Consider the following 72,089-nt stretch of genomic DNA (forward strand, 5'->3'; position numbering starts at 1 on the left):
GTGGTAGGGGTAATCATTGTCCCGTATCAATATTCTGAGTTTTATCCCTGGAACCTGTGACTGTTACATTTCCCTACAGAAGGCACTTTGCACGTGTGATGAAGTTATAGGTTATTTGATGGAAAGACTACTCTGGACTTTTGGGCGATCGCTCCATGTAATCTCAAGTTTTCTTATGAGATATATATAGATAGATAGATAGATAGATAGATAGATAGATAGATAGATAAATAGATTGATATAGATAGATATAGATATAGATATAGATATATACATATATATATATATATAGAGAGAGAGAGAGAGAGAGAGAGAGAGAGAGATACAGAAGGATAGAGAAAGATAGAGATAGAGAGAGATAGTGAGAGATTAAACAACAAAATAAAAAGCAGATATGACCATGGGAGAAAGGGAGGGAAGGCATGTGAAGTAGGAACATGAGCTAAGAATGAGAAAAGGCTCCAGAAGCTTGAAAACAGCAAAAAATAGATTCTACCAGAGAGTCTCGGAAGGCAGCAGTGTCCTGCGGACACACACAAGATTCCAGCTCAGTGACACCCATTTCCAGCTTCTGCCCTCCAGGACTGTTAGAGATTGTGTAGACAGACTTTTGGCAAATGAGGACAAAGGAAATATTAAAGTTTCCTCACTAATTTTGGCAGACACACCGAGCAAATTGCATGTGTCATACATGACCATTAACTTGCTAGAAGCTGGAAGGATCCTAACCACCAAAACTGTTGCAATTCCACATGCAATTTCACCTGACAAGTAAGGGAAGAGATCTGGGAGATTTTTCAAAGATCTTCTGTTATAGAACCTTGATGGTACATGAGGTGTAAAACTCCTTAGAAAAGGCAATGGGATGGAGCCCCAATGCTGGTAGACAAAGAAATGCCAGTCTGGACATGCTACCCCCCAACCCAATGCCTTCCATACCCTGTCATCACCCAGGGTCCTCAAGGGAGGCACACATAACACTACAACTATTTCTGTCCTCATCTGTTGGTTTTCTTACTATTCTTCTCAAATTCCATTTGCCTGTCCCATTGAGAGTACACACTCAGGGTTCAGGGAAATGGGAAACAAAATCTATCTTCTGTGTTTTCTTGGGCTCTGTCACCTTGGGTTGGCCTCTGAGCATAAGCAGAAACCTAGAGACCGGTGTGTCAAAAGTCCTTTAGGAACCAGGGCTGCCAGGGGTGGCAGGAATGTGTGAGGTCCTGGACAGAGTAGTGATGGGAAATTGTAACCATTGGGGAAGCAGGGAGGAGAGAAGTGTACAGGGTGCTAGTGTTATGGTAAGACAGTCAATTGGAACAGAGGACAGCCAAAAGCAGGGTGAGTAGAGCCTAGCTGGCCACTTCAGTGGGGTGGGGCATGCAGGGCTGCACAGAGATCCACTGGTCCTCGTCCAGAGGTCAGGGATGTCTGGGTGCTGTGTCCCACAGCAGAAGGTGAGCTCAGCTTTGTGCCATCTGCAGGGTTCCTGACTGCAGCTCCTGAAGCACCCCTCTGCCCACTGACCTTAATATCCTAGATCCGTGGTCAGCAAACTGTGGCTTGAGAGCCACATACAGCTCTTTGTCCCCTTGAGTGTGGCTCTTCCACAAAATACCATGTGCAGGCGCGCATACAGTAATGATTGAAACTTCGTGGCCCGTGAGCAGGAGTTGGTATTCTGCCTGGGCGAGTCTATTTTGAAGAAGTACTGTTAATAAATTACTCTGTTGACAAATGAGTTTGCTGACCACTGCCTTAGATAGTCAGGGAACACTAGGGATTCTGACCCATTGGCCAAGATGGCTAAAAAGAGTTTCTTGCACCAAATGCACCAAAAGGTAGAAAGATCAATGGATGGGGCCCAAGCAGAAAGGTAAAAAGCTGGCAAGTTAATTAGTTAGAAGGGCGGAAAAAAGCCCTTCCCTCAATATCGCTATTGGAACACCAGATTTGAGCAGGGATAACGATGCTCTTTGAAAGGTCAGACTGTCATTCTCCCAGGCGAGGAACCTAAATAAGCCTCTTTCCTTTTGCACCAGCACCTGTCCCACGAGTTTGGCTTTTGTTGCCGCAGGGACCGGAATCTATGTTTTGGTCGCATTAGTCTTGGTTTAGTATGAAGACAATGTAGGAGGACTAGGTATGGCTCAGATCGTCAGGCACAGGCTGAGGAGTCCAGCCTGCAGAAGGGTGGCAAAGATGGGTGGGCTGGTGATGGGATGAACACACAGGTGATAGTCCAGGGATCAGGGTCCAGAGTGAGGGCCAGGGTTGTCAGGGTCCAGCTTTGGTCAGGGCAACATTGGCGCTACACGATTCCCAAGGTGAGTCTGGGTCTGGCAGTTTCATCTTTCCCTCCAAGCACCATAAGAACACAAAATGTCAACTTGCCAGAGCCCCAAGTCCTGTAATTCAGAGACTGCATTTGGGAAGAAGTGCCCACAAAGGAGGCACTGAGTGGATGATGAGGAGCAGCCTGGCGGTGATTTTTGGGGTGCCTGATGAAAGATGATAGAGAGGCAGGGTGTCTTTTCAGCTTGCTGAGTCCTAGTCATCGAAGAAACAGGTGAATGAGGCTTGGAGGCCCAGGACCCTAGACCTTTAGTATTTCAGAAAAGGCAAAAGTTTCTTAAATAAAGGAAAGCTTCAATGATCACACAGAACAACTGACATGGAAAGTTCCCAACACGGCTCATCTCACATGCCTCCCGCCTCCTCATGCCTGTCCTCTTTGGCCCTTTATTTTACCCTTGACACTCTTTAGCTCTCTTATCTGTCCGGCCCCCCTGCCAAACCTTTCCCCTCCCACCTGGGCCAGCAGATACTGAGAAACATTGGAGCTTTGAGTCCTCTCCACCATCACAGGCTCTGGAGGGGCTCAGAGACACCAAGACCAACTGCTTTTGACTGTTAAAAAGCAGTTGGAAAGAAGAAATGAACCCCACAAACCACATACATTACACTGATCACACCCAGATAGAACTTCCCCTGTTGAGGCAGCATGTTGCCACAAGCTTCAAGGTTTTTAACCCCAAAGTGTTCCCTTAAAAATCTTTATACAATTGTATTTTAAAACACATAACATTAATTTTACCATCATGAACCAAAAGCCAGTGTACAGTTCAGTAGTGGTATATATATATATATATTCATTGTTGAAAACAGATCTCTGGCACTTTATCTTCAGTGAAACTGAAAGTCTATATCCATTGAATTACAACACCCATTCTCTCCTCCCCCATAACCAGAAATGACGAATCCTCTTGGTTCTTGTAAATTTGAATACTTGAGACACCTTACATAAAGTGAAATCGTGCCATTTCTGTATTCTTTTGACTGGCTTGTTTCAGAGAGCATAATATCCAGAATTACCTTTTGTTCTAAGACTGGGTAATATTCCATTAAATATGCATATACTACATTTTCTTTTCCATTAATCTGTCCGTGGACAATTGGATTGCTTCCATCTCTTGGCTTTCGTGCATAATGTTGCATGAAAATGGATATCTTTTCAGAATTCTGCTTTCAATTCTTTTGGGATTGCTGGACCACATGGTAAGTCTATTTCTTATTTCTAGAGGAACCTACAAACTGTTTTCTGTAGAGGCTGAACTAGTTTGTATTTTTACAAACAATGGGCAGACTTTAATTTCTCCAAATTGTGCTAACACAGGTTACTTTCTGTGTTTCTGATAGTGACCATCCTAATGGGGGTGCTGTGATATACCACTGTTGTTTGGATTGGATTTCTCTAGTGATTAGTGATAACAATATTGGGCATTTTTTCACAAGCTTGTTGGCCATTTGTAAGTCTTCTTTGGGAATATTTTTTTTTAAAAAAAATTAGATCATTGGGCTCTATTTGTTGTTGAATTATAAGGTTTCTTTATGTAACCTAGATGTTAAGCATTAACAGATAGATGTTATTTGCAAATACTTTTTCTCATTCTTTTGTTTCACTTTTCATTAGGTTGATTGTTCCTTTTGATGAGGAATATATTTTAATCTTGATCTAGGTCCGTTTTCTATTTGCCTAGAGCTTTTGGTATCCTATCCAAGAAACCATAGCCAAATTTCTTGGTAAGCTTTGCACGAGGCTATCCACATGTGAGTGTTACAGTTTTGGGTCATACATTTGGATCTTTAGTCTATTTTGTGTTAATTTTTTATAAGGTTCGTTTACATGTGAATATCCCATTTTCCCAACACCTTTTGTTGAACTCTGTCTTTTCCCCACTGACCCGTTTTGGCACCCTTGTTGAGGATTGCCTGACTATATATACAGGAGGGTTTATTTCTGGGCTCTCCATTTGGTTCCTTTGGTCTATATATCTGGCTTTATTCCAGTGCCACTGTATTTTTAGCTTAGCTTTATAATGTATTTTGAAATCAGCAAGTCTCTATCTTTGCTCTTTTTGAAGATTGTTTTTCCTCTTCAGGTTCCCTTCAGGTCTCCTATACATTGAGAATTAGATTTTCTATTTCTTTAATAAAATTCCATTGGGATTATAATACATTACATTGAAAATGTAGGTTGCTTTGGATATCACGGACAGCTTTACGGAATTATATCTTCCAATCCATAGTTTTGTTGCTAATGAGGATGGATTTTCAAAGGAGCTGTTGCTCTGGTCCCTTCCCTGCTATCTCTTTACACTCAACCCTCTGAGGGGGTTCATGCAACTCTCCCACCTTACTCGTTGACCCCCTGAGGTGAGGACAGGGAAAGGGGTCCCAAGGCTTCATTCAGGTCCACAGGCTGTGTGAGAAGATTAAGCAAGCTGACTCCCTCCCTGCATTTTTGACTTTTTTCTCTCTATCTGTTAATGCTTTGGGTGACGCTATTCTGTAATCCATCCTCATTTCTTCAGCCAGTACAAGCTCAAATGGAACAATATTCTCTGTTAAAAATAAGATTCTTATTCATCAGGACCCTTCTAGATGACAAAAGAAGACTTTCCTTTGGGCAATGGGCAAAACTGTAGCTCACAGATGGTGTTTTATTGAATTGTACACTTGAAATCAGCATGGTTTCGCAAAACAATTTCACCACAATAAATTTAATAACAAATACATAAAAATAGACAACTTCTGATTTAAGAAAGCTGGTGACTGGTTCATTGGATACATCATTAATTTGTCAGAAATACTTGAAATCCATTCACAAGAAATGTAGTCAAATTGTCCATTCGACATTCTAAAGCTTTGTCTTTCATAAATGAAGTAACTGAATCTTTGGAACATATCATGAACATATCTGTGCCCTTCAGTCCCAGGAATGATTTCAGACCTGGAAGGCTGGCTTCTTACAGAGTCACAGATCTGACATGAACAAACCCCACACCCTTGGGGAGTGCTCCAGGCCAAGGAGGCTGTGCACCAGTGCAGAGCCCCATTTCCATTCCAATGGAACCAGATTGTCTGGAAGGATGTCTGACAGCACAAATGTCCCAGGGGGCGGGAAGCCATGGTACCCTCCTCTAGAGCTGGTACTGTGAGGAGCTCCAACTGAGGTGACAACACTTACCCCATTCAAGAACACAGGAATGAAACGGGTAGTTTTTGAACAGTTTTTATAATATGAAGTAAAGACATTTTAAAGTTCTATGAATACTGTGGTAGGGGTAATCATTGTCCCGTATCAATATTCTGAGTTTTATCCCTGGAACCTGTGACTGTTACATTTCCCTACAGAAGGCACTTTGCACGTGTGATGAAGTTATAGGTTATTTGATGGAAAGACTACTCTGGACTTTTGGGCGATCGCTCCATGTAATCTCAAGTTTTCTTATGAGATATAGATAGATAGATAGATAGATAGATAGATAGATAGATAGATAGATAAATAGATTGATATAGATAGATATAGATATAGATATAGATATATACATATATATATATATATATATATAGAGAGAGAGAGAGAGAGAGAGAGAGAGAGAGATACAGAAGGATAGAGAAAGATAGAGATAGAGAGAGATAGTGAGAGATTAAACAACAAAATAAAAAGCAGATATGACCATGGGAGAAAGGGAGGGAAGGCATGTGAAGTAGGAACATGAGCTAAGAATGAGAAAAGGCTCCAGAAGCTTGAAAACAGCAAAAAATAGATTCTACCAGAGAGTCTCGGAAGGCAGCAGTGTCCTGCGGACACACACAAGATTCCAGCTCAGTGACACCCATTTCCAGCTTCTGCCCTCCAGGACTGTTAGAGATTGTGTAGACAGACTTTTGGCAAATGAGGACAAAGGAAATATTAAAGTTTCCTCACTAATTTTGGCAGACACACCGAGCAAATTGCATGTGTCATACATGACCATTAACTTGCTAGAAGCTGGAAGGATCCTAACCACCAAAACTGTTGCAATTCCACATGCAATTTCACCTGACAAGTAAGGGAAGAGATCTGGGAGATTTTTCAAAGATCTTCTGTTATAGAACCTTGATGGTACATGAGGTGTAAAACTCCTTAGAAAAGGCAATGGGATGGAGCCCCAATGCTGGTAGACAAAGAAATGCCAGTCTGGACATGCTACCCCCCAACCCAATGCCTTCCATACCCTGTCATCACCCAGGGTCCTCAAGGGAGGCACACATAACACTACAACTATTTCTGTCCTCATCTGTTGGTTTTCTTACTATTCTTCTCAAATTCCATTTGCCTGTCCCATTGAGAGTACACACTCAGGGTTCAGGGAAATGGGAAACAAAATCTATCTTCTGTGTTTTCTTGGGCTCTGTCACCTTGGGTTGGCCTCTGAGCATAAGCAGAAACCTAGAGACCGGTGTGTCAAAAGTCCTTTAGGAACCAGGGCTGCCAGGGGTGGCAGGAATGTGTGAGGTACTGGACAGAGTAGTGATGGGAAATTGTAACCATTGGGGAAGCAGGGAGGAGAGAAGTGTACAGGGTGCTAGTGTTATGGTAAGACAGTCAATTGGAACAGAGGACAGCCAAAAGCAGGGTGAGTAGAGCCTAGCTGGCCACTTCAGTGGGGTGGGGCATGCAGGGCTGCACAGAGATCCACTGGTCCTCGTCCAGAGGTCAGGGATGTCTGGGTGCTGTGTCCCACAGCAGAAGGTGAGCTCAGCTTTGTGCCATCTGCAGGGTTCCTGACTGCAGCTCCTGAAGCACCCCTCTGCCCACTGACCTTAATATCCTAGATCCGTGGTCAGCAAACTGTGGCTTGAGAGCCACATGCAGCTCTTTGTCCCCTTGAGTGTGGCTCTTCCACAAAATACCATGTGCAGGCGCGCATACAGTAATGATTGAAACTTCGTGGCCCGTGAGCAGGAGTTGGTATTCTGCCTGGGCAAGTCTATTTTGAAGAAGTACTGTTAATAAATTACTCTGTTGACAAATGAGTTTGCTGACCACTGCCTTAGATAGTCAGGGAACACTAGGGATTCTGACCCATTGGCCAAGATGGCTAAAAAGAGTTTCTTGCACCAAATGCACCAAAAGGTAGAAAGATCAATGGATGGGGCCCAAGCAGAAAGGTAAAAAGCTGGCAAGTTAATTAGTTAGAAGGGCGGAAAAAAGCCCTTCCCTCAATATCGCTATTGGAACACCAGATTTGAGCAGGGATAACGATGCTCTTTGAAAGGTCAGACTGTCATTCTCCCAGGCGAGGAACCTAAATAAGCCTCTTTCCTTTTGCACCAGCACCTGTCCCACGAGTTTGGCTTTTGTTGCAGCAGGGACCGGAATCTATGTTTTGGTCGCATTAGTCTTGGTTTAGGATGAAGACAATGTAGGAGGACTAGGTATGGCTCAGATCGTCAGGCACAGGCTGAGGAGTCCAGCCTGCAGAAGGGTGGCAAAGATGGGTGGGCTGGTGATGGGATGAACACACAGGTGATAGTCCAGGAATCAGGGTCCAGAGTGAGGGCCAGGGTTGTCAGGGTCCAGCTTTGGTCAGGGCAACATTGGCGCTACACGATTCCCAAGGTGAGTCTGGGTCTGGCAGTTTCATCTTTCCCTCCAAACACCATAGGAACACAAAATGTCAACGCACCATTTACCCAAGACCTGTAATTCTGAGACTGCAATTGGGAAGAGGTGCTCACAAACAGGCACTGAGTAGAGGCTGATGAGCAGCCTGGCGGTGGTTTTTGGGGTGCCTGATGAAAGAGGATAGAGAGGCAGGGTGTCTTTGCAGCTTGCTGAGCCCAAGTGATTGAGGAAAGGGGTGAGTGAGTCTTGGGGGCCCCGGACATTAGATGTCTGTGGTAAAGGTGAGGTTAAGGCCTCTGCAGGAATAAAAGCTATCTGCAAACTTTTTTCTTCTTACCTAAAGGATCTCTGCAGTGAAATGTGCTCTTGTCATCTAAGCAGGCCCATTGCTGCATTGTTTTCCCAAAAGAGCTGAGGGAGTACTACAGCAACTGATTCCAAAGTGTGTATTCAAAGGAACCTGCACGGATCAGTCCAGTAGTGAAGCCTTTTCCCCACCAGGAGCATGAAGCTCATGGCTCTTCCAGCCACCTGAGGAGGTGCTGACAATACCGGAAGAAGGGGAGGACCTGGGCCGCTTGGGTCCCAGTGATCAAAACCATGACATCAGGAAGCCTTTGGCAAGTTTCTCTGTGCCCCATTCTTCCTGTCATTTTAGCCTATAGCCCTAGACTTTCATTTCTACTTTGGTCTCTTTTCAAGTCGCTTGCTCAGATAGGAGATTGCCCCTCAATCCACCCACAGTGTGGACTCAGCCTCCATAGAGTTTCTCCTATGAGGCAGGTGGTCAGCAAAGCCACTCAGGACCCTCAGCTGCACAATGTTAGCCTTTAGACTTGCTTTTCCCACCGCAAACCCAAGTCAGCCTCAAGCTCCTTAGCGGGCAGCCCCCATTAGCCAGAACTACTTCTCTCCCAGGTCTCTCTGCTCAGCCCCCTGATCCCGTGTGCGTGTGAGACAGACCTGGACAAAGACACAGGCTTTACACTGGATTCTGTTTACAAATATTTTTTTCAATTTCAAAACTCTCTCTTTACTCAGACAATTAGATTCAGTGAAATTATGAAAGCAAATTGACGCTATAATGCTCCAATGAAATATTTTTAATCAGAGAAGTCTTTATTTTGGAATTATAAATGAATCAATTAGTTTAGTTGTGATTCATCCAGAAAAGGAAGATATTGTTTACTCGGAAGTGAAGATTGCCTGTCCGGCATGGCTCAGTGGTTGAGCATCCACATATCAACGAGGCCATCACGGTATATATAAACGAGTCCGACACGGTATATATGAACGAAGCCGACAGGTACATATGAATGAGTCTGACACAGTGTATGTAAACGAGGCCGTCATGGTATATATGACTGATCCAGACACGGTGTATATGAACGAGGCCGTCATGGTATATGAACGAAGAACTCACGGTTTGAATCCCAGTCAGAGAATATATCCAGTTTCAGGTCGATCTGCAATGTGGAGTGTGCAGGAGGCAGCCAATCCATGATTCTCTCTCATCATTGATGTTTCTATTTCTCTCTCCCTCTTCCTTCCTCTATGAAATCAATAAAAATATATTTTTTAAAAAAGAAGTGGAAAAAATCGGGAAAAAAGTATTATTTTTTTCTTAAACCTCGGCAATGCACGGTGGTTTATGAAGATTCTTCTCCTTAAAGAAATAACGGATATTTTTCATACGTTTCACAAACTGGGTTTCAGTAACAGCAGCCATCTTCCTCATTACAAACGTAAGAATGGTCTCAATTGCCAACTTCAGCGCTGGTTTTAAGAGCTTCATTAACATGTTGTTTCCATACGTTATTAATTTCTCTGGTAAAAATAGCATCATCTTATCCATTATAAATGCACTAGGTATGTCCACCAGGTATTTGATGAGCAGGCTTTGAAGAAGTGAAATGATCATACCTTTGGAAAACATGATGAGTAGGTACTTCAGTCTCAGCTGTGACTTCAAACCGGGTGCCGCTTGTTCTGTGCTGGGACTTAAATAATGGAGGTGACTGAAAACAGGGAGGCCAATGCCAGGACTATAAAAGCGATTGGGTTCTCAGTTCCTCAGGACAGGAGGCCCACTGCTCACCCAGGGGAGACACAGCAGGACTGCTGGATTTGGGGAAGGTTTCTCATGACTAAATGCAAGGGGCGGGGCTAAGCTTGAGCAGTGATTGAGTCACTGCCCAGGAAGTGGCCAGGAAGGGCTCCTGAAGCAAAGGGTTTAACATAAAATATAAAGTAACACAATTTTTTAAAATTAAAATACAGCAAATGAAAATGGGTACTAGAAATTCTTGATGAAGATGGGTCAAATGACAAAAAACACATAAGGTTAAACATAAGAAAAAAAGAGAAATACATAAATATTAATTCCATCCAATGAAATACCCGAAATAAATTAATGTCCTTTAATAACTTCTAAAAAGTCCTTTAAGGCTTTAAGACAATTCTTTTTGTATGTTTACTTTTTAAGGCCTAATTATTGACTTTTAATTACAGTTTCTAAATACCCGAAGGGCATTTCCCTTTATTTCCTCCCAGAGTGATCTTTGAGCTGCATTTAGGGAGATTTTTTTTTCAAAACTTTTTTCTTTCTTTTAAATGGAGCAACAAACTTTGCTGCTGCTTGGATGCGGGCCAATGCTGCCATGCATACATTCCAAGTAAAAGTAACTTTCTTTTTATTTATGGTGCCTCATTAATGGTGAGATTTAATGCTTGAACAACAATTTTTGGTTTACTTTGTAAATAGAAGCGGAAGAGATTTTAAAATTTCTCCTTTTTCTCTTCTCATTATATATATAACCTTCATAAATTTTTTACTTTCAATGTATTCTTCAATTCTTCTTTTTATGCTCTTCAAAAATGCATTTTTACTCTAATAGTTTTTCTTTCTGTCATTAATTTGTATATGCCTTTAATTATTAAAACTATACAATATTTAAACCTTAATTTTCCAATGATAATTAGATTGACATTTATCAACATACCTTTTGTATTTATTTTAAACGACAGCAATTAAATTTAAACTGGTTTTTATATTAAAAAATTTGGTTCAGACCATGGAATTAATCCTCTTTTTTAATGAAGAATTATTTTTCTCAAAAATTAATTTCCAAACTTTATAATTTCTCCCAACTTAATTTAAATTCTTAGAAGCTTTAAATTTTAATGAAGCAAGTTAAATACTTAGCATTTCTCAAATTAGTAATATTTTTACATTTTTAAGAGTAATATTTCAAATAAAATACAAGGCATATTTAATTAATAGATTCAATTCTATCTAGATTTTTCATATGAGGCCAATTTAGATGAATATTTTAGTATTTTTGTCATTTTAAAATACCTAGATGTTTAGTAATGTTTATTATTTAATTGAGCACTGTTCTAAAGTCTGAAGTTACTATGTTTCTGGCAAGAAGGCAGGGGGAGGGGATATTTAAAACAGCCAACTTTTTTTTTCTTAGAGAAAATAGGTAAGGTTTCTGTTGCCACATCAGGTTTCTCTGCTTTTACAGGGGGAAGAGCCACTGGCCCTTTCTCATTATTATATTATTACTGAAAAGCCTTACCACAAATTCTTTATTTTAGTTATTTTCATTATTTATGTTCTAACAACTTAAGGATTTCAAAGCCAATTACTGTCCAAGGCATTTTCTTTTGGTAAATTTTGTAACAGAGGTAACTTATTGACTTTCAGTGGCTTCAATGCTAAAGTATTATTTTATTTTTATTTTATTTTATAAAAACAGGAGTGTCCCCTCAAGATTTGGGAGGCAATCTTGGAATGCAGTACATTATTATTCAAGAACTATCATTATTATGGAAACATTAATCCTATTGTTCAAGTACAGACTGTATATTTTCTGTGTCATTTTTTGCAATCTTTTTTTTAAAAAAAAACTAAAAACATTTTTGGGTTAATTCTGTAGCATCCGTGAAAAGATTGGGGCTCAAGAAGTCACACAAATTCGGGCAGAGCGCGTGCGTTTTCTGAAGCTTGCTTTTCTATTCATGGTTAAAGAAATCCCAGATGCATTCCCAAATTCTGGGAAATGTTTCATTTGTCTAAATTTCAAATGACGGACTGCGAAATAAAAACATGGCAAAAATGAGACCTTAAATAACACTCTTGAGAGTGGGCGCCTATTTTACAGGATCGCCAAAAGACCTAATAATTTTGTAATTACTTCCCTTTGTCTAGGGAATTTTCCCAGAGCCTGTATTATTGGCCACGTGTACCACTCATGTTCCCTCTCTCTCCCGTTTCCCCGCATTCTGTTTGTTCTGGGGAAACTCGGCAATGGCTTGGCCATCTATCATTTCTTTATTATTAAATTAAAGTCATGCTTAATAAACTAACAGTAAACAACAAGGACAGATAAAAGATAAGTACCCAATAATTTTCTTTAAAATATCTAGGACATCAAAGAGGTTGGATCTGCCTTGGGATCTGCATTGATCGAATGGGGAGGCGGATTGCTCGCGCCTTTCCCTAGAGCGCCACCTTGTGTCCTTCTTGGTTGCCTACTTTCTTTTTAAAAATGTCCTGTTTTTCCACAAAGTCTAATTTGCTTATAAGCTTTCTGCACACAACTTAGCTGATTTTGCACTTTATTATACTGTCCCAGTCCTGCCATCATTTCATAAGTTATTTGAGCATTCAGCCCGCGGTTTGCGTGGGCTTGCTCCTGACATTTCTCAAAAAATTCTCCCTTCCATAGTAAATAATCTCCTCCATCCAGAGTTGCACGAGCCAAAGAATACCAATCATAAGGAGCTAAAAATGCTTCAGAATTATTTTATCCTTTGCACAGGTGATTCTATTAACGGCGAATTAAATATTTCAGGATTAGGACATGGAGGTGGAGGAGGCCATGAAAGCCATTCCTCCAATTTTTCTTTTTGCTTCTCTTAAGGAGCAGAGGGTGCAGGGGGAAGAGATTTATCCTCCTTAGTCTCTCTAAAAGGCTCTAGTAAATGAAATACCGTGTTCCACAAAGAGAAACAATTTAGAGGCATATTTTTCTCCTGCTGCTGAGCTTTTTCCAAGTTCTAGCCAAATCTTTCCCAACATTCAAGATCTAATGTACCTTCTTCAGGAAATCAAAGGTTATGTTCTATAATAACATGCAAAAACTGTAAGAGATTACCTTCTAAGACTTTAATTCCTTTAAGTATGCAAGCAAAAAAGTCTATAATAATTTTTTTTTTACTTTCTAATCAAATTCTGCCCCAATAGCCTGGCTAAATAGAAACACGTTCCCACCCTACTTACAGATCACAATTTCTGCAGCTGATCGTGGGCTTTGTGTGTGGTGAAATATTTCCCACCTTTACAGTGAATTCTTCCCCACTTTGCAGGTGAAACATCATTTTTTCGCTCTAGGCCAGTGGTTCTCAACCTTCCTAATGCCATGACTCTTTAATACAGTTCCTCATGTTGTGATGACCCCCAATTTCATTGTTACAAATTGAACATAATTAAAGCATAGTGATTAATCACAGAACAATATATACACTAATAAAAGAGAAACATGGTAATTGGCGTACAACCGCTACCCTTCCCATTGGCTAATCACGGGCAATATGCAAATTAGCTGTCAGCAAAGATGGCGGTTAACCGCCAACCAAGATGGAGGCTAATTTGCATATTGCTGGCAGGATGGGGCAGCGCCATCGTGCCTGTCCCTCAGCCATCCAGGCCTGCTATCTGTGACCTGGATGGCGGGTGACCCAACTCAGGCCTGGCGGGGCGTGACCGCAGCTGTCCCCTACTGGCCAAGACCCCAACCGGCTCTCCCACCAGCAGACCGGGGCTGGCCTGACGGCTTCCTCCCACAGTCACGCCCCCCCAGACCCGCTGCTGCCAGCAGACCAAGGCTGGGGAGGCAGAGGCCCCCAACCCGCTCCCCCTGCAGACTAGAGCTGAGGAGGCAGCTGCTGCAATCGCCCACACTCACGCCCCAACCCGCCTGATCACCCCCGACCCACTCCCGCTGGCAGACCAGGACTGGCGGGTAACCCTGGACCCGCATTCCCGCGGGCAGACCCGGGCTGGCGGGGCGGCTGCGGCTTCCGCCCAGCAGTCACACCCCCAACCCGCGAGAGCGGGGAGAGGGTTGGGGGAGGGGGCAATCGCCCTCACTCATGCCCCCAACCCGCTGGCAGACCAGGACTGGCGAGTTGCCCTGGACCCGAATTCCCCTGTGTGCACCTGCCCGTGGGATCGCAGCCGCGATCACGGAGCAAGATAGGGCAGCCTGCAGCCAGCCCCTGTGTGCGCCTGCCCATGGGATGCAGCAGTGATCACGAGCAGGAAAGGGCGGTCTGCAGCCAGCCCTGTGTGTGCCTGCCCGTGGGATCACAGCCGCAATCATGGAGCAGGAAAGGGCGGCCTGTAGCCAGCCCCTGTGTGCACCTGCCCGTGGGATGCAGCAGTGATCACAGAGCAGGAAAGGGCGGCCTGAAGCCAGCCCCTGTGTGCACCTGCCCGTGGGATGCAGCAGTGATCACAGAGCAGGAAAGGGCGGCCTGAAGCCAGTCCCTGTGTGCACCTGCCCGTGGGATCACAGCCGAGATCACGGAGCAGGAAAGGGCGGCCTGCAGCCAGCCCCCCTGTGTGCGCCTGCCCGCGGGATGCAGCAGCGATCACGGAGCAGGAAAGGGTGGCCTGCAGCCAGCCCCCCTGTGTGCCTTTCCCTATGTAGCCCTGGGGATCCCACAGTAGGGAAGGGCGCCCCACCCTGGCCACAGCTCAGGGGAGAGTACAACATGCAGTGGAGGCCAGGAGCCTGAGTGATCAACAGAGAGGGGCGCCTGCTTGAAGCCTTCAGAGTGTGGCTGGTGGTAGGCCTCCAGCAGACGCACACACACACACACACACACACACATGCACACAGCGCCTACTCTGAGCTTCCAATGTGGTTGGGAGCAGACCACCAGTGGACACACACACCCGACAACTGCTCGGAGCCTATGTGGCGGGGCTGGCGGCAGTCCCCCAGCAGACACACACACACACACACACACACACACACACACACACGGGGACGGCTGCACGGAGCCTCTGCTGCCAGACTATGGCCATCAGTAGGACATCCACTGAGGGCTCCCAGACTGAGGGGCAGGCTTGGCTGAGGGAACCCCATCCCCCAGTGCACGAATTTCATGCACCGGGCCTCTAGTATAATTATATATGTGTATTTCCAATGGTCTTTAGGCGACCCCTGTGAAAGGCTGAGAACTGCTGCTCTAGGCTAAATCTTCTCCTCCACATGGTCCTGTTAAGGCACCAGATGTGTATGTTTCCCCATGTCCCGCGGGGTTCAGGATCTGGAAGAGGCGCCACACACAAATGAAAGAGATAAGACAAGAAATAATAATTTGGAAATATTGGGGGGCCAGGCGGGAAAGCCCAACTCAAGGGGCAGGACTTCCACTGGTGCCCAGGCTTCACCAGTCTTTTACTCAATTTTGGATACACATCTAGCCCTTAGGCAGATAATTGCAGTAACAGACAGACTATCTTAAAGGTCAGTAAATATTAGAAATATTTACTCTGAGACTATTTGGTCAGGAAATGCTTAAGCCCCCATTGTCTGTACTAAACAATCAGTACATCACCCTGGCCCTTGCCATGGGTTCAAGGTTCACCAGCCTTCCAGGATCCTTGTTTACACGTCTCTGATAGTGAAGACAATGGTTTGCTTCCCACATGTTGGTTTTCTTTATATTCTTCCCACTCTCCATTTGCTCTTCCCGATGAGAGTCCGCACACAGGGTATAGGGAAATGGGAAATAAAATCACTCTCTGGGTTCTGTTGGGCTCTGTCACCTAAGGTTGGCCTCTGAGCATAAAGCAGAAACTTAGAGAGACCTGTGGGTCAGATGGCTTTTAGAAACCAGGGGCTGCCAGAGGTAGCAGGAAGGGGTGAGGTCCTGGACAGAGTAGGGATGGGAAAGTGTAACCATTGGGAAAGCAGGGAGGAAAGAAAGGTATGAGGTGTTAGTGTTATGGTAAGACAGCCAGTTGGAACACAGGGCAGCCAGCAACAGGGTGAGCACAGCCCAGCTGGCCACTTCAGAGGTGTGAGCCATGCAGCGGCTGCACAGAGATCCACAGGTCCTCATACAGAGCCCAGGGCTGTCTAGGTGCTGTGTCCCACATCAGAAGATGGGCTAAGGTTTGTGCCACCTCCAGGCTCCCAGTCAGTGGGTTCTGAAGCATCCCTCTGCCCACTGACCCTGATACCCTGGATAGTCACAAAACACTAGGGATTCTCACCCATTGGCCAAGATGGCTAAGGGGGATTTTCTTATACCAAGTGCACCAAAAGCTAGAAAGAAGAATGCATAGGGCCCAAGCAGGAAGGCTAAGAGCTGACAAGTTAATTACATAGAAGGGAGTAGTGAAGCCCTTACCTCCATACTGCTATTGGAACACCAGGTTTGAGCAGGGTGAAGTGATGCTCTTTGAGGAGTCAGTCCATAATTCTCCAAGGCATGGAACCAAAATAAGCCTCTTACTTTCAATGCAAGCACGTGTCCCACAAGTTTGGTTTTTGTGGCAGCAGCTACCTGACCTGTGTTTTGGTCACATTACTCTTGGTTTAGGATAAAGAGAACGGAGGAGGGCTTGGGAGGGGTCAGGTCTTCAAGCACAGGCTGAGGAGTCCAGCCTGCAGAAGGGCAGAAAAGATGGGTGGGCTTGTGTTGGGAAGAGCACACAAGAATCACAGTGTCCAGAGTGAGGGCCAGGGTTGTCAGTGTCCAACTTAGGTCAGGGCAACATTAGCGCTTCACGTTTCCCAAGGTGGGTCTGAATCCAGCAGTTTCAAATTTCCCTCCAAACACCATAGAAACACAAAATGTAAACTTGCCAGTGCCCCAAGACCTGTAATCCTGAGACTGCAAATGGGAAGAAGTACCCAAAAAGGAGGCACCGAGTGGAGGCTGAGAGCAGTCTGGCGGTGGTTTTTGGGGGGCCTGATGAAAGAAGATAGAGAGGCAGGGTGTCTTTGCAGCTTGCTGTGCCCAAGTGATTGAGGAAAGGGGTGAGTGAGTATTGGGGGCCCCAGACATTAGATGTTTGTGGAAAAGGGTGGGGCTAAGGCCTCTCCAAGAATAAAAGCTATCTGCAAACTTTTTTCTTCTTACCTAAAGGATCTCTGCCGTGAAATGTGCTCTTGTCATCTAAGCAGGCCCATTGCTGCATTGTTTTCCCAAAAGAACTGGTGGGGTACTACAGCAACTGATTCAAAAGTGTGTATTCAAAGGAACCTGCACAGATCAGTCCAGTAGTGAAGCTTTTTCCCCACCAGGAGCATGAAGCTCATGGCTCTTCCAGCCACCTGAGGAGGTGCTGACAATACCGGAAGAAGGGGAGGACCTGGGCCGCTTGGGTCCCAGTGATCAAAACCATGACATCAGGAAGCCTTTGGCAGGTTTCTCTGTGCCCCATTCTTCCTGTCATTTTAGCCTATAGCCCTAGACTTTCATTTCTACTTTGGTCCCTTTTCAAGTCGCTTGCTCAGATAGGAGATTGCCCCTCAATCCACCCACAGTGTGGACTCAGCCTCCATAGAGTTTCTCCTATGAGGCAGGTGGTCAGCAAAGCCACTCAGGACCCTCAGCTGCACAATGCTAGCCTTTAGACTTGCTTTTCCCACCGCAAACCCAAGTCAGCCTCAAGCTCCTTAGCGGGCAGCCCCCATTAGCCAGAACTACTTCTCTCCCAGGTCTCTCTGCTCTGCCCCCTGATCCCGTGTGCGTGTGAGACAGACCTGGACAAAGACACAGGCTTTACACTGGATTCTGTTTACAAATATTATTTTAATACTCTTTGTAATACTTTTAGCAATAAAACAAAAGTAATTACAAAAAAATAAATAAAATACATGTATATAGAAAAAAATTATCAATATAACCTGTACGCCCCCCCCCACCCTTAATTGCTGCCATTCCAGTGGCTGCCGGCTGTCATTCTGAGGGGGAAAGAGGGAGGGGGCGGAGGGGAGTAGCCCCCCGACAGCCCGGCCCCACCCACTCCACCACCTCTACCCGAAGTCCCAGCGGTGGTAAGAGTCGGGGTCACAGTGTTTTGTGACAACCACTCTGTTGGCGAACTTGTGACCTGTCAGGCCCTGCATGGCTTTCTGGCCGTCACACACAGAGGCGAACTCCACGAAGACCTTCCCGCAGCCGGGCACCTCGACGCTGTGCACAGGCGCTGTGGACAGATTTCTCTGTGCCCCATTCGGGCACCTCGACGTTGTCGATGGACTTGACCAGCCCGTGCTTGCTGCACTCGTCCCGCACGTCCTCCACGATCTCACTCTTCGTCGTCCAGCAGCTCCTCGGGTAGCACCGTGTTCAGGAGGCACAGGACCTCCGTGGGCTGGCCGCCCATCTGCACCTGGGAGCTCAGCAGGCCCGGCACTTGCAGGGTCATGGGGGTCTGGTGGATGGTGTTCGGCGTGGCATTCTTGGCTCCCACACTCGCCCTCTGCACCTGCAGTTTCCTGTCCCCCAGCTGCATCCCGTTCAGCCCCACCATGGCCTGGTCCGTGATGCGGATGTCCACATACTCACAGAAGGCGTAGCCCTTGGAGAGCCCGGTGGCACCGTCCTTGACCAGGTTGAAGGCCTTGAGAGGCCCGAACGATGTGAGCAGCTCTTTCACCTGGTCCTCGTGCAGGTAGTTGGGCACGCGCCCGACAAACAGCTTGTGGGCAGAGTCCGGGACCACGATGGACACCACGCCAGGCAGGTAGACAGAGGGGTTCTCGGACAGGCCGGGCAGGGGCTGGTAATCGTGAGGCCTGCGGATCTTCAGCGACTGGCCCTGGAAGGTGATGCCGTTGAAGGCCATGGCCTGGGTGGTCTCGTCCACGGAGCGGAACTCCAAGAAGGCAAAGTTCTTGTCCTGGTTGATCTGCACGGCCAGGACAGGGTTGCCCGGGGCCTGCGTCAGTCCGCCCAGGCGCATCTGGGCATTGAAGAAGTCCACCATGGCCTCCTCGGTGACGCCGAAGGGCATGTGACCCCCGTAGAGGCTCCGGGCCTGCCTGGATATCTGGCTCCCCACCACAGGCACCGGTGTCAGGGACACAGCAAGACCGTCCCGGGTCGTGGTGGGGAGGAGGGCGGTGGCTGGAATCTGACCCGCAGCTTGCATGGCCTTGTACTGCATGGGGGTAATGTGCGCAAAGCGGGGGCGGCGGCACATCCCGGTATTTGTGGATCTTCTTCTTCTTCGCATGGCGGGGGAGCGAATCAATCGACCCCGCTCCTCTTTAGCGCCTCTGGTCAAAGGTTTGCTTCTTCGCCGAAGGTCCCAGGATGCGCTCTGCTGGTCCTGGTTGTGCCTGTTGCTGCTCTGGTTGCTGCGCTTGAGGTCCCGGCTCCGTGAGCGGCTGTTGCTGCGCTTGTGGTGCCTGTTCTCCGTGACTCGCTCTTGCTTATTCTGGATGAGCTGCCCCTCGAATTCGTGGAAGTCCGACATGCTGAGATGGCCGCTTGAGGGCCCTGCGCAGCGTTCACATCGCCTTGCAGCCCTCCGGCTCTAGCCCCTTCGGCCGCAGCTCGCTCCCAGCAGGTCCAGGGGTTCCCAAAGGTGTGGAAGGAGTTGGCAAAGAATGAAGGACACTGAGACAGCGTTCAGTTGATCAGCATAGCGAGGTTCTCTAGCAAGGTTCTCTGGCCAGGTTCTCCAGCTAGGTTCTCGCCAGGTTCTCCAACCAAGTTCTCTGTTTACAAATATTTTATTCAGTTTCAAAACTGTCTCTTTAGTCAGACAGTTAGATTCAGTAAAATTATGAAGGCAAAAGGCGGTATAATGCTCCAAAGAAATATTTTCGATCAGAGAAGTCTTTATTTTGGAATTATAAATGAATCAATTAGTTTAGTTGTGATTCATCCAGGGCAGCACCATATTGTTCACTCAGAAGTGAAGGTTGCCTGTCCAGGCATGGCTCAGGGGTTGAGCATCCACATAGGAATGAGGCCGTCACGGTACCTATGAACGAGGCCATCATGGTATATATGAACAAGGCCGACAGGGTATATATGAATGAGGCAGTCATGTATCCATAAAGGAGTCCGACATGGTATATAGGAACGAGGCTGTCGTGGTATCCATAAACGAGTGCAACAGGGTATATATGAACGAGGAGATTAAAGTTTGAATCCCAGTCAGAGAATATATCCAGTTTCAGGTCGATCTGCAGTGTGGAGTGTGCAGGAGGCAGCCAATCCATGATTCTCTCTCATCATTGATGTTTCTATTTCTCTCTCCCTCTTCCTTCCTCTATGAAATCAATAAAAATATATTTTTTAAAAAAGAAGTGGAAAAAATCGGGAAAAAAGTATTATTTTTTTCTTAAACCTCGGCAGTGCATGGTGGTTTATGAAGATTCTTCTCCTTAAAGAAATAACGGATATTTTTCATACGTTTCACAAACTGGGTTTCAGTAACAGCAGCCATCTTCCTCATTACAAACGTAAGAATAGTCTCAATTGCCAACTCCAGCGCTAGTTTTAAGAGCTTCATTAACATGTTGTTTCCATACGTTATTAATTTCTCTGGTAAAAATAGCATCATCTCATCCATTATAAATGCACTAGGTATGTCCACCAGGTATTTGATGAGCAGGCTTTGAAGAAGTGAAATGATCATACCTTTGGAAAACATGATGAGTAGGTACTTCAGTCTCAGCTGTGACTTCAAACCGGGTGCCGCTTGTTCTGTGCTGGGACTTAAATAATGGAGGTGACTGAAATCAGGGAGGCCAATGCCAGGACTATAAAAGCGATTGGGTTCTCAGTTCCTCAGGACAGGAGGCCCACTGCTCACCCAGGGTAGACACAGCAGGACTGCTGGATTTGGGGAAGGTTTCTCAGGACTAAATGCAAGGGGCGGGGCTAAGCCTGAGCAGTGATTGAGTCACTGCCCAGGAAGTGGCCAGAAAGGGTTCCTGAAGCAAAGGGTTTAGCATTGTGTGATCTGACAGAGAAAACCACAGGAAACATCTGCTCGGTGTCAGAGTTGTATAGAGAAAAATTGTGGCTCAAAGTTGAACAGGTAATAATAACATTTTATTGTTCTCATTATAAGATATATAGATGCTCATTTTAGACAGTGAAACTATGAAGTGTGTTAGAAAGAAGTGAGCCACAGAACCAAGGGCCCTGGTAGAACACAGAGGATGCTCTGGAGCCAGACAACAAGGCAAATGGCTTTATTTCTGCAGAAGGTGGGCAGCCAACACAGGGTATGATCAGCACCCACATGGAGTGAGAGGGCTGCTGAGGTTTGATTTCTGATGCAATAGTCTGTCCCTCACTCTTGATTGGTCACAGCTTGAGTTCCTATTCCTGCAGGATTGGTTAACTCAAAGGAGGGGGAGGGGTTGACTTTAGAGATTTTCAGATGGGGGCCCCAAGGGGAGTGCAAGTCATGGAGCCAAAATGGAAGCTGCTTAAAACTCACTTCTTTGACAGGAAAGAAGGTTTGAGCAGGGAGAAGGGATGCTCTTTGAGAGGTCAGTCCATCATTCTCTCAGGCATGGAACCTAAAAGAGCCTCTTTCCTCTTCCCCTGTGTCAAGCTGGGAGGCCTCTCGGCTGGGCTTGACACAGGGGCAGTGAGGCCTCGCGGCTCCACTGATCCCAGTGCTGGGAGGCCTCACTGCTCCGCTGATCCAGGTGGCAGGAGGCCTCCTGGTTCTGCTGATCCCGCCGGGGGGGGGGGGGGGGGGGGGGGGGGGCGGGGGGGGGGTGAGGCCTGGTAGTTCCACTGATCCTGGCTCCCAGCTTTCCTAATCCAGCACCTATCTCACCGGTTTGACTTTTGTTGCAGCAGGTACCCAAACCTGTGTTTAGGTCCCATTTGTGTTGGTTTTAGGACAGTGCTTCTCAATCTTCCTAATGCCGCGACCCATTAATACAGTTCCTCATGTTGTGGTGACCCCCACAATTATTTTCGTTGCTACTTCATAACTGTAATTTTGCTACTGTTATGAATCATAATGTAAATATCTGGTATGCAGGATGTATGTTCAATGTTACAAATTGAACATAATAAAAGCATAGTGATTAATCACAAGACAATATGTAATTATATATGTGTTTTCCGATGGCCTTAGGCGACCCCTGTGAAACGGTCTTTCGACCCCCCCCCCAAAGGGGTCACGACCCACAGGTTGAGAAGTGCTGGTTTAGGATGAAGAGGATGGAGGAGGACTCGGGAGGGGTCAGGTTGTCAGGCACAGGCTTAGGACTCCAGTCTGCAGAAGGGTGGAGAGATGGGAGGGCTGCTGTTGGGAGGAACACACAGGCGATAGTCCAGGAATCACAGTGTCCAGAGTTTGAGCCAGGGTTGTCAGTGTCCAGCTTTGGTCAGGGCCACATTGGCGCTAAACGTTTCCCAAGGTGGGTCTGGGTCCGACAGTTTCAACTTTTCCCCCAAGCACCATAGAAACATAAAATGTCAACTTGCCAGTGACCCACGACCTCTGATCCTGAGACTGCAATTAGGAAGAGGTGCTCACAAACAGGCACTGAGTAGAGGCTGATGAGCAGTCTGGCGGTGGTTTTTGGGAGGCCTGATAAAAGAGGACAGAGAGGCAGGGTGTCTTTGCAGCCTGCTGAACCCAAGTGATTGAGAAAAGGGGTGAGTGAGACTTGGGGGCCCCGGACCTTAGATGTCTGTGGTAAAGGTGGGGTTAAGGCCTCTCCAAGGATAAGAGCCATCTGCAATGTTTTTCCTTCTTACCTAAAGGATCTCTGCAGCGAAATGTGCTCTTGTCATCTAAGCAGGCCCATTGTGGCATTCTTTTCCCAAAAGAGTGTATTCAAAGGAACCTGCACAGATCAGTCCAGTAGTGAAGCCTTTTCCCCACCAGGAGCATGAAGCTCATGGCTCTTCCAGCCACCTGAGGAGGTGCTGACAATACCGGAAGAAGGGGAGGACCTGGGCCGCTTGGGTCCCAGTGATCAAAACCATGACATCAGGAAACCTTTTGCAAGTTTCTCTGTGCCCCTTTCTTCTTGTCATTTTAGACTCTCATTTCTTTTTTGGCCTCTTTTCAAATCACTCGCTGAGATAGGAGATTGCCCCTCAATCCACCCACAGTGTGGACTCAGCTTCCGTAGAGTTTCTCCTACAAGGCATTTGGTCACCAAAGCTACTCAGAACCCTCAGCTGCACAATGTTAGCCTTTGGACTTCCATTTCCCACTGCAAACCCAAATCAGCCTCAATTTCTTTAATTGGCAGCCCCCATTAGCCAGAACTACTTCTCTCCCATGTTTCTCCGCTCTGCCCCACGTCATACCAAGTCTGTGTGGTACAGACCTTTACAAAGGCACAGGCTTTACACTGGATTCTCTTTACAAATATTTTATTCAGTTTCATATCTGTCTCTTTTGTCAGACAATTAGATTCAGAAAAATTATGAAGGCAAATGGACGATATAATCCTCCGAAGATATAGTTTCAATCAGAGAAGTTTTTATTTGTGATTATAAATGAATCAATTAGATTACTTGTGCTTCTGCTTGGTTTGGGAGTTACATAGGGGGTACTTGGGCCTCAATAAAGTTGAACACGTAATAACATTTGATTTTTTAAATTATAAAATGGATAGATATTCATTTTAGACAGTAAAACTATTAAATCTGTGAGAAAAAAGTGAGCCACAAAACCAGGTGCCCTGGTAGAACACAGAGGATACTCTGGAGCCAGACAACAAGGCAAATAGCTTTATTTCTGCAGAAGGTGGGCACCCAACACACGGTGTGGTCAGCACCCACATGGAGTGAGAGGGCTGCTGGGGTTTTATTTCTGATGCAACAGTCTGTCCCTCACTCTCAATGGGTCACAGTTTGAGTTCATATTCCTGCAGGGTTGTCTAATTCAAAGGACGGGAGGGGTTGATATTTGAGGTTTGAAGATGGCCACCCCCAGGGGAGTGAAAGTCATGGAGCCAAAATGGCTGCTTAAATCTCCCTTGATTTCCAGAAAAGAATATTTGTTTATTCTCACAACTGGCATAATTATTATAAAGTCTTTTTTAAATATAAGGAGCTAGTTAGCTAGCATATGAGAATTCTGCTCCCAGGTAAGTAATTCACTGTCTGTAGGTATTGTACAGCCAGTCGTGTGAAAATATATAAAATATAACTCAGAGCCAGACCACTACTTTGTTTTAAAATTTCAAATCAATGCCCTAACCAGTTTGGCTCAGTGGATAGAGCATCGGCCTGCAGACTCAAGGGTCCCAGGTTTGATTCCGGTCAAGGGCATGTACCTTGGTTGCTGGCACATCCCCAGTGAGGAGTGTGCAGGACGCAGCTGATCGATGTTTCGCTCTTATTGATGTTTTTAACTCTGTATTCTCTCCCTTCGTCTCTGTAAAAAATCAATAAAATATATTTTAAAAAATAAAATAAAATAAAATTTCAAATGTAAAAATTAAATATGCCAAATAAGAGAAACAAAAAAAGTTTTTGATAAAGATTAACAAAAGGAACAAACAAGATAAGCAGAAGATAAAATATAAAGAACACAAGTTTTAAAATTTAAAATATGGCAAATGATAATGTTTAATAAAAATTCCTCATGATGCCGAACCGGTTTGGCTCAGTGGATAGAGCGTCGGCCTGCGGACTCAGGGGTCCCGGGTTCGATTCCGGTCAAGGGCATGTACCTGGGTTGCGGGCACTGCCCTACTGGGGGCTGTGCAGGAGGCAGCTAATCGATCTCTCTCATCGATGTTTCTAACTCTCTACCCCTCTTCCTTCTTCTCTGTAAAAATTCAATAAAATATATTTAAAAAAAAAAATCCTCATGAAGATTGGTCAAATGACAAAGAATAGTATAAGGAAAAGTATAAAGAAAAACAAAAAATAGAAAAGTAAATATATATTAATTACATCAAATGAAAAAAAAACCAAAATGAACATTTTTGTAAAGATAAATAAGACAACAAATCCAAAGAAATTATAAGGTAAAACACAAAAGAACACTTTAAAACAAATGAGGTAAAAAGAACATTTACTCAATGAAAAACAAAACGAAAATTTTAGATGAAGACAGATGTGACAAATGACAAGGTGAAAATATAAGAAAAAAACAAATATGAACATGCTAAAACAGAAGTCACAAAAACAAAATATGCCACGTGAAAAGTCCAAAATTAAAGTTTTTGATATAGAAGACTAACAACCGCTAAAGGAGAATGCAACAGGTAAAATATGAAGGAACTCAATGTCTGTTTCTTGTTGCCCCAACTTTGGGTGTTTTTTTTAAATTTTTAAATGTCTTTTTTTCATGGATTTCAGAGAGGAAGGGAGAGAGATAGAAACATCAATGATGAGAGAGAATATTTGATTGGCTTCTTCCTCCATGCCCCTACTCGGGATTGAGCACACAACCCAGGCATAAGCCCTTGACCATTATCAAACCCAGTTCCAAAACCTGCTAGGGCAACTTTGCTGTTTTATATATTCTCCAGAAACATGATTTGATCTAGGGCTAGGCTGAGTATATATGTAAGCAGTACTATTCTTCTGTTGTTCTATAAACTTTCCCTGAATCTAACATTGTTCCCTCCTCTTACATGCATTTGTTTGCCACTTATTTCTTTTTTCTTGTTCCACATTGCTAGAGGACTGGCAATGTTATTGATTTTCTCAGCAAATCAGGTGTTCAATGTGTTATTATAGTATGTTTTGATCTTTCTGTTATTTCTCCATTAACCTTCTTACTAAAAGAGTTGCTACATTTCTTTTTTTCTAAGATTTTTGATTTGATATCTTTCAATAATTCTTGTTTTCTGGTCATTACATTTAGAGTTATATATCAAGCTATAAATATTACTGCAGAACTGTCTTACAAATGTAAGTCTATGCTGTTTTCATTGCCAACTTGATGTATCATTTCATTTATGTCACCTTCTTTAAAAAATGGTTCAATAACAATTTTATGTTATGAAATCATAAAATGCAATTTCATTTTTTTAAAAATATATTTTATTGATTTTTTTACAGAGAGGAAGGGAGAGAGATAGAGAACCAGAAACATCGATGAGAGAGAAACATCAATCAGCTGCCTCCTGCACATCTCCCACTGGGGATGTGCCCGCAACCCAGGTACATGCCCCCTACTGGAATCGAACCCGGGACCCCCCAGTCCGCAGGCCGACGCTCTATCCACTGAGCCAAACTGGTTTCGGCAACGCAATTCCATTTTTTTTTTAATCTTTATTGTTCAGATTATTACATTAGTTACTCTTTTTTCCCCACCATAACTCCCCTCCACCCAGTTCCAACCCCACCATCTGCCCTCACTCCCCACCCACTGTCCTCATCCATAGGTGCACGATTGTTGTCTAATCTCTTCACTCACCCCCACACCCCTTCCCGCCCTCCCCCCCCCCCCCCAAGAATAGTCAGTCCATTCCCTTTCTATATCCCTGGTTCTATTACAATCAACAGTTCATCAGATTATTTATTCACTTGATTTTTAGATTCACTTGTTGATAGATGTGTATTTGTTGTTCATAATTTGTATCTTTACCATTTTCTTCTTCTTCCTCTTCTTACAGGATACCTTTCAGCATTTCATATAATACTGGTTTGGTGGTAATGAACACCTTTAGCTTTTTCTTATCTGTGAAGCTCTTTATCTGGCCTTCACTTCTGAATGATAGCTTTGCTGGATAAAGTAGTCTTGGTTGTAGGTTCTTGGTATTCATCACTTTGAATATTTCTTGCCATTCCCTTCAGGCCTGCAAAGTTTCTGTTGAGAAATCAGCTGACAGTCGTATGGGTACTCCCTTGTAGGTAACTGATTTTCTTTCTCTTGCTGCTTTTAGGATTCTCTCTTTGTCTTTTGCTCTTGGCATTTTAATTATGATGTGTCTTGGTGTGGTCCTCTTTGGATTCCTTTTGTTTGGGGTTCTCTGCGCTTCCTGGACTTGGAAGTCTATTCCTTTCACTATGTAGGGGAAGTTTTCTGCCATTATTTCTTCAAATAGGTTTTCAATATCTTGCTCTCTCTCATCTTCTGACACCCCTATAATTCGGATGTTGGTATGCTTGAAGCTGTCCCAGAGGCTCCTTACACTATCTTCATATTTTCGGATTCTTTTTTCATTTTGCTTTTCCGGTTGGGAGTTTCTTGCTTCTTCGTAATTCAAATCTTTGACTTGATCCTTGCGACCCACTGGTCTGCTGTTGGGAGTCTGTATAATATTCTTTATTTCAGTCAGTGTATGCTTAATTTCTAGTTGGTCCTTTATCACAACATCGAGGGTCTCATTAGATTTCTTGAGGATCTCACTACATTTATTGGCGGTCTCACCAGTCTTTTTGAGGGCCTTACTCAATTTATCAGCGGCTTCTAAACAGTTCTTTAAAGAACTTAAAAGTGTGGTTTTGAACTCTATATCCAACAGTTTGCTTTCCTCCAATTCTGTCATTTGTGTCCTGTTTCTTTGTCTTGGCATTTTTTATGCTTCGCTGTATCGATAGAGTGCCTTTCTGTGCTAAGTGTCCCAATTACCTGAGGTAGACACTCTTGGTGCACCCCCTTGTGGGCTTTGTGCACAGTCTTGTTGTGGTTAAGCCTTGATTGTTGTAGTTATCACTGTGAGGAATTGACCTCCAGGCCAATTGGTTGTGAGAATCAGCTGTGTCTGCGGTGAGAGAACTTCTGTGCTGGAGACACCCCTCTGGAGCTAGACTTGCTTCGATGGGGCTTTGGTGCTCACTGAGTCTGCCCCCTGAGTGTGTCTTTTATGGTTCCACAGAGCTGCAAGCTGGATGGTCCCACTCTGACCTCTGGGCTTCCTGGCTCCTGGATCTCTAGAAAGGTGCTAATATAGCCTTTGCCTGAGGCTATTCAGCAAAAACCTCCCTGCAGGGCTTGGGCGGGGCGGGTCCCACGGGATCAACAGGGCGGGGTTAGCAATTATGGCTGCTCTCAGTCTTGCCCTCAGAGGCTCTGCTTCTCAGTGTCCCAGTAGTCGCTGCAAGCCCCACGGAGAGAAAGCTGCCCTAGGGTTCTGAGCAATGCCAGACAGTCCCGCTTCTCCCATATGAGTGTGGGTCCTTAGAGGCTCGCCTGGAACTGGAGCTCAGAGCCTGAGACTCCCTCCTGATTGAAAACGACAACCGCGACCTCAGCCTCCAGCCCGCTCTGCATGCACTCCGCACCTTAGTATTTTACTTCAGTACTGCGCCTCCTCTGAGCCTCGGTATGCTTTTCTCTTTCCTCCTAGTTGTAGAACATCCACTCAGCCAGCTTTCCTGTGGTTCTGGATGATGTCCGTTCCGTCTTTTAGTTGTATTTTTGAAGTGGTTGTTCGAGGCAGCAAACTCCCGTGTTTACCTATGCCGCCATCTTGGTTTCTCTCCGCAATTCCATTTTAAAGGCATTCTTTCACAATTAATTTCTAATTTTGTGTATGTGGTCAAGGAAAAAATATAGGAACATGGTAAAACAAATGACATAAAAATAAAATATGGTTTTATTTATAAAATATAAAAAAAACACAATAAAACAAAATACATAAAATTAAAATAAGCTAATAATAAACCAAAATGAAAATTTATGATAAAGATGAGTAAGAAAAACAAGAAAGAGAAAGCATAATATAAAATATAAAGGAGCATGATTAATTAAAAATATAGATAAAATATACAAAATTTAAAAATGAAAATAAAAAATTTAATAGGGAAGGTAAATAAGACAAAAGACAAAAAGAAAGCATAAGATAAAATATAAAGGAACATGATACGATAATATATGAATATAAAATATATAAATGAACGAACGGAGGTAAAAGTTATTAAAGATAGATATTAGGATAACTTAATAAAAGAGTAATATACAATATAAAAACTCTTTCAATACAAATATATAAAATAAACTACAATAAAAATTATAATAAAGATACATAAGACCTAATACAAAAGCAAAGAATAAATATGAATCAAATAATAAAAATTAAGTAGTATAGTTAAAAATATTAAAATAAGTGCACAGTAACACAGATTAAATTTTCTAAAATGAATTTCCTCAGCTTTATTCCCTTTGTGCTCACTCTCATTTATCATTTGTGTGACAATACCTTTCTCTGCTACATCTTTTTTTTAATATTTAAATTCTTTATTAGTTAAGGAATTACAAATTTGTCATCATCCCCCCCATTAACCTCCATTCTCTCCACCCCCCACTCATGCTCTCATCCCCCTGTTGTCCATGTCCATTGGTTTGGTTTATATGCATGCATAAAAGTCCTTTGGTTGATCTCTTCTTACCCCCACCCTCTCCTACTCTTCCTCTGGGGATTAATAGTCTGATTGCTGTTTCTCTGTCTTTGGATCTGACCCTGTTCATCAGTCTATGTTGTTCTCTATATTCCACAAATGAATGAGATAATGTGGTATTTATCTTTCTCTGACTGGCTTATTTCACTTAGCATAATGCTCTCCAGTTCCATCCATGCTGTTGCAAAAGGCAAGAGTTCTTTCTTTTTTACCACAGCATAGTATTCTATTGTGTAGATGTCCCACAGTTTTCTAATCCACTCAACTACTGATGGGCACTTAGGCTGTTTCCAAATCTTAGCTATGGTGAATTGTGCTGCTATGAACATATGGGTGCATATATCCTTTCTGATTGGTGTTTTGGCTTCTTGAGATATATTCCTAGAAGTGGGATCACTGGGTCAAATGGGAGTTCCATTTTTAGTTTTTTGAGGAAACTCCACATTGTCTTCCATAGTGGCTGCACAGTCTGCATTCCCACAAGCAGTGCAGAAGGGTTCGTTTTTCTCCACATCCTCTCCAACATTTGTTGTTTGTTGATTTGTTGATGATAGCCATCCTGACAGGTGTGAGATGATACCGCATTGTCCTTTTGATTTGCATCTCTTGTATAATTAGTGACTTTGGGGATGTTTTCATATGTCTTTTGGCCTTCTGTATGTCTTCTTTCGAAAAGTGTCTATCTAGGTCCATTGCCCATTTTTTGATTGGATTGTTTATCTTCCTATTGTTAAGTTTCGTGAGTTCCCTGTAAATGTTGGAGACTAAACCCTTATCGGTGATATCATTGGCAAATATGTCCTCCCATGCAGTACACTTCCTTGTTGTTTTGTTGATGGTTTCCTTTGCTGTGCAAAAGCTTTTTATTTTGATGTAGTCCCATTTGTTTATTTTCTCTTTAGTTTCCATTGCCCTAGGAGCAGTATCAGAGAAGAATTTCCTTCGGCATATGTTTGCGATTTCGCTGCCTGTGGATTCCTTTAGTATTTTTATGGTTTCCAGTCTTATGTTTAAGTCTTTTATCCATTTTGAGTTTATTTTTGTATATGGTGTGAGTTCGTGGTCTAGTTTCATCTTTTTACCTGTATTTGTCCAATTTTTCCAACACCATTTATTGAAGAGACTGTCTTGACTCCATTGTTTGCTCTTGCCTCCTTTGTCGAATATTAATTGGGCATAGTGGTTTGGGTCGATTTCTGGGATCTCTATTCTATTCCATTGATCTATAAGTCTGTTCTTGTGCCAGTACCAAGCTGTTTTAACAACAGTGGCTTTGTAATACAGTTTGATATCTGGTATTGAGATCCCACCTACTTTGTTCTTCTTTCTCAGGAATGCTGCAGCTATTCGAGTTTTTTTTTTATTTCAGATGAATTTTTGAAACATTCATTCTAGATCTGTGAAACACGTCATTGGTAATTTAATAGGGATTGCATTGAATCTATAGATTTCTTTGGGTAGTATGAACATTTTGATGATGTTGATTCTACCAATCCATGAACATGGTATGTTCTTCCATCTGTTTATGTTTTCCTCTATCTCTTTTTTCAGTTCCCTGTAGTTTTTCACATATAAGTCTTTTACCTCCTTAGCTAAGTTTATTCCTAGGTATCTTAATTTTTTTTGATGCGATGGTAAATGGGATTCCTATTTTAGTCTCCCTTTCTGTAAGTTCACTATTAGTATACATAAATGCCTTAGATTTCTTGGCATTAATTTTGTATCCTGCTATATTGACAAATTCATTTATTAAGTCTAATAGTTTTTTGATGGAGTCTTTAGGGTTTATTATGTATAATATCATGTCATCTGCAAATAAGGACAGTTTTACTTCTTCTTTTCCAATTTGGATGCCTTCTATTTCTTCTTCTTGTCTAATTGCAATGGCTAATACTTCCAGTACTATGTTGAACAGGAGTGGTGAGAGTGGGCATCCCTGTCTTTTTCCTGTTCTCAGGGGAAATGGTTTTAGTTTTTGGCCATTGAGTATGATGTTGGCTGTGGGTTTGTCATATATGGCTTTTATTATGTTGAGGTATGATCCTTCTATTCCTACCTTGCTGGGAGTTTTTATCAAAAATGGGTGTTGGATTTTGTCAAATGCTTTTTCTGCATCAATTGATATGACTATGTGGTTTTTATCTCTCAATTTGTTTATGTGATGTATCACGTTTATTGATTTTTGGATATTGTACCATCCTTGCACCCCTGGGATAAATCCTACTTGGTCATGGTGTATGATCTTTCTGATGTATTGCTGGATCCAATTTGCTAGAATTTTGTTGAGTATTTTGGCATCTATGTTCATGAGGGATATTGGCCTATAATTCTCTTTCATTGTGTTGTCTTTACCTGGTTTTGGTATTAGGGTGATGCTGGCTTCATAGAATGAGCTGAGAAGTGCTCCTTCTTCTTGAATTTTTTGGAATAGTCTGCGGAGGATATGTTTTAGTTCTTCCTTGAATGTTTGGGAAAACTCCTCTTGAAGCCTTCTGGCCCTGGGCATTTGTTTTCTGGGAACTTTTTGATGACTGCTTCAATTTTTTCCATAGTTATTGGCCTGTTGAGAATCTTAGAATCCTCTGGATTGAGTTTTGGAAGATTGTATATTTCAAGGAATATGTCCATTTCCTCCAGGTTTTCAAGTTTGTTAGAGTAGAGTTGTTCATAGTATTTTTAAAAAATTCTTTGAATGTCTGAGGGGTCTGTTGTTATTTCGCCTCTTTCACTTCTGATTTTGTTTATTTGAGTCCTCTCTCTTTGCTTCTTGGCTCGCCTGGCTAGAGGTTCATCAATTTTGTTTATCCTTTAAAAGAATCAGCTCTTGGTTTCATTGATCTTTTGCACTGTTTTTTTTTTTTTTTTTTTTTTTTTTTTTTTTTTTTTTTTTTTTGGTCTCTATGTCATTTATTTCTGCTTTGATCTTTATTATCTCCTTTCTTCTGCTCACTCTAGGATTTTTTTGTTGTTCTCTTTCTAATTCTTTTAGTTGTAAAGTGAAATGATTTACTATCATTTTTTCTTGTTTTTTGAGGTAGGCTTGTATTGCTATAAACTTCCCTCTCAGGACTGCCTTCATTGTGTCCATAGATTTTGGATTGTTGTACTGTTATTGTCATTAGTTTCCAGGGTGTTTTTAATTTCTTCTTTGATCTCACTGGTAACCCAATCATTATTTAGTAACATGCTATTCAGCTTCCAAGTGTTTGAGTATTTTGGGTTGTTTTTATTGTGGTTTATTTCTAATATTATGCCATTGTGATCTAAGAAGATGCTTGGTATGATTTCAATCTTCTTGAATTTGGGTAGACTTTGCTTGTGACCCAACATGTGGTCTATTTTTGAAAATGTCCCATGTGCACTTGAGAAGAACGTATATTCCATGGCTTTGGGGTGAAATGCTCTGAAGATGTCAATTAGTTCCATCTGATCTAGTGAGTCATTTAGAATTGCTGTTTCTTTACTGATTTTTTTTCTAGAAGATTTATCCAGTGATGTCAGTGGTGTGTTTAAGTCCCCTGCTATGATTGTGTTGTTGTTGATCTCTCCCTTGTTATTTTCCAGGAGGTTTTTTATATATTTTGGTGCTCCTGCATTGGGTGCATATGTTTATAAGGGTTATATTCTCTTGTTGAATCGATCCCTTTAGTATTATGAAGTGGCCTTCCTTATCTCTTGTTATGGCCTTCACTTTGAGGCCTATTTTGTCAGATATAAGTATTGCTAGCCCAGCTTTTTTTCCATTTCCTGAAAGATATTTTTGCATCCCTTCACTTTCAGTCCATGTGAGTCCCTTTTTCTGAGTTGGGTCTCTTGTAGACAGCATATATATGGGTCATGTCTTTTTATCCATTCAGCCACTCGATGTCTTTTGATTGGAGCATTTAGTCCATTTACATTTAATGTTATTATTGAAAGTTACTTGCTTGTAGTCATTTTTATTTTTGTGCCTGTGTTCCTTGTGTAACTTTTTTCTTACCTTTATACTTGTGCTTTTTACAGCATTCCCTTTAGCATTTCTTGCATTGCTGGCTTGGTAGTGATAAACTCCCTTAGCCTTTTTTTGTCTGCAAAGCTCCTGATTTCCCCTTCAATTTTGAATGATAGCCTTGCTGGATAGAGTATTCTTAGATTCAGTCCTTTGATTTGCATCACTTTGTAAATTTCTGTCCATTCTTTTCTGGCCTGATGTGTTTCTGTTGAGGAATCATTTGATAATCTGATGGGGGATCCTTTGTAGGTGACTCTCTGTCTCTCTCTTGCAGCCTTTAAGATTCTCTCTTTGTTTTGTACATTTGCCATCATTATTATGATGTGTCTTGGTGTGGGTCTTTTGGGGTTCATCTTGCTTGGGACTCTCTGTACTTGTGTAACTTTTTTCTTCCCCATATCTTGGAAATTTTCTGTCATTATTTCTTCAAATAGATTTTATAATCCTTGCTGCTCTTCTTGTCCTTCTGGCAGCCCTATTATGCATATGTTACTTCATTTCATGTTGTCCCAAAGCTACCCTTAGGCTCTCCTCCTGCTTTTTAATTTTTTTCTTCAGTTGCTGTTCAGATTGAGCTTGTTTCTCTACATTATCTTCTAACTCACTAATTCAGTCCTCTGCTTCTTCTAGTCTGCTGTTGAAACCTTCCATGGTGTTTTTTATTATAGCTACATCACTTTTCATTTCTTCCTCATTCTTGCATAGTTTGTTGATTTTTCTCATCCATCTGGTGAATGAATTGTACAACCATTACTCTGAATTCTTTTTCTGTCATGTTGCATGCTTCAATTTCATTAATTCCCCTTTTTGGCGACTCCTCATTTTCTTTCCTCTGGGTGTTGTGTCTTCTCTTCATTTTGATTATCTCCCAATGGTTAAAATGTCGAGTTGCGTGGGCCTGGGCCGTGTGCAGTGGGAGCCTCACACCACCCTAGTGTCACTGAAGAGTTCTGACACTAAGATGTGTGGTTGCTATGGGTTGGTGGGAACCAGGCTCTCTCAGAGTCAGTGTTGCCAGCGCTCAATGTGGCCTCATGTGCGCCCTTAGAATCAGGGACCCTGCCTGCACCGTGCTGAAGTTGAGACCCCCCTGGAGTGTGTTGAAAATCATAGCCCCCTAGCATGTGCCAGGAGTCAGAGTTCCCCAAGAATCCAGTATCAGAGTCTGTTTCTTTGTGCGACCTCTCATTGAGAATCAGGGTCCCTGTGTGCCCCTGCACCAAGAATTGGAGTCACTGGCTCTTAGTATGAATTCACATAGAATCAGGAATCCCAGGCACAGGTGATAAGAAACACAGTCAAGTCACTGGTGCTCGGTGCTGCCTCCTGCCCAGAGAATCGGGGTACCTGGGCCCACGCTACATGGGACAAATTCCTGGTGTTTGCACTTTAGCTCCCAGGCCAGGGCTCCTGTAGCCTGCACTGCATCCAGAACCCATTCCCGGTGTTCACACATTAGCTCCCAGGCCAGGGCACCTGTAGCCAGCACTGCAGCAGGACCTGTTCCCGGTGTTTGCGCGTTAGCCTCCAGACCAGGGCACCTATAGCCGGTGTTGTGTGGGATCAGTTCCTAGGTGCTCCTGCACTTCCAGGCTAAAGTTCCTGTAGCAGCACCAAGGCCCAGGCAAGGGGTGGCTCTATCAGTTACTATGGCGCTACCCACAAGCCTGCGGGGAAGGGGATGGGCTCTGTAACTCACAGATCTGCCGCAGAGATTTCTGGAATTTTGGTGTCCATGGGTCTGTAGCTGTGGTCACAGGTCTCTGTCCCAAGTGGCTGCAGGGTCCTGGTATGCGTCTGAGATCAGACTGGGCGGTGCTAAGGCCAGGATCCTAGTCTTGAGCAGCTTTGTTTCTCAAGATGGCGTGGGCGCTGTGCCAGTGCTGGCTGCCCAGGAGTGTCAGCGCAGGGAGCAGGTCTCCTCCATCTAAGACTGCATGGTTTAGCAGCCCCTTAGAAGACCTGCAGAATCGAACTGTCCCTAGCTCATACACACACACACCACACATGTCCACACACTCCTCTATCACTTCCTTGCGCTCTCACACTCTCCCATCCTACCTTCCTGCAGGTCGCCATTTTTTCCTCTCTCTGCCACATCTTGAATATGAAATTAAAACATTATACATTTCTTTGAGCACTCAGAACACACTGATGAATATTTGCTACATACCAGCCTTAAAAAAACAATTTCAGCAAATACTCATAGACTTATTTGTACAAACAGGTCCTGGGAAAACTGTGCTACCAAGCTACATCCAATTGACCCAAACTGGAGTGATACCATAAACTCTTCATTTTGCCTTTGGACAGGAAGTTCACTGAATAAAAGGTAAGGGGAAATCAATATGCTGTTCTACTCAATAGTAACTAAATAACTCTTCATAGTAGATTTTTTTAATCCTCACCTGAGGATATTTTTTCCTTTGACTTTTAGAGTGTTTGGAAGGAGGGGAGAGAGAGAGTGGAGAAGAGAGAGATAAACACTTTTTAAATAATTCTTTTTTGTTGAAAGTATTACATATGTCTCTCTTTTCCCCCCATTGACCACTCTAGCCCACCCCACTCCCCACCTCCGCCCAAGGCCTTCACCCCCTTTGTCTGTGTCCATGGGTTTCCAGATATGCATGCAAGGTCTTTGGTTGATTACCTCCCACCCAACCACCTTCCCCTGCCTTACCTCTGAAATTCCACCCTCTGTTCCATGCTTCTGGATTCACTCTGTTCATCTATATCTCTGGATCCGCTCTGTTCATCAGTTTATTTTGTTACTTAAATTCCACATATGAGTGCAATCATGTGATACTTCTCTTTCTCTGACTCACTTATTTCACTTTGTATGATTCTCTCCAGGTCCCTCCATCCTGTCTCAAAGGGTAAGAGATTCTTCTTTTTACTTCTGCATAGTATTCCATGGCATAAATGGACCACAGCTTTTATATCCACTCATCTATTGATGGGCACTTAGGCTGTTTCCAGATCTTAGCTACTGTGAATTGTGCTGTTATGAGCATAGGTGTGCATACATTCTTTCTGATTGATGTTTTGTGTTTCTTAGGGATATATTCCTAGAAGTGGGATCATTAGTCAAATAGCAGTTCCATATTTAATTTTTTGAGGAAACTCCATACTGTTTTTCAAAATGGCTGCACCAGTATCCATTCCCATCAGCAGTGTACTAAGCTTCCCTTTTCTCCACATCCTCTCCAGCACTTGCTGTTTGTTGATTTGTTAATGGTAGCCATTCTGACAGATATGAGGTGATACCTCATTGTTGTTTTAATTTGCATCTCTCTGGGGATCAGTGACTTTGAACATTATTTCATATGACTTTTGGCAATCTGTATATCCATTGTGGAGAAGTGTCTATTTAAGTCCTTTGCTCATTTTTTATTGGGTTATTTGTCTCCCTTTTGTTAAGTTGTATGAGTCCCTAATATATTTTGGATATATAACTTTTATCAGATGTATCATTGCCAAATATGTCCTCCTGTATAGTGGACTTCCTTTTCATTTTGTTGATGGTTTCTTTTGCTGTGCAGAAGCTTTTCATTTTGATGTAGTTTCACTTGTTTATTTTTGAGATAGAGAAACATTGATGTGAGAGAGACACATTGACTGGTTGCCCTTGACAAGAAGTCAAACCTGCGAACTTAGTCCCAGGGCTGATGCTTTAACTACGGAGAAAAACCAGCCAGGGCTTGGCGGGTTCTGTTTTATTAGAGAATTCTTGCAGACTTTTGGGTTAGAGGAGTAGTAGACTGGCTCTGGAGCCCGTGTATTAGGATGCAAATCCCTTCCTAGCCTCTAACTAGGTGTGTGAAAATGACTAGTCACTAACCTTTTTTGTAATTCAGTTTCCTTATCTGCAAAATGGGGTGAAGATATTGCTAACATCATAGGATTATTGGGATGAATATGAGTTAATAAATGAGAAATTGTTAGCTGTCACTAGAAAGACTGATATTGTCTCATGCACAAGAAAACAGCTATTTTGAGTCTTCTTGTGGAAAGTAAAAATCATAAACTTATATTTAAATTAAATATTTTACTCTGTGATAATTGCAGATTCATAACCAGTTGTAAGAAATAATGCAGAGACATCCAGTGTACCCTCCAACCAGTTTCCCCTAACTGGGTACTAAACTATAGTAGGATACCACAAGGAGGAAATTGACATTGATGAGGTCCACTCATGTGATTCAGATCTCACCAGTTTTGCAGATGTGTGTGTGTGTGTGTGTGTGTGTGTTTATTTCTGTGAAATTTTGTCACCTGTGTAGGCTAGTGTGTCTACCACCAGACTCAAGATACAAAACAGTTCCAGCACCACCAGGACCCTTCCCAGCCTAGTATAGCCATACCCAACTTTGTTCCCATCCACTGCCTCCAACATACCCTCTGGCAACCAAGTAACTTTTAGCAATCTGTTCTCATTCTTTATAGTTTTGTTATTTCAAACATTATATAAATAGACTTATATATCATGTATTATGCCTGTTGGGACTATTGGGCAATATAATCCTTGATGGCCATTTCTAAGCTTCCTGCCACAGGAGAACAAAAGACCAGGAAAACTCGCTGGACACCAGGAGTCAGACCATAAAAGGGATGGAAACTGTCCTTAAGGCACCTGATCACCCACCTGCATTCCCTCCACATTCCAAGCCTAGCAGTTCAGCCCTCAGAAACACTAACAACAAATTTCCCACCAGTGACTGCATATAAGGATGGAACTCCAGCTCCTGGTTGCTGCCATCATTAACCCAGTGTTCCCTTGGCTCAGTGCTGTGCAGCCCTTCCCTTTGGGTATCCCACCCCTTTCCTTAAAGAAAGTCAATTTTCTTTTTTTTATTGCTAAAGTATTACAAAGGGTATTACATATGTGTCCTTCCTACCCCCCACCCCCGCCCTTGACAATCCCCTGGCCTCCCTTACCCCCCAGTGTCTTATGTCCTTTGGTTATACTTATATGCATGCATACAAGTCCTTCGGTTGATCTCTTACTCCCCTCCCTCCTGCCCCCCAACCCTCCCTGGCCTTCCCACTGCAGTTTGACAATCAGTTTGAGGCAGCTCTGCCTTTGTATCTATTATTGTTCAAAAGTTTGTAATGGTCTTCATTATCCATGAATGAGTGAGATCATGTGGTATTTTTCCTTCATTGACTGGCTTATTTCACTTAGCATAATGCTCTCCAGTTCCATCCATGCTGTTGCAAATGGTAAGAGTTCCTTCTTTTTAACAGCAGCATAGTATTCCATCGTGTAGATGTACCACAGTTTTCTAATCCATTCATCTACTGATGGGCACTTAGGCTGTTTCCAGATCTTAGCTATGGTGAATTGTGCTGCTATGAACATATGGGTGCACATACCCTCTCTGATTGGTGTTTCTGGTTTCTTGGAATATATTCCTAGAAGTGGGATCACAGGGTCAAATGGGAGTTCCATTTTCAGCTTTTTGAGGAAACTCCACGCTGTTTTCATAGTGGCTGCACCAGTCTGCATTCCAACCAGCAGTGCACAAGTGTTCCTTTTTCTCCACATCCTCTCCAGCAGTTGTCGTTTGTTGATTTGTTGTTGATAGCCAGTCTGACAGGTGTGAGATGGTACCTCATTGTTGTTTTGATTTGCATCTCTCAGATGATTAGTGACTTTGAGCATGTTTTCATATGTCTCTTGGCTTTCTGAATGTCCTCTTTTGAAAAGTGTCTATTTAGATCCTTTGCCCATTTTTTGATTGGATTGTTTATCTTCTTTTTGTTAAGTTGTATGAGTTGCTATAAATTTTGGAGATTAGGCCCTTATCAGATATGACGTTGGCAAATATGTTTTCCCACGCAGTGGGTTTTCTTGTTGTTTTGTTGATGGGTTCTTTTGCTGTGCAGAAGCTTTTTATTTTGATGTAGTCCCATTTGTTCATTTTCTCTTTAGTTTCAACTGCCCTAGGAGCTGTATCAATGAAGAAATTGCTTTGGCATATGTCTGAGATTTTGTTGCCTTTGGATTCTTCTAGAATTTTTATGGTTTCCTGTCGTACATTTAAATCCTTAATCCATTTTGAGTTTATTCTTGTGTATGGTGTAAGTTGGTGGTCTAGTTTTATTTTCTTGCATATATCTGTCCAATTTTCCCAACACCATTTATTGAAGAGACTATCTTGGCTCCATTGTATGTTCTTGACTCCTTTGTCAAATATTAATTGAGCATATTGGTTCGGGCTAATTTCTGGACTCTCTATTCTATTCCATTGATCTATATGTCTGTTCTTGTGCCAGTACCAGGCAGTTTTGAGAACAGTGGCTTTGTAATACAGCTTGATATCTGGCATGGAGATCCCACCTACTTTGTTCTTTCTCAGGATCACTGCAGCTCTTTGGGGTCTTTTTTATTCCAGATGAATTTTTGGAGAGTTCGTTCTAGGTCTTTGAAGTAGGCCATTGGTATTTTAATGGGAAATGCGTTGAATTTATAGATTGCTTTGGGTAGAATGGACATTTTCATGAAGTTGATTCTACCAATCCAAGAACATGGTATGTTCTTCCTTCTCTTTATGTCTTCCTCTATCTCTTTTTTTCAACGTCCTGTAGTTTTCTGAGTAGAAGTCTTTTACCTCTTTAGTTAAGTTTATTCCTAGGTAGCTTAATTTTTTTGGTGCGATGGTAAATGGAATTGTTTTTATAATCTCTCTTTCTGACAGTTCACTATTGGTGTATAGAAATGCCTCAGACTTCTTGGGGTTAATTTTGGATCCTGTTACATTGCCAAATTCATGTATTAAGTCTAGTAGTTTTTTGATGGACTCTCTAGGTTCTTTTATGTATAGTATCCTGTCGTCTGCAAATAAGGACAGTTTTACTTCTTCTTTTCCAATTTGGATACCTTCTATTTCTTCTTCTTGTCTAATTGCAATGGCTAATACTTCCAGTACTATGTTGAACAGGAGTGGTGAGAGTGGGCACCCCTGTCTTTTTCCTGTTCTTAGGGGAAATGGTGTTAGTTTTTTTGTCCATTGAGTATGATGTTGGCTGTGGGCCTGTCATATATGGCTTTTATTATGTTGAGGTATGATCCTTCTATTCCCACCTTTCTGAGAGTTTTTATCAAAAATGGGTGTTGGATTTTGTCGAATGCTTTTTCTGCATCATTTGATATGACCATGTGGTTTTTTTCTTTCAATTTGTTTATGTGAAGTATCACATTTATTGATTTACGGATGTTGTACCATCCTTGCATCCCTGGGATAAATCCTACTTGGTCATGGTGTATGATCCTTCTGATATATTGCTGGATCCGATTTGCTAAGATTTTGTTGAGGATTTTGGCATCTATGTTCATGAGGGATATTGGCCTGTAATTCTCTTTCATTGTGTTGTCTTTACCTGGTTTTGGTATTAGGGTGATGCTGGCTTCATAGAATGAGCTTGGAAGTGTTCCTCCCTCTTGAATTTTTTGTAGTAGTCTGAGGAGGATAGGTTTTAGTTCTTCCTTGAAAGTTTAGTAAAACTCCCCTGAGAAGCTGTCTGGTCCTGGGCTTTTGTTTGCTGGAAGCTTTTTGATGACTGCTTCAATTTCTTCCATAGTTATTGGCCTGTTGAGATTTTTAGATTCTTCCTGATTGAGTTTTGGAACGTTGAATTTTTCTAGGAATTTGTCCATTTCCTCCAGGTTGTCAAGTTTGTTGGAGTAGAGTTGTCTGTAGTATTGTTTAACAATCATTTGTATTTCTGTGGGGTCTATTGCTATTTCGCCTCTATCGTTTCTGATTTTCTTTATTTGGGTCCTCTCTCTTTGCTTCTTGGTGAGCCTGGCTAGAGGTTTGTCAATCTTGTTTATCCTTTCAAAGAACAAGCTCTTGGTTTCATTGATTTTCTGTATTGATTTTTTGGTCTCTATGTCATTTATTTCTGCTCTAATCTTTATTATCTCCTTCCTTCTGCTCACTCTGGGGTTTTCTCATTGCTCTCTTTCTAATTCTGTGAGTTGAAGAGTTAGATGATTTACTACCATTTCTTCTTGTTTCTTGAAATAGGCCTGTAGAGTTATAAACTTCCCTCTCAGGACTGGTTACATTCTGTCCCATAGGTTTTAGATTGTTGTGTTTTCATTGTCCTTAGTGTCTAGGATGTTTATAATTTCTTCTTTGATCTCATTGGTAACCCAATCAATATTTAATAACATGCTATTCAGCTTTCAAGTGTTTGAGTATTTTGGGTTGTTTTTATTGTAGTTTATTTCTAACATTATGCCATCGTGGTCTGAGAAGATGCTTTTTTTTATTTCAATCTTCTTGAATTTGTGGAAACTTTGCTTGTGACCCAATATGTGGTCTATTTTTGAATATGTCCAATGAGCACCTGAGTGGAATGTATATTCCATGGCTTTGGGGTGAAGTGTTCTGAAGATGTCAATTAAGTCCATCTGATCTAGTGAGTCATTTAGGATTGCTGCTTCTTTGCTGATTGTTTGTCTAGAGTATTTATCGAGTGATGTCAGTGGTGTATTAAAGTCCCCTACTATGATTGTATTGTTGTCGATCTCTCCTTTGATATCTTCCAGGACTTTTTTTATGAATTTGGGTGCTCCTGCATTGGGTGCATATATGTTTACCAGGGTTATATCTTCTTGTTGTATTGATCCCTTTAGTATTATGAAGTGGCTTCCTTATCTCTTGTTATGGCCTTCACTTTGAGATGTATTTTGTCCAATATAAGTATTGCTACCCCAGCTTTCTTTTCCTTTCCATTTGCCTGAAATATATTTTTCCACCCCTTCACTTTCAGTCTGTATGAGTCCCTTCTAATGAGGTGGGTCTCTTGTAGACAGCAGATGTATGGGTCATGTTTTTTTATCCATTCAGCCACTCGATGTCTTTTGGATGGAGCATTTAGTCCATTTACGTTTAAAGTTATTATTGAAAGGTACTTGTTTGTAGCCATTTCTTTTTGTGTGTGTGGCTGTTTTCTCTCTGAGTTTCATATTTCTTCTTTTTACACCAGTCCCTGTAGCATTTCTTGCATGGCTGGCTTGGTGGTGATAAACTCCCTTAGCCCTTCTTTGTCTGTGAAGCTTCTTATTTACCCTTCAATTTAGAATGATAGCCTTGCTAGATAGAGTATTCTTGGATTCAGTCCTTTGCTTTGCATCACTTTGTAAATTTCCGTCCAGTCTTTTCTGGCCTGATGTGTTTCTGTTGAGAAATCATTTGATAATCTAATGGGAGATCCCTTGTATGTAACTTTCCGTCTCTCTCTTGCAGCCTGTAAGATTCTCTCTTTGTCCTGAACATTTGCCATGGTAATTATGATGTGTCTTGGTGTGGGTCTTTTTGGGTTCACCTTGTTTGGGACTCTCTGGGCTTGCATGACTTTTTTCTTCCCCACCTCAGGGAAGTTTTCTGATATTATTTCTTCGAATAGGTTTTCTAATCCTTGTTCATCTTTCTGTTGTTCTGGCACCCCTATTATTCGTATGTTGTTTCATTTCATGTTGTCCCAAAGCTCCCTTAGGCTCTCCTCCTGTCTTTTAATTTTTTTCTCCAATTGCAGTACAGTTTGTGTGTGTTTTGCTTCCTTGTCTTCTAATTCATTAATTTGGTCCTCCGCTTCTCCTAGTCTACTGTTGATACTTTCAATGGTGTTTTTTATTGCAGCTATATCGCTCTTCATTTCTTCTTGGGTCTTACTTAAGTTGTTGATTTTTTCATCTGTTTCTTCTAGTTTCTTGCATATGGTATTGATTTTTTTCCTCCATCCAGTGTATGCACTCTAGGACCCTTATTCTGAATTCTTTTTCTGTCATGTTGCATGCCTCTGTCTCACTTAGCTTCTTTCCTGGTGAGTCCTCCTTTTCTTTCCTTTGGAGGTTTCTTTGTCTACCCATGTTTGATCTCACTGACATATCTAGATATTGAGTCGTTCAGTGGCTGCTCCCTGGGTGGCGGTGGCTGCTCCCTGGGTGGCGGTGGCTGCTCCCTGGGTGGCAGTGGCTCCTCAGGTTGTGGTTGCTCCTTGGGCGGTTGTGGTAGCAGCTGCTTCTCTGTTGGTAGCAGGTCCTCTTGTGGGTGCTGTTCACAGTTGTGGTGGCTCTTCTGGCTGATGGAGGGAGGCTTCAAACACAGTAACTGTTCCCCAGGCAGAGCGTGTGGTGATCAGGAGGCCGCTGTTTCTTGGATCTGTTGCGTTGATTTAAAGGCACAAAATACAACACAACAAGGCACAACGTACCAGGCACTGAACACGAATGTATTTACGATATTAATAACTGAAATAAAGGTGGCCACCCTAGCTAAGAGAGTTAGTAGATAAGGAAGAAAGAAGAGAAAAAGGTAGAAGAGAAAAAAGAAAGAAAGAGAAAAAAAAGGAGTGCAAAAATGAAATTGGAAAAAGGGAGGGGAAAAAGAAGAAGAAAAAAAAGTAAGAGAGAAAAGAGAATGAAGTAGAAGAGGGGAAGAGACTATTTATATGAGGAGAAAACTCCTATAGAACTGCCATTAATCCCAACAAATTACAGCAACAGATTCCTGGAGATGAATACAAACTACAAACAACCAATAATATCAAGCTATGCAAGGGAAAACAGAAGCACAGAAATAACGGGGGGGAGGGGGCAGAAAAATAAAAAGAATAAGCAGAATAACCTCACAAACAATCCTTAAAAAAAACAAACCAATATACTCGACAATCAAGCAAACAACAATAAAACAATAGAGAGATAAAAGAAGAAGAAAAAATTGGATAGTGAAGAAAGATAAGGGAAAGGTGTAGAAGGATTTAGAACAGGGGATTGGACATAGGATATATAAGTAGGGTGAAATTTTGACAGGGGGTAAAAAGAATAGGGAAAATCTAAAGCTGGAGTAGGGTAAGAGAAACAGGACAACAAAAGGGAAAAAGTGGGGAAAAGGGTTTTAGCACAGAGGCAAAATTGAGGCAGAGAAAAATGTTCCTAAAGGAACGATGAATGTAGAATAGAGAACATTAGTCCCAAAATAAAATAAAGAGAAAATAAAATGACACTAAAAAATGGTAAAATGGTAGCAGTAATAATACTAGTTAAAAATAAAAATGTAGTAATTGAAAGGGTAAAATCAGGTGAGAAAAAAAGGGGAAAAAAAAGAACAAAATGGTTTCTTAGTTAAAAGGTGAAAAAATAATTTAAAAGAAATAAAAATGTGCAGTAATGAAGGTGCTTCAGATCTTTTACTCTTCTTTTTGGCATGCCCAGAATTCAGGAGAATGTTGATTTTCCCTCTGATACACTGTTCCTCTGTGTTGTAAGACACAGTCCTGATTTTAAGGCAGGCCGTATTGGTTCCCCATACTGCCTTTATCTGTATTTACAGAAGAGTCAGTTCATTGCTCTGCCTCTGGGTGGCAGTGTGTCTGGATTGCCCTCCGAGGCTATAAGTCCTCTCTGACCAGGAGTTCTCTATTGTACCTGAACCAGCTCTGCCCAGAGCTGGTTCCCCAGTTGCCACTCCCAGCTCTGTTTCCCAGGCTCCCCAAAAACAATCTTCCCCTACAGGCTCCGCTAGGGAACCCAACTGGGCAATCCCATGCACTGGGTTCAACAATCAAACTCACAGATTTAAGAGGAAGTGTGTAAAGAAGAGCCTGGGAAGCTGTGTGAACTCGCAGGGCTCCACCTTCCAGATCTGTGAGGAGTCTCTGCATGCGCTCTGGCCCCTGGTGCCAAGTAGCCTGCTGGAAAGATCTGAGGCTGCCCCTTTGCAACCAGTCCAACTATGGGCTTATTTATAGTGTTCCCTTCTGCCAGCAGCCCTGAGGGAGCCCTTCCCCACTTGCGGGTCACGATGGCCCCCCCCCCCCCCCCCCCCCCCGCGTGCACACTCGCGCGCCCTCCTTGCTCCAACCTGAATTGCAAACCGCACCTTTGGGGGAAGTCTAACCTTTCCTTGGGGGGAAGCAGGGCTCCTCTGAGTTCATGTAGTCGTGCTGCTTGAGAGCCATTGCCTCGGGGTTAGTAGCCGATCTCTGGATGCCGGTAACAGCTACTCAAGATGGCTCGGTCTCACGGCTGAGCCGGCGCCCCAGGGGAGGTTTCAGCCTCAATCTCTAAGCGTCCCCATTTTCTAGGAGTTCTCTGTCTTTCCTGGCTGCAGACTGTCTCTCAGCTGAATCTCCTCTGCTTATTCGGGCTGTATGTTACCTGTTTCAGCTGCTCGCCCTTATCTGCTCTGGGACAAAGCACCTACATGTGGGTCTAAACCTCTGCCATTTTTTCTCTCTCGAAAGTCAATTTTCTTAAATCACCGGCTGAGATGGCTGTCTAGCCTACCAGCACACCACCATGTTAACTATCCACCATCTTCACCTTTCAATTCCTTTTGAAATAGACTTTTTTAAAACAGCATAATTGCCTTGAGATGCATCCAGGTTGCTGCATATATCAATAGTTTTTCTCTTTTATTACTGAGTAGCATTCCATGGTGTGGAGGTACTACAGTTTGATTAACCGTTTACTCATTGAAGGACATCTTGGTTGTTCCCAGTGGTTGACCTTTAAGAGAAAAGTTGTTGAGAGCACTCCTGTACAGGTTTTTGTGAAATTTGTTTCAAGGTCTCTGGATGAAATGTACAATGGTACAATTAACTGCTGCATCACTTGGTATTTGCATGTTTAGTTTCATAAGAAACTGCCAAACTTTTCCAGAATGGTCATTTTGTATTGCTACCAGCAATGTATGAAAAATTTGCATCCTTGTCAACATTTAGTGGTGTCACTGGTTTTTTTTATTTGAGCCTGATAGGTGTATGCATTGCTTTTTAAATTTTTCACCACGATCTTCCAGCTTTAAGCCTTCTGACTTTCCATTTCCTGGTCAGTAATAACAACAGTTGCCCATTTTTGGAGCCCATATTATATGGCAGACACTGTACTAGGTATTTTATATACATCCAGTTGCTTTTAATTAATTAGGAAGAAATTAATGGTGACTGACTGACTGAACGAACGAATGAATGAATGATCTATTACAATCTCCTCAGAGAATGGAAACTAGATTCAGAGTCCTGAAAATTCTGTCCACATGGGACAGACTCCCTGTCCGTCCAGGGCCTGAGAGCGATATCTCAGAGAGACCCTTTGCTGCTCTCTAGAGAAATAGTCATTCCTGCTTTGGGCCTTAGGTCCTAAGGTATTAAGAGTCATTTTCACATACAGAGGATTTTGAATACCTTTCAAGTTTCTCTCATAATCACCAAACACAAATGGCCCACAAGAGCCAGAATGTCAGCAATCTATGCTCCCCTCCTGCAGTCCATCATCCCTTCCGCATCTACACAAGCCTCCCCTTCCCTCAGCAGAGGGAGGTTGACTTTAATGACCAAGGGCAGAGTCATGGTTCTGCTGCCACAGCTAGCTTCTGCCTGTCCCCTTCACTCTTTTTTAGCTCATTTCTTGGGCTCTGTTCTACCATTTATTGGTTCACTGGTTCATGTCACTGATATTCACCTGGGAAGATGTGACCCATCCCATGGTTCTTCAATAATCACAATAGCCTGCTCCTGGAGATGATGGAGCAGTCCCAGGACACATCACCCTCACCATTGACCTCGCATGGAGCAAGGACACTGGGTTTGTCAGTGTGAGGTCTTCAACCCTGTCAGTTCTGGCAAAAGTGAGCCCCTCAGGCTGGATGTAAAATATGAGTGGCCTTCCTCCCCTCCTCTATGTTATTAAACTATGAATAAATTTTTCTTCCTGAAAATGAGGCTATGATGCACTTTCTAAATAGGTTTCTTGTGAATAGTCAAAGATAAAGGTGGAAAGTCTTTAGAAGACCTGCATTGAGTCAATATATGCTCTAAAATGTGAACTGACATTGTCGTTATTGTTGACTCAGGGTCACATTCCACACCAGAACCCACCTCTGGTTGGCCTCAGTTGCATCATCTTGACAGTGGAGGCAACACCAAGTTCTTCAGAAGATGGGCAGTGACCATGAAATGACCAGTGGAAGCATGTGATTAGCTCACAGGAACCTGAGCTCTTTCCCTCCTCCACGTGGTCATGTGGATGGCACCTGGACTCTGAAATGGACAATGGGAATAGACAGGAGGTAAGATGGAGATGAAATGCACTCAACAGAAAGCAGTTTGTCCACATCGTCCTTCTCAGAGGTGGGAAAGAAGAGAACCTGAAAGCCCAAGTCTCAACCTGGGACAAGGTAAAACCTGGAGGGAAATAACAGTCTCCAGGCAGGTTCCACTCCCATCTACAGACCCTACCACACGTAAGCCTTCCTGAGAGGTGCTTCATAAGTAGCAATGTGTGAATCAGGAACATGATTCTCTATAGAGATAGGGACTCCTGGTGCTGATAGCAGGGTTCATACAGGACAAAATCTCTTCACATGAAGTTCCACCATCACCACAGAAAGATGCACCAAGGCACACCTGCTCACAGGTACAGCAGCCCAGGCTGACTCATGCTAGAAGTGAACCCCAAAGTCATGGGACATCCCACGCCCTCCATGCCTATTCCAACCCCTTCAGGCTTTGCGCTCTTGGGCCAGCACCTCAATCCCAGCCTCCACGGAATAGCTCTCACATCACTAAGTCACAGAGATTCCTGGACATTGAGACAGGATGGCCATGTGGAGCCTGACCTCATTCTTCTGCAACCTCCCAGGGCCCAGGAAACTTTCCTTCTTTGATCTTCCTTTTTTCGGGGGCTCAAGGAACTGCACAGCCCTGAACCCCACTTGGAAAAAAGCTGCCCCTACACTCTTCCTGGCTCTATGTGGACAGCTGCCCACAGGTGGGCACAGATTGCACAAGTCCAGAGGGTTTCCTCAAGTAGCTTACAACATCCAGTGCCTATGGGATGGACAGCACTATGGGACTGACCGGTGGTACTGACTGACTTCTCTACTCCCCAGGCTCAGCTCTTCTCACAACTCAGTCATGCTTATGAGTTCCACCCTCACTTTTCACAGCTGTCCACAAGGAGCATCTCACCTACCTTAGCATCGCAAGCCTGGGCACAGGGATAGGGCCTGCCCCACAGAACAACTGAGGGGCCGCATACAGAAAAGAGACAACGCTGAGGTACCCAGGAGAGAAGCACCCAATGTTCCCATCCAGGCAGGTGACTGAGCTTTCACATTTCTGAGGCCAGCTCTCAGGGGTGGGGAGCAGGAGGTTGGGAGGTTCTGATGCAGAAAGGTGGCTATGGAGGTACTCAGTGAGCTGGAGAGAAACCTGGGGACAGTTCAGGACCTGGTGTGATGAATGGATCAGAGTAAAGAGAGAAGCAAGAAAGATGAAACAAGCTGCCCCCTCATCTCAGAGACCATGGGGACAGTGAGCTCTGAGGGAAGTGACTGCACAGAGTCCATCTTGGGTCCTGCCAGGACTGCCCTCCAAGGGCATGTCCTGGGAACACAGCTCAAGGGGAGGTGACCTTGCCCCATCGTGTCCCTGAGTGCTGACTGGCCCCTGCCTGCCCTGCTCTGACCACCCTCTATGTCCCTCTCAAGCCCTGGCATGGCCGGGCCCCTTTATGAATTAAGTTTGGAGGAGCTGAGTATCTTGGAAGCATCTCTGACAGATTTATCAGAAAGTGACCTCACAAAACAGCAATAACAACAACAACAAAAAAACAACAACAACAGTAGTCTACTTAATACATGGGCGAGGGACCTGAATAAACACTTCTTCAAAGAGAACACACAGAGGACCAATAGACATATGAAAAGATGCTCATTGTCACTAATCACCAGAGAAATGCAAATAAAAACCACAGTGAAATATCTCCTCACACCTGTCAGAATGGCTATCATGAATAAAACAAGTGTTGGCGAGAATGTGGAGAAAGGGAAGCCCGCATGTACTGTTGGTGGAAATGCAGATTGGTGCAGCCACTGTGAGAACAGTATGGAGGTTCCTCAAATATTAAAAATGGAACTGTTTTATGACCCTGCAATTTCACTTCTGGGGATATATACAAAGAAACTGGGAACACTAATTCAAAATAATACTGCTGCCTATGTTCATTGAACCATTATTTACAATAACCAAGATATGGAAGCAACCCAAATGCCCATCAATAGATGAAGGGATACAAAACAGCTGTGGTACATTTATTCAATGGAATACTATTCGACCATTAAAAATGAAGTATTAGCATAATGCTATGCTAAGCAAAATAAGCCAGTCAGAAAAAGATAAATATCACAGGATCGCACTCATTTCTGGAATATAACGAACAACATAAACTGATGAAAAAAAACAGATCCAGAGACAGAGAAGCATCAATAAGACCATCAAACCTCAGAGGGAAGGAAGGAAAGGGTGCGAGTAATGGGGAGAGATCAACCAAAGGACTTGCATGCATGCATATAAACACAACCAATGGACACAGACACCAGGGGGTGGTGGCATGAGAAAGGGTTTGGATCATGGGGTGATAAGGATACATATGTAATATCTTAATCAATAAGGAATAATAAATAAATAATAAAAGGTTCAAGAATGAAATTTTATTTTTTCCAACAGCATAAATGGACCTGGAGAACTTTATGCTAATTAAATGGGACAGTCAGAGAATGGTAATTACCGTATAATTTCACTTGTATGTAGAATCTAACAAACTTAAACAAACAAAATACATACAGACTCAGATACAGAGAATAAACTGACAGCTGTCAGAGGGATGGGGGTGGGGGACTGGGTGAAAAAGGTAAAGAGATTAAGGGAAAAAATCACACACAAGCAGTAAGGTGGATTACCACAGAAAAAGGAGGCATGAGATTAGAAGAGGGTAAATTGGATAATTGGTGATGGAAGGAGACTTGACTTTGGGTGCTAAACACACAAAACCATATACAGATGATGTATAATAGAATGGTACATTTGAACTCTATATAATTTTATAACTCCACTAGAGGCCCAATGCTCACAAATCCTGCGTGATTAGGGTCCCCAGTCCTAGCCTGGCCTCCATCGAATGGTCTCTGCCGACCTGCAATGCTATGTAAAGCTCCTTGCTCTGGGATGCTCCATGATGCTCATGGCCCCTCGACTGCACCACGAGGCGCCCCCCGCCACTTCACTGCTCTGTGAAGCTTGCTGCTACCCTGGGAAGCTCACTGCTGGACACTCCGCTTAACTCCCCTCCCCAGACACTGCTCCAGGAGGCTCCTCAAACCCGGAGACTGTTCTGTGAAACTCCCCTGCCTCGAGACTGCCTCAAAACACTCCTTGCCACTGGGGAGAATGCATCTCTAAGCTCATGGCCAGCCCTCAAAGCAATCCACCACCACTGATCAATGGTCCCCAGTCCCGGCCTGCAGCCAGTAGCCCCTCATGGTGAGCAGCTCAGGGACTGGGGGTCTGGGGACACAGAGGTGCTCCATGCACTTCATGGTGACTGATTGCCTATTGGGTCGTGACAGCACCTAGCTCTTTATATATATTAGGATGTCACCCTAATAAATTCAATAAAATTAAAACAACAACAACAAAAGAGCAACCCTTACCTCCAGGACTGCTAAAGCAGCGACAGGGGGACAGCTCCCTCATGTTGGGTTGGACGATTACTGTCCCCAGTCCATCTCCAGAGGGCCCACCTCCATCCCAGTCACCCAGCAGGCACACTTCTTGTAGCAGATTGGAAGAAACATGGCCGGAAGTGACCCAGACCTTTCCTCCTGCAGCCCATCAGTCTGTAAGAGCCAGTATCTTACCTGGAGACAAATAGGGTAGGAATGAACACGGTCCTCTCTAGTGGGAGGATTTGAAGTCTGAAAGGAAGGGTGTTGCTGTGTGATTCTATCGTAAGGAGGGCAGGGACACGTAGGAGGAGGTTTTTATAATGTCCTCACCATTCCTTCCACCACCTCTCAGACTCTGGGCAGAATTGGTTGCCCAATCTTTGGTGTGACACTTAAATTATCAACTTCTATTTCTGTACTTCATTCATCCCCACATGTGGCAGGTCGAGCAGGTGCCTTCTCCATGGAATTTTGAGGGAAATGATCCTAAAAACAGTTTCCTTCCCCCACCCAGCACCATTTGGGCACTTTTTTTTTTAGCAGTCAGATGCTTTCCAACTTTATGGGAAAATGTGACTCCCTACTCTTTCTATAGGGGTAAGAGAAATGGACAGAGAGAAATCTCATGAGTGTTCACAGATACTCCTGAACTTCACATATGGACTCTGAATTCATGAAAGTTCATGAACTGATAAAAATCAAAGCAGAGTCTACATAAAATCCACATTTATTGATGATACAGGGGTCATGGGAGGCTTTCAGCATTTCCCAAGAGCTAAACTACAAACAGGGATGTTAATAATAAAATAGAAAAACCAAACTTGCGTCACAGTTACTGATAAATTGAAAATGATTGTTTTCCATAAAAGAACATTCCAGATATTATTTTCATTTTTCAATGATTAAGGGAGTTCCCTTCTGTCAATTGGCTATCTACAATGTTGAGACCTGGTAGGAATGATCCCCTTCCCCATTTAAATCTCAAATAGAAAAACTGGAGTTGTCTCCCAGTCCTCATCCTGAACTCATGCCTCATACCAGCAGCAGAATGAGCTACAACGGAGCTCCACTGGTCCTCAGACAGAGGGGAGTGACCTGAGCACTATCCCTGGGCCCTAATGTTCCCGCGCCCTGATGTCTCCGCATGCACCGTGTCCTGATCGGTGGGTCCTCTGGCAGCTGGAAGAGTCTGATGCACTCTTTGTGCTTCTATCTGGACCATCAGGCCTGTCCACAAAATGAACAAATCTCTGGAAGCCAAGTCGCCCCAGGAAGTACCTAGGCTGCACACAGCTTTAAGGGGAGCTCCTGACATACCCAGACACAGGAAGCACCCCCTAGGTTACCCATTGAAAAGACTACCAGTCCTGGCAGGTGGCAGTTACTGAGACATGGAGAGCCTTTCCCACTAAGCATCCTGATCCCATCACCTGGCCCTTCCTTCCTACGCCTGGAGAATGATGTGAGGCACCTGGTTTGGTCACTGCACACTTAGTACCAACACCCTGTCTATGGGGGAGGCATTGCACAGGCGTCAGACAGTGCAAGGAGGGAATCAGAAGTTGACTAGGAACCCACAATGAGAGAAAGAGGATGACCCAGGACACAGCATCGAAGATTAACTCCTGGTGAGGAATGGGGCAGAATAGTCCTTGTGCCCAGGCAGGGACTCTGAACAGAAGCCTCCCACCAACAACAATGTCTTTGAGGATGAGACAGAAGCCAGGCCAACATCCAGTTCTGCTGTCTGCACCCTGGCAGATGCTTAATAAACGTGAGGTACACTACACCACAGAAGCATATCACCTTGTATGACACCTGGGGTCAGAGTATGTTCCCTGTAGATCAGGACCTGGTGTCAGCATGGGTGGAGGGAAGCAAGTGCCCACAGCTGTCCAGCAAAGAGTCAGGAGGGAGGACTAGCCCTCCTAACGGTCAGGTTTAGGATCTCCCTTCATTCCCATAAAGCAGACAACCTTCCCCACCTTGTGAGTGACATCTCCTCTCCCTGGAGGACCTAGGCAGCAGCCTGTGTTCTTCCTCTTCTCACAGAGACCTGAGCTGGCACAACTCTGGACTCTAGCTCAACCCCAGATGCCTGAGAATCAAGTCTCCTGAGGTGGTCACCAGCCATGGCTCAGCCCCAGCAACTACATCCAGGCAGGGGTGGAGCCTGGTCCTTCACCTGAGACTGTGTGAAGAGCACAGACAGACAAGGTCCCCAGGCCATTAACCCACTGCCCTGGGGGACTTAGGAGACTCGAGGATGGTCAGGTCCCAGGGAAGAACAGAGGAGAGAAAATGCTCCTGGAAGCTCCTTGTCCACCAGGGGTCAGCCAAGGGTTTCTCTTTCTTGGAGGCAAATAATGGTAGTTGCCATTTATTTGGGAGGCCCCTCTCTACTAGGCCTAGGATCAAGTATTCAGGGATGTTTTGAGGTTAAATCACAGACAACATGGTTGTCCAGAGTTCACTTACCATTTATTCAATTTTTATTCAGAGGGAAAGGAGGCACCGAATGATATAGTCATTGAGTCAGGCTCACACAGAACATGAGCAGCAGATCAGACACAGCAAGGTCCTTGCACAGCCAGAGCTCCGCCTTCTCCTCCACCAGGAGGGTCTTAGGTGTCTGTGGACCCTGAAACCAGGTCCTGTCTTCTTAGCAGTCTCCATTTCAAGGTAGATTTCTCTGGTCTGGGTAGTGAAAGCTAGTTGGGATTGACTGTTTTATCTCAAGAAGGAAATTACCTTCATAAACAATCAGAGTCAGTGCTGTGAACGCCCAGCAGAGACCTCAGGTGGCTGACCCAGACCTCCTTGCACTGTACTTGAAACCACTTATTTGTTTCCTGATGTGTGAGTGTCACTGCCACTGGATAGAATGGTAAGAACTTTGCCTTCTCACTCCTCAATCTATATTTGGAACAAACTTAGGAACCAGCACTCAAATGCTCCTTCAAAAAGGAGGGGAACATTATGATGCATGAATGAATGAATGAATGAATGAATGACACATATCTTCTGTACAGACTGGCACCTGGATGCAGAGTGCTAGGAGGTTTTGGCCACAACTGTTCCCTGTCCTCAGGGGCTGAGAGCCATGTTCATTCCTCTGAACCCATGACCCCAGGAGCCAAGTCCCATGGTGACTATGGGGCTGTTCCACTGTGGGAGGGTTTTCCAGGCTGCACTGGTCCTGCCCTGGGGCAGATGTGGGCTCTTGGTCCCTGGGGTTTTGAAATCACCTATAACCCCACTACTTGTCCATTAGAAATTCTAAAGCTTTGTCTTTCATTAATGAAGTAACTAAATCTTTGGAAAACACCATGAGCATGTCTGTGCCCTTCAGACCCAGAAATAATCTCAGACCTGGAAGACTGGCTTTTTACAGAGTCACAGCTCTGATATAAGCCAACCCAACACCCTTAGGGAGTATCCTGGCCAAGGAGCCTTTGCACCAGTGCCCAGCCCCACTTTCATTCCAATGTCACCTACCTGGAACCAGATTGTCTGGAAGGATGTCTGAGAAATCAAATGTCCAAGGGGGTGGGGAGCAATGAGACCCGTCTCCAGGGCCGGGACCAGGAAGAGCTCCAACTGTGGGGAGAACACTTAACCATTCAAGAACACAGGAATGAAACAGGTAGTTTTAAAGAGCTTTTTATGAAACGAAGAAAAACCGTTTTGAAGTTCTATGGTAGTGTGGTAGGGGCAATCATTGTCCCATAAAGATATGCTGAGCTTTATCCCTCAAAACTGTGTTGCATTCCCTGACAGAAGACACTTTGCACCTGGGATAAAGTTATAGGTGGTTTCATGGAAAGACTACTCCCTCCATGTAATCTCAACTTTGCCTTTAAGAGAGAGAGAGAGAGAGAGAGAGAGAGAGAGAGAGAGAGAGATTAAAAAAGCGAAGGCAAAAGCAGATATGGCATGGGAACAGGGAAGGAAGGCATGTGATACAGGGACATGAGCCAGAAATGAGAAAAGGCTCCAGAAACTTGAAAAGGCAAAAAGAGGTTCTCCAAGAGAGCCTGGGAGGGGAACAGGGTCCTGCACACAAACAAGATTCCAGCACAGTTACACCCATTCTCAGCTTCTGGTCTCCTGGACTGTTAGAGATGGTGTAAACAGGCTGGATGTCTTATCCACTCGGATACACTTTGGAGACACCCAGGTGACCACCTGCTCCCTCCCTAATCCCTTGTCTGAAACATCCTGCACAGCCTCCAGAGGTTGGCACAACAGGATAAGGAAAACTTTAAGGTCTCCTCACTGATATTGGGAGAAACCCTGACCAAATTACATGTGTGATAGGTGACTGATGACATGCTAGAGAGCTGGAAGGACCCTAACCTCCAACACTGTTGCAATTCCACATGAATTTTCACCTCAGATGTAAGGGAGCAGATGCACAAATCTTTCAAAGATCTTCTGTCAGAGAACCTTGATGGTGTATGAGGTGTAAAAACACCTTTAAAAAGCAATGGAATGGAGCCCGAATGCTACTAGACAAAGAGTTGCCAACCCGGACAAGCGCCCTCCACCACAATACCTTCAATGCCCTGTGATCACCCAGCTCACTCCAGGGAAGCACACACAACACTGCAAATATTTCTGTCCTCATCTGTTGGTTTTCTTTGTATCCTTCACAAACACCACTTGCCTGTCCCAACTTGAGTCCACACACATGATACAGGGAAATGGGAAATAAAATCTATCCTCTGGGTTCTGTTGGGCCCTGTGACCTTGGGTTGGCCTCTGAGCATAGAGCAGAAACCTAGAGAGACCTGGGGGTCAGATGGCCTTTAGAAACCAGGGGCTGCCATGGTTGGCAGAAAGGGGTGAGGTCCTGGACACAGTAGGGATCAGAACTATAACAATTGGGGAAGCAGGAAAGAGAGAAAGGTATGGGGCGTAAGTGTTATGGTAATACAGTCAGTGGGAGCACAGGGCAGACAGCAGCAGGGTGAGCACAAGCCAGCTAGCCACTTCACAGGGCGGGACCATGCAGGCTGTACTAGGATCCCCTGGTGCTCCAGTCTCCAACCAGATCCCTGGGATGCCTGGGTGCTGTCTCCCCCATCAGAAGATGGGCTGAGGTTTGTGCGATTTGCAAAGTTCCTGTGTTCCGGTCCTGAAGCACCCTTCTGCCCACTGACCCTGATACCGGGGATAGTCAGGGAACACTAGGGATTCTCACCCATTGCCCAAGATGGCTAAAGGGGAGTTTCTTAAACCAAGTGCACCAAAAACTAGAATGATGAACACTGAACACATAGGCCCCAAGCAGGAAGGCTAAGAGCTGGCAAGTGTATTAGATAGAAGTGGGGAGAAGCCCTTCCCTCCATATCGCTATTGGAACCTCAGGTTTGAGGAGGAAGAAGCCATGCTCTTTAAGAGGACAGTCCATCATTCTCCAAGACCTGGAACCTTAATAAACCTCTTTCCTTTTGCACCAGCAACCATCAGAACAGTTTAGCTTTTGTTGTATCAGGTAACCTAACTTGCGATTTGGTCACATTAGTCTTGGTTTAGGTGGAAGAGAATGTAGGAGGACTTGGGAGGGGTCAGGCACAGGCTGAAGACTCCAGCCTGCAGAAGGGTAGATAAGACAGGTGGGCAGGTGTTGGGAGGAACACACAGGAGATCACAATGTTCAGAGTGAGGGCCAGGGTTTCCAGTGTCCGGCATTGGTCAGAGTAACATTGACTCTACACGTTTCCCAAGGTGGGTTTGGATCTGGCAGTTTCAACTTTTCCTCCAAGCACCATACAAACACAAAATGTCAACTTGCCAGTGACCCAAGACCTGCAATCCTGAGACTGCAATTGGGAAGAAGTGCCCACAGAGGATCCACCGAGTGGAGGCTGAGGAGCAGCCAGGCAGTGGTTTTGGGGGCACCTGAAGAAGAGGATTGAGAGGCAGAGTGTCTTTGCAGCTTGCTGGGCCCAAGGGATTGAAGAAAGGGTGAGAGAGGATTTGGGGCCCTGGACCTTAGATGTCTGTGGTAAACGTGGGGATGAGGCCTCTACAGGGAAAAGAGCCATCTGCAACGTTTTCTTTCTTCTTACCTGTAGGATCTCTGCAGAGAAATGTGCTCTTGTCATCAAAATGGCCCAATGCGGCATTGTTTTCCCAAAAGTGTGTATGCAAAGGAACCTGCACAGATATGTCCAGTTGTGAAGACTTTTCCCCACCAGGAGCATGAAGCTCATGGCTTTTCCAGCCACCTGAGGAGGTGCTGACAATACCTGAAGAAGGGGAGGACCTGAGCCGCTTGGGTCCCAGTGACCAAAAACATGACATCAGGAAGCCGTTGGCAGGTTTCCCTGTGCCCCTTTCTTCCTGTCATTTTAGCCTCTAGACTCTCATTGCTCCTTTGGCCTCTTTTCAAGTCGCTTGCTCACATAGGAGATTGCCCCTCAATCCTCCCACAGTGTGGACTCAGCCTCCATAGAGTTTCTCCTATGAGGCAGGTGGTCAGCAAAGCCACTCAGAACCCTCAGCTACACAATGTTAGCCTTTGGAATTGCATTTCCCACAGTAAACCCAAGTCAGCCTCAAGCTCCTTAGTGTGCAGCCCCCGTTACCCAGGAAGATCTTCTTCTCTCCCAGGTCTCTCTGCTCTCCCATGCGTGATCCTGTGTGCGTGTGAGACAGACCTCAACAAAGACACAGGCTTTACACTGGATTCTGTTTACAAATATTTTATTCAGTTTCAAATCTGTCTCTTTAGTCAGACAATTAGATTCAGTGAAATTGTGAAGGCAAATGGATGATATAATGCTCCGAAGAAATAGTTTCAATCAGAGAAGTTTTTATTTGTGATTATAAATGAATCAATTAGTTTAGTTGTGCTTCATCCAGGAAGGCTTGATGCTGTTCATTCAGTAGTGATAATTGTTTCACATCATGATTTATTATTTTTTTTTTAAACAACGTAAGTGCAGATTGGTTCACGAAGATTCTTCTTCTTGAAGAAATAAGTGCGATTTTTCATAAGTTTAACAAAGTTGGTTTGAGTAGCAGCAGCAATCTTTCTCATTACAACCGTAAGAATACTCTCAGTTGCAAATTTAAGTACTGGGTTTAAGACCATCATTAACTTGTTATTTGGATAGGTTATTAATTTCACTGGTAAAAATAGCATCATCGTATCCATTATAAATAGACTACATATGTCGACTAGATGTTTCATGAGCAGGAATTGAATAAGTGAAATTATCATACCTTTGGAAAACATGATGAGCAGGTACTTCAGTCTCAGCTGTGACTTCAAACCTGGTGCCACTTGTTCTGTGCCAGATTTGGGGAAGGTTACTCACAGATAAATACAAGGGGCGGGGCGAAGCCTGAGCAGTGATTGTGTGATTTCCCAGAAAGGGCTCCAGAAGCAAAGGGTTTAACACTGTGTGATCTGACAGACAAACCGAGGTGGGCCTTGTGGAAAACATCTGCTTGGTGTGGGAGATGGATAGGGGGTACTTTTGCCTCAATAAAGTTGAACACGTAATAACATTTTATTTTTCTAATTATAATATAGATAGATGTTCAGTTTAGACAGTGAAACTATGAAGTATGTGAGAAAAAAGTGAGCCACAAAACCATGGGCCCTGGTAGAACACAGAGGACACTCTGGAGCCAAACAACAAGGCAAATAGCTTTATTTCTGCAGAAGGTGGGCAAACAACACATGGTGTGGTCAGCACCCACATGGAGTGGGAGGGCTGCTGCAGTTTTATTTCTGATGTAACAGTCTGTCCCTCACTCTCGATGGGTCACAGGTTGGGTTCTTATTTCTGCATGATTGTCTAATTCAAAGGACGGGCCGGGTTGACATTTGAGCTTTGAAGATGGCGGTCTCCAGGCTAGTGGAAGTCATGGAGCCAAAATGTTGGCTGCTTAAAACTCCTTTCTTTGACAGAAAAGAGTATTTGTTTATTCTCACAACTCTCATACTTATTATAAAGCCTTTTTTAAATATAAGAAGCTAGTTAGCTAGCATATGAGAATCCTGCTCCCAAGTAAGTAATTCACTGATTGGAGGAATTGGACAGCCAGTTATGTGAAAATATATAAAATATAACTCAGAGTCATACCACTATTTTGTTTGAAAATTTTAAATCAAGTGGCCATATTACAACAAATATTAAGTTCCTCTTAAAATTAACAGACAAAAATTATTACATTTCACATATATATTAAAATGTAACTATACATCCATGGGACAACATTGAGACATGCTTACACATTTAAACTAATAGTAGTAGATATGAATTTTATAAATATTAAACTAACAGAAATAAGTCAATATTCCTTGAAAAATATATATTGGAACAACTGTATATATATATTTCAAAATATATTTGAACAACAACACAGGCCAAAATAAACAGATTAAAATGAAATATTCCCAATGAAAGGTTGAAGTATGAAAATAATTGATAGTGATTAAAAGACAAAAAACAAAGATAAAGTAAATGATAAAATATAAACGGACACAACAAAACTAAACATAAAAATCACATATGCCAAATAAGAGAAACAAAAAAAAGTTTTTGATAAAGATTAACAAAAGGAACAAGCAACAGAGGCAGAAGATAAAATATAAAGAACACAAGTTTTAAAATATTAAATATGGCAAATGAAAATGTGTAATAAAAATTCTTCATTAACATTGGTCAAATGACAAAGAATAGTATAAGGAAAAATATAAAGAAAAACCAAAAATAAAAAAGTAAATATATATTAATTGCATCAAATAAAAAAAGCCAAAATGAACATTTTTGTAAAGATAAATGATAAGACAACGAATCCAAAGAAAGTATAAAACACAAAAGAACACTATAAAACAAAAGATGAAAAAAGAACATATACCCAATGAAAAAACAAAATGAAAATTTCAGATGAAGACGGATATGACAAATGACAAGGTGAAAACATAAGGAAAAAAATATAGCAACATGCTAAAACATAAGCCCCCAAAATAAAACATGCCAAGTGAAAAGTCCAAAATTAAAGTTTTAAATAAAGAAGACTAACAACAGCTAAAGGAGAATGCACCAGATAAAATATGAAGGAACTCAATGTCTATTTCTTCTTGCCCCAACTTTGTTTTTTTTTTAATTTTTAAATAGATATTTTTATTGATTTCAGAGAGGAAAGGAGAGGGAGAGAGAGATAGAAACATCAATGATGAGAGAGAATCATTGATTGGCTTCTTCTTCCATGCCCCCTACTGGGAATTGAGCCCACAGCCCAGGCACATGTCCTTGGCCATTATCAAACCTGGTACCAAAATCGGCTAGGGCGGCTTTGTTGTTTTATCTATTCTCCAGAAACAACGATTTGGTCTAGGGCTAGACTGAGTATATATGTAAGCAGTACTATTCTTCTGTTGTTCTATTAACTTTCCCTGAATCTAACATTGTTCCCTCCTCTTACATGCGTTTTGTTTGCCACTTATTTCCTTTTGCTTGTTCCACATTGCTAGAGAACTGGCAATGTTATTGATTCTCTCAGTAAATCAGGTGTTCAATGTGTTATTATACTATGTTTTGATCTTTCTGTTATTTCTCCATTAACCTTCTTACTAAAAGAGTTGCTACATTTCATTTTTTCTAAGATTTTGATTTGATATATTTCAATAGTTCTTGTTTTCTGGTCATCACATTTAGGCTTATATGTCAAGCTATAAATATTACTTCAGAACCGTCTTACAAATACAAGTCTATGCTGTTTTCATTGCCAATTTGATGTATGATTTCCTTTAAGTCATCTTCTTTAAAAAATGGTTCATTAACAATTTTATGTTATGAAATCATAAAAGGCAATATCATTTTAAAGGCATCTTTCACAATTGATTTCTAATTTTGTGTATGTGGTCAAGGAAAAAATATAGGAACATGGTAAAACAAATGGCATAAAAATTAAATATGATTTTATTGATAAAATATAAAGGAACACAATGCAACAAAATACATAAAATTAAAATATGCTAATAATAAACCAAAATGAAAATTTATGATAAAGATGAGTAAGAAAAACAAGAAAGAGAAAGCAGAAGATAAAATATAAAGAAACATGAAACAATAAATACATGAATATCAAATATATAAATGAACAAACTGAAGTAAAAGTTAATAATAAAGATAAATATTACGATAACTTAATAAAAGGGTAATATACAATATAAAAACTCTAAAACATAAATATAAAATAAACTACAATAATAAAGATACATAAGACATAATACAAAAGCAAAGAATAAAAATAAATATGAATCAAGTAATAAAAAATTAAGTAGTAGAGTTAAAAATATGAAAATAAGTGCACAGATTAAAAAATTCTAAAATGAATTGCCTCAACTTTCTTCCCTTTTTGCTCACTCTCATTTGTCATTTGTGTGCCAGTACCTGTCTCTGCTACATCTTGAATATGAAATTAAAGCATAATACACTTTTTTTGAGCACTCAGAACACACTTATGAATATTTGCTACATACAGTCTAAAAAAACAATTTCAGCCAATACTCAAAGATTGATTTATACAAACACTTCCTAGGAACACTGTGCTACTAAGTTACATCCGATTGCCTCAAACTGGAGTGATACCATAAACTCTTCATTGTGATACCATAAACTCTTCATTTTGCCTTTGGGCAGCAAGTTCACTGAATAAAAGGTAAGGGGAAATCAATATGCTGTTCTACTCTATAGTAACTAAATAACTCCTGATGGTGGATTTTTTTTTAATCCTCACCTGAGCATATTTTTTCCTTTGACTTTTAGAGAGGTTGCAAGGGGGGCAGAAAGAGGGTGGAAAAGAGAGAGATCAACACTTTTTAAATAATTCTTTATTGTTGAAAGTATTAAGTATGTATGTCCTCCTTTGCCCCCAATGACCACTCTAGCCCACCCCACTCCCCACCTTTGCCCAAGGCCTTCACCTCCCTATTGTCTGTGTCCATGGGTTCCCAGATATGCATACAAGGTGATTGGTTGAATACCTCCCACCCAACCACCATCCCCTGCCTTCCCCTCTGAGATTCCACACTCTGTTCCATGCTTCTCTATCTCTGGATCCACTCTGTTCATCAGTTTATTTTGTTACTTAGATCCCACATATGAGTGCAAACATGTGATGCTTCTCTTTCTCTGACTCACTTATTTCACTTAGTATGACTCTCTCCAGGTCCCTCCATCCTGTCTCAAAGGGTAAGAGATTCTTCTATTTACTGCTGAATAGTATTCCATGGAATAAATGGAACACCGCTTTTTTATCCACTCATCTACTGATGGGCACTTGGGCTGTTCACAGATCTTAGCTATTGTAAATTGTACTGTTATGAACATCGTGGTGCATACATTCTTTCTGATTGGTATTTCAGGTTTCTTAGGATATATTTCTAAAAGTGGGATCACTGGTCAAATGGCAGTTCCATATTTAATTTTTTGAGGAAACTCCATACTGTGTTTTATAATGGCTGCACCAGTCTGCATTCCCATCACCAGTGTACTAAGATTCCGTTTTCTCCACATCCTCTTCAGCACTTGCTGTTTGTTAATTTGTTAATGGTAGCCGTTATGACAGATGTGAGATGATACCTCATTGTTGTTTTAACTTGCATCTCTCTGAGGATCAGTGACTTTGAACATTATTTCATATGGTTTTGGCAATCTCTCTATCCACTGTGGAGAAGTGTCTATTTAGGTCCTTGGCTCATTTTTTTATTGGGTTATTTGTCTCCCTTTTGTTAAGTTGTATGAGTCCCTTATATATTTTGAATATATCACCTTTATCAGATGTATCATTGCCAAATATGTTCTCCTGTACAGTGGGTTTCCTTTTCATTTTGTTGATGGTTTCTTTTGCTGCACAGAAGCTTTTCATTTTGATATAGTTTCACTTGTTTATTTTTGAGAGAGAGAAACATTGATGTGAGAGAGACACATTGACTGGTTGCCCTTGACAACAAATCAAACCTGCGAACTTAGGTCCAAGGGCTGATGCTCTAACCACAGAGAAAAACCAGCCAGGGCTTGGTGGGTTCTATTTTATTAGAGAAAGTTCTTGCTGAGTAGCATTTTGTTTAACCGTTTGCTCATTGAAGGCCATCTCCTTTCTTCCCAGTGGTTGGCATTTAAGTGTAAAGTTGTTGTGAGCACTCCTGTACAGGTTTTTGTGAAATGTGTTTCCATGTCTCTGGAAGAAATGCGCAATGGTACAATTAATTGCTGCATCTTTTGGTATTTGCATGTTTGGTTTCCTAAGGAACTACCAAACTTTTCCAGAATGGTCATTTTGTATTGCTACCAGCAATGTATGAAAAATCTTTATCCTATTTGGTGGTGTTGCTGTTTTTTTATTCTAGCCTGATAAGTGTATGCATTGCTTTTTAAATTTCTCACTACAATCTTCCAGCTTAAAGCCTTCTGACGTTACATCCACAGGTCAGTAATAATAACGTTTGCCCTTTTTTGGAGCCCATACTATATGCCAGACACTGTGCCAGGTATTTTATATACACCCAGTTGCGTTTGATTTATTAGGAAGAAATAAGTGGTGACTGAATGAATGAATGAATGAATGCTCTATGCAAATCTCTTCAGAGACTGGATTCAGAGTCCTTGAAATTCTGGCCACCCGGAAAAAACTCCCTACCCTTCCAGGGGCTAGAACAGTGTCTCAGAGAGACCCTTTGCTGCTCTCTAGATAAATAGTCATTCCTGCATTTCGTCTTAGGTCCTAAGGTATTAAGAGTCATTTTCACATACAGAAGATTTTAAATTCCTTTCAAGTTTCTCTCATAGCCACCAAATATAAACCACAAACGGCCCACAAGGGCCAAAATGTCAGCAATCCATGCTCTCCTCTTGATGTCCATCACCCCTTCTGTATCTGATCAAGTCCTCCCCTGCACTCAGCAGAGGGAGATTGACAATAATGACCAAGGGCAGGGCCATGGCTCTGTTGCCACAGTCAGCTTCTGCCTATCCCCTTTACTCTTTTCTAGTTCAATCCTTAGGCTCTGCTCAATCATTTGATTCACTGGTTCACGTCACTGATATTCACCTGGTAAGACATGACCCATCCGGTGGTTCTTCAGTAATCACAAGCTCCTGCACTTGGAGAGGATGGAGCAGTCCCAGGGCATCAGCACCTTCAACATTGACCTCTTATGGAGCAAGGTACCTGGGGCTATCAGAGTGAGGTCTTCAACCCTGTCAGTTCTGGCAAAAGTGCGCCTCTCAGGCTGGATGTAAAATATGAGTGGCCCTCCTCCTCTCCTCTATGTTATTAAACTCTGAATAAATTTTTTCTTATCTGAAAATGATGGCTACTATGCACTTTCTAAATAGGTTTCTTGTGAAGAGTCAATGATAAAGGTAGAAAGTCTTTAGTAGACTTGCATTGAGTCAATATTTGCTCTAAAATGTGAACTGACATTGTGGTTATTGTTGACTCAGGGTCACATTCCGCACCAGAACCCACCTCTGGTTGGTCTCAGTTGCACCATCTTGACAGTGGAGGCAACACCGAGTTCCTCAGAGGATGAGCAGTGGATGTGAAATGACCAGTTGGAGCACATGATTAGCTCACAGGAATCTGAGCTCTTTCCCGCCTCCACGGGGTCGTGTGGATGTCGCCTGGACGCTGACATGGACAATGGGAATAGACAGGAGGTAAGATCGAGATGAAATGCACTCAACAGGAAGCAGTTTGTTCATATTGTCCTTCTTAGAGGTGGGAGGGAAGAGGATCGGAAAATCCAAGTCTCAAGCTGGGAAAAGATGAAGCCCAGAGGGAAATAACAGTCTCCAGGCAGGTTCCACCCCCATCTACAGACCCCACCACATGTCAGCCTACCTGAGCGGTGCCTCATAAATAGCAATGTGTGAATCAGGAACACGATTGTTCTGTAGGGACAGGGACTCCTGTGCTGAGACTCAATGATAGGGGGGCTCATGCAGGACAAGGTCTCTTCATATGAGGTTCTATAGCCACCACAGAAAGATGCACCGAGGCACATCTGCTCACAGGGGACAGCAACCCAGGCTGACTCATGCTAGAAGTGAACCCCAAAGTCATGGGACATCCCACACCCTCCATGTCTATTCCAATCCCTTCAGGCTTTGCCCTCTTGGGCCAGCACCACAACACACAGGCTCCAGAGAATAGCTCTCACCTCACTAAGCCACAGGGACTCCTGGACACTCAGACAGGATGGACATGTGGAGCCTCACCTCATCCTCCCACAACCTCCCAGGGCCCAGGAAACATTCCTTCTGGGATCTACCTATATTCAGGGGCTGAAAGAACTGCACAGCCCTGAACCCCACTTAGAAGAAAGCTGTTCCTACACTCTTCCACAGATGGGCACAGATTGCACAATTCCAGGGGGTTCCCTCACCTAGAGTACAACATCCAGTGCCTATGGGATGGACAGCACTATGGGACTGACCGGTGGTACTGACTGACCTCTCTACTCCCCAGGCTCAGCTCTTCTCACAACTCAGTCATGCTGATGAGTTCCACCCTCACTTTTCACAGCTGTCTACACGGAGTACCTCACCTACCTTAGCATCACAAGCCTGGGCACAGGGATAGGGCCTGCCCCACAGAACACCTGAGGGGCCTCATCCAGAAAAGAGACAAGGCTGAGGTACCCAGGAGAGGAGCACCCATTGTTCCCATCCAGGCAGGTGTCTGGTGACTGAGCTCTCACTCAGTACCTCAAGTCTCTCTAGAGAGAACCAGAAATCCAACCACATCTCTGAGGTGGGCTCTCAGGGGTGGGGAGCAGGCGGTTGGGAGGTTCTGATGCAGGGAGGTAGCACTGGAGGTACTCAGTGGGATGGAGAGAAACCTGGGAATAGTGTAGGACCTGGTGTGAGGAATGGATGGGAGCAAAGAGAGAAGCAAGGGATATTGAACAAGCTGCCCCCTCATCTCAGAGACCATGGGGACAGTGAGCTCTGAGGGAAGTGGATGCACAGAGTCCATCTTGGGGCCTACCAGGTCTGTCCTCCAAGGGCATGTCCTGGGGACACTGTTCAAAAGGTGGTGACTGTGCCCCATTGTGGCCCTGAGTGCTGACTGGCCCCTGCATGCCCTCTGACCACCCTCTATGTCCCTCTCAAATCCTGGCATGGCAGGGCCCCTCTATGACTTAGGTTTGGAAGAGCTGAGTCCCTGGGAAGCATGTCTGACAGATTTATCAGAAATCGACCTCACAAAACAACAATAACAAAACCAACAGTAATCTACTTAATACATGGGGGAAGGACCTGAATAAAGACTTCTCCAAAGAGGACACACAGAGGGCCAATAGACATATGAAAAGATGCTCTTTGTCACCAGAGAAATGCAAATAAAAACCACAGTGAGATATCTCCTCACACCTGTCAGAATGGTTATCATGAATAAAACAAGTGTTGGTGAGAATGTGGAGAAAGGGAAACCCTCATGTACTGTTGGTGGGAATGCATATTTGTGCAGCCACTGTGGAACAGTATGGAGGTTCCTTCAACAATTAAAAATGGAAATGCTTTATGAGCCTGCATTCCACTTCTTGGGATATATTCAAAGAAACTGGAAACACTAATTCAAAAGAATATATTGCTGCCTATGTGCATTAAACCATGATTTACAATAGCCAGGATATGGAAGCAACACATATGCCCATCAGAAGATGAAGAAATACAAAACAGCTGTGGTACATTTACACAATGGAATACTATTTGGCCAAAAAATGAAATTTTAGCATAATGCTATGCCAAGCAAAATGAGGCAGTCAGAAAAAGATAAATATCACAAGATCTCACTCATTGATGGAATATAGTGAACAACATAAACTGATGAACAAAAACAGATCCAGAGACAGAGAAGCATCAATCAGACCAGCAAACCTCAGAGGCAAGGTAGGGGATGGTGGGGGTAAGGTGGAGAGATCAACCAAAGGACTTGTATGCATGCATATAAGCCTAACCAATGGACACAGATGTTGGGGAGTAGAGACATAAGAGGGGGCTTGGGGGGGACAATGGGGGATTAGGATGCCTATGTGATATCTTAATCAATAAGGAAAAATAAATAAATAATAGGAAAATTTAAAAATGAAATTTTAATTTTTGAAACAGCATAAATGGACCTGGAGAACTTTATGCTAAATAAAATGGGACAGTCAGAGAACGATAAATGCCGTATGATTTCACTTGTATGTAGAATCTAACGAACAAATTAAACAAACAAAATACATACAGACTCAGATACAGAGAACAGACTGACAGCTGTGGCGGGGGGGGCGGACTGGGCGAAAAAGGTAAAGAGATTAAGGGAAAAAAATTTACAGACAGCAGTAATGTGGATTACCACAGAAAAAGGAGGCATGAGGTTAGAAGAGGGTAAAGGGGAAAATTGGTGATGGAAGGAGACTTGACTTAGGGTGGTGAACACACAATACCATATACAGGTGATGTATAATAGAACGGTACACTTGAATTCTATATAATGTTATTAATCAACTAGAGGCCCAATGCTTACGAAATCGTGCGTGGTTATGGTCCCCAGTCCTAGCGTGGCCTCCATCGCATGGCCTCTGCCGCCCTGTGATGCTATGTCAAGCTCCCTGCTCTGGGATGCTCCATGATGCTCATGGCACCTCGACTGCACCACGAGGCTCACACCCCCTCCAACGCCCCTCCACTGCTCTGCAAAGCTTGCTGCTACCCGGGGAGGCTCGCTGCTGGACACTTGGCTTAACTCCCCCTTCCCAGACACTGGTCAAGGAGGCTCCTCCCACCCGGAGACTGTTCTGTGAAACTCTCCTGCCTCGCGACTGCTTCAAAAAACTCCTTGCCACTGGGGAGACTGCATCTCTAAGCTCATGGCCAGCCCATCAGTCAGTAAGAGCCAATATCTTACCTGGAGACAAATAGGGTAGGAATGGACACGGTCCTCTCTAGTGGGAGGATTTGAGGTCTCAAAGGAAGTGTGTTGCTGTGTAAGTCTGTCTTAGGGAGGGCAGGGACACCTAAGAGGAGGTTTTTATAATGTCCTCACCATTCCTTCCTCCACCTCTCAGACTCTGGGCAGAATTGGTCACCCAATCTTTGGTGTGACACTTAAATTATCAACCTCTATTTCTGCACTTCATTCATCCCCACATGTGGCAGGCCGAGCAGGTGCCTTCTCCATGGAATTTTGAGGGAAATGATCTCAGAAACAGGTTCCTTCCCCCACCCAGTAGCATTTGAGCACTTTTTTTTTTTCTTAGTAGTCATATGCTTTCCAACTTTATGGGAAAACGTGACTCTCTACCCTTTCTATAGGGATGAGTAAGAGAAATGGAGAGAGAGAAATCTCATGAGTGTTCACAGATATGGACTCTGAACTTCACATATGGACTCTGAAATCATGAAAGTTCATGAACTGATAAAAATCAAAGCAGAGTCTACATAAAGTCCACATTTATTGATGAAACAGGGGTCATGGGAGGCTTTCAGCATTTCCCAAGAGCTAAACTACAAACAGGGATGTTAATAATAAACTAGGAAAACCAAAATTGCATCACATTATTGATAAATTGAAAATGGTTGTTTTCCATAAAACAACATTCCAGTATATTATTTTCATTTTACAATGATTAAGGGAGTTCCCTTCCTTCAATTGGCTATCTACAATGTTGAGACCTGATAGGAATGATGCGCTTCCCCATTTAAATCTCAAATAGAAAAACTGGAGTTGTCTCCCAGCCCTCATCCTGAACTCATGCCTCATACCAACAGCAGAATGAGCTACATCCGGAATTTCCCTGGTCCTCAGACAGAGGGGAGTGACCCGAGCACTATCCCTGGGCGCTAATGTTCCCGCGCCCTGATGTCTCTGCATCCACCGTGTGCTGATCGGTGGGTCCCTGGCAGCTGGAAGAGTCTGATGCACTCTTTATGCTTCTATCTGGACCATCAGGCCTGTCCACAAACTGAACAAAGCTCTGGAAGCCAAGTCGCTACAGGAAGTACCTAGGCTGCAATCAGCTCTAAGGGGAGCTCCTGGCATACCCAGACACAGGAAGCACCCCCTAGGTTACCCATTGAAAGGACGACCAGTCCTGGCAGGTAGCGGTTACTGAGACCTGGAGGGCCTTTCCCACTAAGCATCCTGATCCCATCACCTGGCCCTTCCCTCCTACGCCTGGAGAATGATGTGAGGCACCTGGTTTGGTCACTGCACACTGAGTACCAACACCCTGTGTGTGGAGGAGGCATTGCACAGGCATCAGGCAGTGCAAGGAGGGAATCAGAAGTTGACTAGGAACCCACAATGAGAGAAGGGAGGATGACCCAGGACACGGCATTGAAGATTAACTCCTGGTGAGAAATGGGGCAGAATAGTCCTAGTGCCCAGGCAGGGACTGTGAACAGAAGCCTCCCACCAACAACAATGTCTGTGAGGATGAGACAGAAGCCAGGCCAACATCCAGTTATGCTGTCTGCACACTGGCAGGTGCTTAATAAACGTGAGGGACACCACACCACAGAAGCATATCACCTTGTATGACACCTGGGGTCAGAGTATGTTCCCTGTAGATCAGGACCTGGTGTCAGCATGGGTGGAGGGCAGCAAGTGCCCACAGCTGTGCAACAGAGTCAAGAGGGAGGACTTGGCCTCCTAACCGTCAGGTTTAGGATCTTCCTTAATTCCCAGAAACCAGACAGCCCTCTCCACCTTGTGAGTGACATCTCCTCTTGCTGGAGGACATCGGGAGCAGCCTGTGTCCTTGCTCTTCTCACAGAGACCTGGCCTGGCACAAGTCTGGACTCTCACTCAACCCCAGGTGCCTGAGAATCAAGACTCCTGTTGTGGTCACCAGCCATGGCTCAGCCCCAGCAGCCACATCCAGGCAGGGGTAGAGCTGGTCCTTCACCTGAGACTGTGTGGAGAGCACAGACAGACAAGGAACCCACTGCCCTGGGGGACTTAGGAGACTCCAGAGGATGGTCAAGTCCCAGGGAGGAAGAGAGAGAGAAGAGAAAATGCTCCTGGAAGCTCTTTGTCCACCAGGGGTCAGCCAAGGGTTTCTCTTTCATGGAGGCAAGAAATGGTAGTTGCCATTTATTTGGGAGGCTCCTCTCTACTAGGCTTGGGATCAAGTAGTCAGGGATGTTTTGAGGTTAATTCACAGACAACATGGTCGTCCAGAGTTCACTTACCATTTATTCAATTTTTATTCAGAGGAAAAGGAGGCACCGAATGATATAGTCATTGAGTCAGGCTCAAACAGAACATGAGCAGCAGACCAGACACAGCAAGGTCCTTGCACAGCCACAGCTCCACCCTCTCTTTCACCAGGAGGGTCTTAGGTGTCTGTGGACCCTGAAACCAGGTCCTATCTTCTTAGCAGTCTCCATTTCAAGGTAGATTTCTCTGGTCTGGGTAGTGAAAGCTAGTTGGGATTGACTGTTTTATCTCAAGAAGGAAATTACCTTCATGAACAATCAGAGTCAGTGCTGTGAACACCCAGCAGAGCCCTCAGGTGGCTGACCCAGACCTCCTTGCACTGTACTTGAAACCACTTATTTGTTTCCTGATTTGTGAGTGTCACTGCCACTGGATAGAAAGGAACGAACTTTGCCTTCTCACTCCTCAATCTACATTTGCAACCAACTTAGGAACCAGCACGCAAATGCTCCTTCAAACAGGAGGGGAACATTATGGTGAATGAATGAATGAATGAATGATACATAACCTCTGTACAGACTGGCACCTGGATGCAGAGTGCTAGGAGGTTTTGGCCACAACTGTTCCCTGTCCTCAGGGGCTGAGAGCCATGTTCATCCTTCTGAACCCATGACCTGAGGAGCCAAGTCCCATGGTGACTATGGGGCTGTTCCACTGTGGGAGGGTTTTCCAGGCTGCACTGGTCCTGCCCTGGGGTAGATGTGGGCTCTTGATCCCTGGGGTTTTGAAATCACCTATAACCCCACTACTTGTCCATTAGAAATTCTAAAGCTTTGTCTTTCATTAATGAAGTAACTGAATCTTTGGAAAACACCATGAGCATGTCTGTGCCCTTCAGACCCAGAAATAATCTCAGACCTAGAAGGCTGGCTTTTTACAGAGTCACAGATCTGATATAAGCCAACCCAACACCCTTAGGGAGTATCCTGGCCAAGGAGCCTGTGCACCAGTGCCCAGCCCCATTTTCATTCCAATGTCACCTCCCTGGAACCAGATTGTCTGGAAGGATGTCTGAGAACACAAATGTCCAAGGGGGTGGGGAGCAATGAGACCCTTCTCCAGGGCCGGGAACAGGAAGAGCTCCAACTGTAGGGACAACAATTCCCCATTCAAGAACACAGGAATGAAACAGGTAGTTTTAAAGAGCTTTTTATGAAATGAAGAAAAACCGTTTTGAAGTTCTCTGATAGTGTGGTAGGGGCAATCATTGTCCTCTAAAGGTATGCTGAGCTTTATCCCTGGAAACTCTGTTGCATTCCCTGACAGAAGGCACTTTGCACCTGGGATAAAGTTATAGGTGGTTTCATGGAAAGACTACTCCCTCCATGTAATCTCAAGTTTGCCTTTGAGAGAGAGACAGAGAGAGAGATTGAAAAAGAGAAGGCAAAGCTGATATGGCAATGGGAAGGAAGGCATGTGATATAGGGACATGAGCCAGGAATGAGAAAAGGCTCCAGAAACTTGAAAAGGCAAAAATAGGTTCTCCCAGAGAGTCTGGGAGGGGAACAGGGTCCTGCACACACACAAGATTCCAGCACAATGACATGCATTTCCAGCTTCTGGTCTTCTGGACTGTTAGAGATGGTGTAAACAGGCTGGATGTCTTATCCACTCGGATACACTTTGGAGACACCCAGGTGACCACCTGCTCCCTCCCTAATCCCTTGTCTGAAACATCCTGCACAGCCTCCAGAGGTTGGCACATCAGGACAAGGAAAACTTTAAGGTCTCCTCACTGATATTGGGAGAAACCCTGACCAAATTACATGTGTGATAGGTGACTGATGACATGCTAGAGAGCTGGAAGGACCCTAACCTCCAACATTGTTGCAACTCCACATGAATTTTCACCTCACATGTAAGGGAGCAGATGCACAAATCTTTCAAAGATCTTCTGTCAGAGAACCTTGATGGTGTATGAGGTGTAAAAACACCTGTAAAAACCAATGGAATGGAGCCCGAATGCTACTAGACAAACAGTTGCCAACACGGACAAGCGCCCTCCACCACAATACCTTCAATG

At 43.5% G+C, this 72,089-nt stretch overlaps 2 long non-coding RNA genes and 1 pseudogene across 3 annotated transcripts in view; 2 read left to right on the top strand and 1 right to left on the bottom strand.

Moving 5' to 3' along the window:
- Positions 1-3,265: 3,265 nt before the first annotated feature.
- LOC138996736 (uncharacterized) lies at positions 3,266-50,323 on the top strand. 2 transcript variants are annotated; one of them, XR_011468854.1, is made up of 4 exons: positions 3,266-3,558; positions 35,524-35,628; positions 36,150-36,172; positions 47,165-50,323. It is a non-coding gene; the product is annotated as an uncharacterized lncRNA (long non-coding RNA). The 2 variants fall into 2 exon arrangements; XR_011468855.1 differs by lacking the exon at positions 36,150-36,172 and having other exon boundaries at positions 3,269-3,558; positions 47,165-50,322.
- On the bottom strand, positions 17,967-19,475 carry LOC138997153 (splicing factor U2AF 65 kDa subunit-like; annotated as a pseudogene).
- Positions 50,324-56,642: 6,319 nt separating the features above from the next.
- The window catches only part of LOC138996737 (uncharacterized), a 19,519-nt gene continuing 4,072 nt past the window's right edge, over positions 56,643-72,089 (top strand). The window contains exons 1-2 of the long non-coding RNA XR_011468856.1: positions 56,643-64,014; positions 64,294-64,509. This is a non-coding gene — a long non-coding RNA (uncharacterized lncRNA). The remainder of the gene's footprint in view (positions 64,015-64,293; positions 64,510-72,089) is intronic.

The sequence above is a fragment of the Myotis yumanensis genome, unplaced genomic scaffold (genome assembly GCF_028538775.1).
Source record: "Myotis yumanensis isolate MYYU_CA2020_CCGP unplaced genomic scaffold, mMyoYum1.0.hap1 SCAF_18, whole genome shotgun sequence".
Lineage (NCBI taxonomy): Eukaryota > Metazoa > Chordata > Mammalia > Chiroptera > Vespertilionidae > Myotis > Myotis yumanensis.